The 59816-nt window shown below is 41.0% G+C and overlaps 1 protein-coding gene and 1 long non-coding RNA gene across 2 annotated transcripts; both read left to right on the forward strand.

Moving 5' to 3' along the window:
* The first annotated feature begins 12337 nt into the window (after positions 1 to 12337).
* Positions 12338 to 31961, forward strand: nr2f5 (nuclear receptor subfamily 2, group F, member 5). Its single transcript, XM_003443141.5, has 4 exons — positions 12338 to 12704; positions 24697 to 24977; positions 26876 to 27122; positions 30755 to 31961. The coding sequence occupies exons 1-4, from the start codon at positions 12338 to 12340 to the stop codon at positions 31072 to 31074; spliced, it is 1215 nt and encodes a 404-aa protein (XP_003443189.1). The 3' UTR covers positions 31075 to 31961.
* A 7966-nt stretch (positions 31962 to 39927) lies between these two features.
* Positions 39928 to 55439, forward strand: LOC112848167 (uncharacterized). The gene is made up of 3 exons (XR_003222127.1): positions 39928 to 40013; positions 53958 to 54113; positions 55341 to 55439. It is a non-coding gene; the product is annotated as an uncharacterized LOC112848167 (long non-coding RNA).
* The last annotated feature ends 4377 nt before the right edge of the window (positions 55440 to 59816 follow it).

A 59816-nucleotide genomic window follows, 5' to 3' on the forward strand; every position in this document is an offset into this window, starting at 1 on the left:
TCATAGTGACTACAAGGTGCCCAAGTCATGAAAAGTTCATGATCCCCTCCACTGCTGTACTTGAATTTGAGTTGGCATGAGATGTTTGTCCTAATATGCCCCTTTTTATTGTCAAACATGGCACTGTGCATATCAGCCAAACATCTCTGTTTGGTTGCCCCTATCCAAAGAACATTGTTCCAGAAGTCTGCTGATTTGTTCAGGACCTCTGCAAATCTAAGCTGTGCTGCCACATACTCTGAAGATGGTTTCCCCTTGCAACCCTTGCAAACAAGCCAGACCTGTTCAGTCTCTTTTAAATGTACTATCACAACATTTAATATTAAGCATGCTAACTGAGGCCAGCAGAGTCTTGATGAAGCTACTGGTTTCTGTAAGCATTGCACAGTTAGTTTAACCTTGGGGTGAATTTGCTGGGACGTCCACTCCTGGAAAGATTTGCATCTGTCTTCGATGTGAAGATTCTTTCTCATAGTTGAATGATGGACTTTAAATTGACCTTATAACCCTTCCCAGGTTGATGGGCAATGCTAATATCTTTCCCGTTTGACATAGCATTAAGGCACAGTTGAGTTTTGGCAGTTTGCTTCAGAAATGGATCTGTCACAATTTGCACTTTCATAGAGTTACTCATACTTGCTGATGACTAAGTTATCAGGTACATTTGATTAGTAACCCCTGAATGTTATTTACACCCTGTGGAAACAGTATTACACCACAGCCACTACCTGCTGCCTCTAACGCAGGTTTAGTAGCTGCTCTGTCAATTTGAGAAATTAGTCTTAGCACTTTTTGTATCTTTTACAGATATTTTGCCACTGTTTTCATGCTTTGCTGTGGTTTATTTTTCCTTTTTGACATGGCCGGGGTTCATGAAAGAGTGCAAATGAGTCAATGATGAACTGGATAGAGCAGTCTAAATGTGGGGTTGATCTCCCTGCCCCTCTCTTTTTCCACTCCCCGGGCTGTTTGAGCAGAGTGTTCGGATCAGGGCCGGCTCTCGGGCCCTAATGGAGGCAACTCATTTCAAGAGGGCTTGTATCTTTGATGCCGAGCTGGTTAACAATGCATCCTTTCTTTCACTGAGTTAGAACTCGCCAGCAGGGTTCCAGAGAGGGGGGAAAATGTAAACTGGGGATTAGCTGGACTAATGGCCCAAACTTGTCGTTGATGTTAATTAGCGTTAATTAGGACTCCCTTCATTTAGCAGGTGGGACTGAAAGTCCGGGGCAAGCTTCTGGTGTTTTTGCAAATGTCCTGGCACATGTTTATGCACGTATGGTCAAATCCTCGTACACACATTTTCACACTTGCACACAAGCCAGAGCCCCTTCTTGTTAATTTCAGCATCCCGTCAGCGCTAGCACTTGTACACTGACGGCTTTCTTCTGTTTTTTCTTTCCTAGTTGTCAGAGGCCATTTGCTTTCGGCACAATGACTCCCTTTTTCTGGGTTTGATCTTCACAGCTATTCAACCTCCTCTTTTCTAGTGGTCAAGATAAGACTCCACCATTTCATCTCTACTCTTTGCACAGCCTTAAATCTTACCATATCCCCTCCCCCTTCTGTATGTTTGTGTGCCCAGTGATCCAAGAGAAAGACAGTGGTTGGATTTGGAATCTTTTCTGCTTCCAAAGTCCTGCTACTGACACATAAATGACCACTTTGTTTGGTCAGTTAATCCTTTATTGTTCCGGAGGCCCTTTGGAGCCATTGAGCTTGCTGGTAGTGGACCTTTGTGCATCATATGCATGTGCAAACACACCTACATACATTCAGGATATGGGTGACCCTTTCACATGCACACAAACACAGAGAGGGCATGTCCTAAACTCTACCTGAGGGGTGTTTTTACTTTGACATGCACGGCCACCCCTTCTAACGGGCTCACTCTCGGGCTTGATGTCCCAGCAGGATTTCATGGTGTGAAATGGGGGGCCCAAAGTTTGCCGCTGGTGGGAGTTCAGAGAGAAGAAGGGGGAAATGTTTCTCTCTGGCCAACACCTGGTATCACTTTATTAACCCTTGGCTGTCTTGACCCCTATGAGCCAAGAAACTGCAGGGCCAAAGGGGGCCACAAGGGAGTAAGAGGCAGGGGGTGGAAGAGGAGAAGGGGTGCAAGGGGTGTATGGACGTCACTGCACAGCCTTTGAAGGCAGAAGCGATGCCCCTGCATTGGAGGCATGGCGATGACTTTACCAGTACTGTGACCCCCCTTGACCCTGACACCCCCCCCTGTGTACACCCCAAACCCCACCCCCTCTGATTGCAGCTGCTGGATCCCATTGGACTGCCATAGACTGCCGTGGCAGCGGGAAGAAGAGAAGGAGAGATGGAAGGAAAGAAGGGAGTGGAGAGATAGACGGGGAACAGCAAGATGGGCCTATGCAAAAGGTCAACTGTTGGTCAGAGGTTTTTATTGGGAATGCAAGAGGGAGGGAGTGGGAGAATGTGTTAAAGACCACCGTCTGAGATTTTAACAACAGGGAGGGGAATTTGGCCTTTTTCCACCCCTACACACGTTTAGCTGTTAGATGATGGCCTCTGAGTAGATCTGTGTGCAAGTGGCCTAATGGTTAAGTACGCAGAAGTTGGGTCACCCTGGACACTGCTGGGTCACTTTCAACGTTCAATTTTTAGGATATCCTGCATCTTGACTGGTACTGTACAGCAGCCAGACAGAAAACTTCAGTACCAGCACAGAGGATGTCCTTACACCACTTCCATTGCTTATTACGAGTTATCCAGATCTCCTTGGTCAAGTAATTATAAAGGGTCAAGTGGGCCGGTGGAAATTCCATCAAAGAGACGTCATACTGGAGGATTTAAACGTATCCAATCAAAAGTTATGATCAGTCCGAGCTGAGACAGAAAACCCTAAATGAGCCCCTGATTAGTTACTGGCAGAGTCAACAGGGAGTGATGATCCACAAATAGAACCTGTAGGAACAAGTTAGCTCCTCTGACCTTTCACAAAAGTGCAATCAAGAAGCATGCTAACTTGCTGTTTGTCTTACCTGTATTCTAACCAGCTGCTGCACATTTATAAGCAAAAATACATTTTGAATTTTTAAACTTGTAACTTAGAGGCAAATTATTTTCTCTGAACATTTCATAGATTTCAAGGTGATCAAGTTACTTCATTTCCCAAAGAAACAAAACACAATCTTCCCTCTGCTCAGGAATATTTTTTTACTTGTTTGACTGGCATCATTTTCAGAATAATGTGTACTAATGTAGAATTTTAACCTTTCAGAATTTCAGAATGGGTATACTTTTACTTTATACTTGTACTTTTAGTAACTGGACAGCTTATGTTGTGAGCCATTTATTGTACAGTATGGAAACACTTAAGGCCTGTTTGGATATTAAGCAGCTTGTTTCTTACTCATTTCTTAGTAGTTAGAGTTTTTCTCAACGGCTTTGGGCAACTTCTAGAATTCCATCTCATCATTATCATGTAGTAAAACACTGTAGACAGTCTGCTGTGAATTCCTGTGTCAGTGAATAGGTAATTGCCAGTAAAATCCCAAGTTTTGACATTGCATAAAGAATGGTGGTCAAAATGTTTAGATATTCTGTCACAACTGCCTCTGCTTACATGATCGCTTACATCTTTGTATGCATTGTGAGGGGGGAGATATTTTTCCTCCAGTGGTCATGCAGTGCAGTAAACTACAGTAAACAGAAAAAATCCTGGAAATTTGCAAAGTGTTACACAAAACAAAGCAAAAGAAAAATGTATATATGAGCAAACAAAGCATTGGCGCTATTACAGTAACAACAACAGTGCTAGGAATCACTGGACTTCCTGCCGTTCTTCCACTTTTGGACACAGATTCTCATCCCCCTTCAAGTTAACCTGTAAGCAGCTGCACTCTTCTACATCTTCCTATATCTTTCTCTATGCTACACATGCTTACAACTCTTCTTCCATTGGTAGGTGTTTCTGGCCTTAAAATGTTTATTTGAACAGGGTCTCAGTGACAACCATATCTCAGTTTTGTATTTGTTTAACAACTTCTTATATTAAATTGTAACCTACACATTTATAGTCCACAAGTTTAACCCTTTCTTGGGTGAGGAACCATTTTTGGTCACTTCACTGACCTTGATTTGCAGCAGAAATATAATTCAATAATACTTGAAATTTTGAATTTCTATTCACTCAGTAAGTGCCCTATAAACGGTTAAACCTGTTATACATCATCTTATTATACCTTGTTCTTGCCTCTGAATTCATACTGGCTCTCCAAAAACCTCTGAATGCTGTAAGGCAGTATCTTTTTCACTTTATTTGTAGAGTGGTGAGTCATAAGTCATGACATTGTATTCTTCTAAACAGGTCTGAAGGTGATCTTTAACTTAAGATGAAAATAATCGAAAGGTTAAACCAACATGGCTTTTTTGCTTAACATAGACAAATATTCGGTCATTAAAATAAGTTGGTATTTATAAATCTATCTACAAAATAAAAAAATAAATAAAAAAATAAATCATTTTTGTTGTGATCAAAGCACTTTTTTGGTTCCAGATACATTCATCCACGAAACTGCAGACAGATTTCCCCACTCTAGGAGCCACAAGATGACTCCAAACTGCCCTCACTATCTCCAGCCTCTTTGCTGTGAGCCGACATATTGCCTAATTTTTACTGCTCCCCTTATCGCTTCCTGAGCTCACACAAATATGACATCTGTCCAAAGACACAAGTCCTCAGTGAGCCTCTTTCTGTGGAGGAGGCAGATTAGATGCTTTCTCCATGGTCTAGTTGGGCCTGCGTCCTGGCTCTAGTGCATGATCAGGAAGACATTGTAGAAAAAAAAGAAGGTTATCTCCTGACTCAACCTCTGCAGTGCAGTGTCAACACTGTTCTGCTGCAGCTCGCCTCAACCGGGGAGTCACAAGGGCTCCGGCTTCAGCCAGGGTCCAGAGGTTAATTTATGGCCTGACTGCAAGACCACTGTTTGAGAGCCAAAATGGCCACAAACACTGCATGAGGAAGGTGGAAAGGACAGATAGATAGATAGATAGATAGATAGATAGATAGATAGATAGATAGATAGATAGATAGATAGATAGATAGATAGATAGATAGATAGATAGATAGATAGATAGATAGATAGATAGATAGATCTCTCCTTTTTTCTCTCTCTTCCTTTTCTTTCTTTCCCTCTTTTTCTCTGTGGGCATCTTTTTATGGAACTGACATTCCTGGAGTGATCGAAACAGAAGCCCTTGTTTAGAGGCGAATCCCTCCCACCCTAACCCCCTTTTTCATCTTCCTAGTTTTGGAGCTCTGGGTCAGAGGTCAAGACCCCCTCCAGCTTCAGAGACATGCCAGGTCATGCAAGCCACATAGCATTCCCTGTATAGTCGCCCCCCCCAACCAGCCCACCACACCACCCTGCCTTCCCTTCACCTCAGCAAAAAAGGCCTGATGCCTCTTAACACTGACTAACACGCTTACACAAGAGGTGTGACACTATGTTTGACTGAGTAAGTGCACGCGTGACGTTTTGAGAGATGGCGAGTACTACAGATAGTGAGTACATGGGATCACTTGTGGATTTTACATTCGTAAAGATGAGTTTGGGATGTTGTGTGATAACATTTTAAGCTTCCAAATATGACGTATTTCAAGACAAGAAGCCGTCTAATCTGGTAGTTAGGCAAGTCAGTAAAACATGTATTAACGAAGCAGGGAAATTCTACTTTCGATCTGACCTACTGTGAGTAGAAAGGGAAAAATCCCTGTATAGAATTTTGTTTGCCCCCGATAATATGATAAATTTAAAAACCAAAGTAAATAAACACAAGCTGCCATGTCGATGATGTGAATAAATGTGCTAAAAACAAATCCTTTCCTGAAATGATAAGCTAATGCTTCATCTGCCAGAATTTTAAACCCTCTTTCACCATGTCTGTGAAAAGACGCAAGCACTTTAATGAAATAATACAAAAATAGGAAATAAAGGGTAATAAATTAAAGCCTAGCTGAATTAGAACTGTCAGGAAGCAATTAGGAAAACACCATAATTCCTCTAAATGGGGCCAAAGTTTAACAGATAGCAAAATGTGTTAAATGAAAATAACCAATTTTGGGAGCATATCGCTGCCAAATGTTAAAGGTCACGAGACTCGGTGGGGCCTTCACTCGTGTCCTCTTCGCTTAGTCAGCAAATGGAACCAACGTTGAATCCCACAAGAAACAAGATGAAAAATGGGTTTGAGATGCACAAACAGGGCAGAGATGTAGTGCAGAAAAGGGTGACCCCTTCCAACAGATAAACAAATAACTAAATAAATCCTGGGGACACTGGGGGTGAGGGAAGCTACCCCCGAGGGGTCAGAGCAGGAACAGATAAATCTCCCTTAAAGACGCCATGACTCTCCACAGTTAACCTCTTAATCAACCCCAATCGCCCAAAGGAAACAGCAGTGACTTTCAAAAACTCAGCACAGTGTCTTTGCAGTGAGTAAACACTCTTGTGTATTTGTGCTGCCTAATAAATGTATAGAAATAAGACATCATTTGCTTCTGTTTGATGACAATTTAATCATAAAGAGCTTTAGAAAAGATGAAGTTCTGTGGAGCTCATTTCCAGCATCTGAAGGAAATTTAGATTGCAGATACCTTTTTAGTCAACCACAAATTCAGCTCACATTTTTCATCACATGATAATTTTTTCATGCACAGAAATACATGTTCAGGCAAACACACTCATTTTCCAGTGAATCTAAATTTCACTCCCTCCTTGTCTGTCTGTCACTACTCTTTTCTGAAGCACCACACAAGCAATTAATAAATTGTGCCTCTGAGCACAAAACACTCAGATATTATCTTTTCGAGGGTCATGCAAGACACAAGACGTCATAACAAACATGTCATTCTTTCCTTTGAATTTCTATTTCAGTCATGTGCTCAGGTTGCATACCTGCTCACTTGATGACTTCTTTCCTCAGCGGGACACATTTAGCATCAGCTGAAGTGCAGTTGCATTGTTGGCACGGGTGTTGTCAGGTTGTCCATAAATTAACAACTAAACCAGTGGCCCTCGCATTTCCTAGGCCATCCAATGCGGTCATGTTTACCACCCCTTGCCCTCAGCCTGACACCCTCATGTGTCAGAGCCTCCTGAACCGGTTGGTCCAACAGTCCTTCATGATCATCAAACAGAAGAGGCAAACTGTCATATGTGCTGGTTTTGAGATATATCTGGGTATGAAAGGGGAAAATTTACCCTGATGAGGGCAGATACCCTGATACTTAATTTATTAAACACTACTTTTTTATCGTGTTTGAACACCATGACCCTGCTATGTGGCCTTTTGCACCACTACAAACTTTCAACTAGTGGCTCTGTAGTGGTGTGCTTTACTCATTCACCTAACAAGTGAGAGATCTCCGGTTTTGGAGTTGTGTCATGAAGGGCATCCAAAATGTGCCAAATCAAACATGCAAACTGACCCCTTGTGAATAAGAGAACAGCTGAAAGTAGCTTCTTCTACAGTTCTGAAACAGGATGAATCCAAGACATGTAACAGGAGGAAAACAAACATTTTCAAGCCTACTGTAAAATGCCAATCACTAAGACAGAGCTTGATGACGCATGATTTCTTCTGTACAAGCGCGTAAGAAAGAGACATTTTTTCTAATCTACTTCAACTGAATGGAGACAAAATTCAGAATCTTTAAAAGTATTTTCAGATTTAGTTTGTATGGTGACTCAGAAAGCCAAAATCTTGATCTTGTTTTTATTAATTTTTGACCTGTGACACTTTTACTGTCATTTCAGCACAAGATGAAACTATGACCCAAATGACTAATCTGGGAAATTTTGTCGATACGTGAGTGTTGCATGATAACATGCCAAGATGGAAACAGTGCATTTAAACACATTTTTGCTATGTCCTTGTTTTTTCAGATATTTTTGTCACCTCTTTACATCCAATATATAACCGGTGACCCACTTAGGATTAATGTTAGGGGTAGGATTTGGTTAACATCCACCCTCTTATATTGAATTTTCACCTATCTGGATCACTCAGATGGATATGCTTTTATCATATAAGTTTGAATACTCAAATACAACATCTGCTTTGTGAAAAGCAGGACACATGTATTTGTCTCCTCCAAACTGAGAAATCACTAAGAAAAAAACATTACTCGGTGCTCAGTACAAGAACTCTGACAGGGGCGGGACTTTATTCATAAACAATGGGCCTTTTCTTTAATTTACAGAGTTCATAACACCACTAAATCTTTGGGAGTAAATTATAATTATCTTTGACAAAAGCATGCACATACACACACAGAACTGTGATCTCAGTCATCAGCTGCGTTATTATATTCCAGATAGTTCTGCCATAAATGGATGCAGAAAAGCTACGTACTGACCCAGAAAAATTAATCACAGTGCAGGAAATGAAGTTTAAGATTTCCTGGGGAAGGAACCACTTTCAATTAATGCCCAACCCCAATGCAGAAACAAAACCTACGCCATGAATTTACAGTAACTACCCGTGATGACCGGCTTCTGCTTGTGAAAGCATCACAGGATGTAAAGATCAACGACACCCGGCTCAGCTGAGCTGCAGTGTTAGCTAGCTCCAAGTTCATTTGGTTAGGACCAACAGAAGGTTGAAAAAAATAGGTCCTAAATTAAATTGATTAAAAAATTATTGATTTTATTTATTTACTGTATTTTGAATAAATTGATCATGAGTTCTTTTCTAATATATTCTTTTGGAGCTTTGAGCACCGAGATATAATATAATATCAGTTATATCAGTTTATCAATAAAAGTTAGCGATCTCTACGTCTTATATCCAACAAACTGGGCAACTCATGCTAAAAACAGTTTAGACAGATGTATACATCCTCCGGTCTATTATCCTCTGATATTGCAGCCCAGATATAAAATGTGCAAATATAATTATAAGTAATAATTTTATCTCATTTTCTTGATTTTTGAACTTTCCCTATAGACATTAAACCAGTTCTGGCCCCTGGGCCCTATGTTTGACACTCTTGGTCAACATAAGAATTAAACCACGGTTCAGAAAACACATCTTTGTTTTCATTTGGTACAATGTTATTACGCAAAGAAGGCATGTAACAATTGCCTTTTCTCGTCTTAATGAAAGACTTAAAGAAGAGTCTCTGCACTGATGTGGTCTTAATTGAGGGATTAATGAATGGATATTACGTACATTACCAAACCTCAGGCTGATCCTCGTTTAATTAGACTCTTTTCGTGAAATCCTGATCAAATTGATCATAAGCCTCGGCCCTATCGAGTTACACTCTAATTATTAGGCCCCAAACCCTGAGGTGCACTTGGTCACTGGCCCTACAGCTCATGGGATCTCCTAATGGAGAGTCGCGGGGCTAATTGGGAGACAGGTAAGGTTACATGTGACAGCAATTAAGCCGAGCAAAGGGCCAACTCTGTGGCCTCCGGCGATCCCGGCGCAACACTCGCGATCCCTGAGTGCTGTTTTTGTCTTTTTAGCGCTTTTTTCTTTTTGGGAGAAGCAAATCTGAGAAGTTTCCCCCTTTAGTCTATAGCAGAGATCAGTTTATGCAGAGAGCCTAAATCCCATATCGTTTTCGGCTACTCTGGGTATATAAATTGCTAAAACTTTTACGTTTTACTTTGTTTTTAGTTAACTTTTCCATTTTATTTTATTAATATATATATTTATTTTATTTTTATTTAACGCACACGTGTTATGAAGTTTATTTAAAGACCTATATGTAACAAGAAACCTGGTTTATTCAATTTCATCGTTTCCATTAAACTATTATTTTCCCAGAAATCAGAGACAACTATCATTTAAACTGACAGTAAGAAAACCAGTGACTCTAGTTTTTGAAAGAAAAACCAAAAACCAAAAAACAGCCTGCGTGTCGTCCAGAGGGGAAGTGCGAGAGCGTGTCTAAGCGCATTATCACTTTTCAGACCTCGGTCTCATGCAGCATGGGGCGGTGGGACACTCGACCCCCTGGCAGGGGTGTTGCTGGAATTACCTACACATGACAAATCAAGACCATATCTGGGAAAATAATCGGGTCCCCGCTGCTCTCGGCGTGAAAATTCCCATTAGAGAACAACACTGTCACTGTTAATTACCGAAATGGGCTTTTGTTCGCTGGCAGAGACTATAACTACAACACAACAAACCCGAAAAATCAACACTTTCTCCATTGCTGGCCGATTTAGCTTGGTGAGAAGTTTGGCACCTTTTGCTCTTGTTGACTTTGTGGAGGACACGGGGGCTGTTTGCAAACACCGCCAGCATTTAAGATATTCAGTTATTATTCTGCAAGTTTGCCCGCGGCGCTGTTTTTGCAATATTTAATTGGTGGATAGGAAACTGCGGGATTTTGGTGATGACCAGTTTATCAGGAACCATCTGGAGTGTTTAGTCCACGCCGGACAGCTGGTCTGAGATTGGTCACGAGGCTGTGGCGTATAGATAAAACAGTTGCCAAACCATGACTCTAGTTCATTAGTGGAAAACAGGCGATACATTGTCAGATACATGATCTATGATTTCAAGAAACACACAATTTCTTGATTCCTAAAGATGCTCCTCTAATATGGCAAATAGCTTTAACGAGTCTAATAGTTTCTTAAATCCAAAAGTTACATTTTAATAAAAAAAAATCGAAACTTCACTTTAGTTTTAAGTTGTAGGCAACTGTAAATACTGGAATATTGTTCATACGAAAATTTTAGTAGGCGATATCTCTTCCGCCTCCGTAAACTACATCGTTGTGCATTTGAGCTGTGAGATTCAAACCTAAGATGCATATGCATCAAGATTAGTTTCCAAAGTAGATGCGATGCCATAGACGTCTGCTCATTTGTGCACTTCTTAAACTGGGAGTTAAGTTGAACACGGAGCTTTGAGCCCTGCCGGAGTGGAATGTGAAAACTGCCCTCTTGCCTTCAAGCATCTAAATAATGACAACTAATGCGCTTTTATGCGGGTAAGCCACTTAAAATGTCTCTCACTCCCATCATTAAGGTTTACATTAACCTTTAAAAGATGTAAAATCCTTTTAAAGGAAATTATTATCCTATTTGAAATTATTACAGAAGTGTACAAAGCTACCACACGTTTTCAGCAGCTTCTATTTTATTAATTTCTTAAAATTGCTTATTGGTCATTGGTTATAGTGCACAAAATGCACAGTAAGCTTATAATTTCTATTGGACATTGATGGAGCCCACTTAAAAGTACTTGTATCACAACAAGGCCCCCTGTCAGTCACACCCATCCAGTCATACGCTGTCCAATCAGGTTGCCCCTTTTTGTCTTTCTTTCTTTTTTTTTAACCACACTTTTGGGGCCTATCGCGCCCGGCCCTCAAGCTCTCACTTCTCCAGCTGAGGGGAGGGGATACGACCTTATTTGGGATTTATGACCTTATATGGAGCGCCGCCAGGGGCGGGCAGCCGTAGGAGGCAGCCTTGCCAGTGACACTTTGCCGAAATTGTAGCTTTGACTCTCAGACAGTCGAAGGGTGAAGCGATAGTACAGTCGAGCGGCAAAGCTTGTTCAGCGAAGTGTCTCTGTTTGGAGTCTTCTACACTGACGATCATCCGGAAGACACTGGACATATTTCGCCCGTGTGGTGGGTAAATAAATGTCAGAGCGCCCACTGACGTCGCTTTCCAAATCGTCACCTCGGCGCGCAAGAAAAAGAGGAACAAGGATTGCATGCTCCCCGGGACTTGCGCTCCATGGGCTGCGTTATCCAGAAGCTTGCTGGGGCTAAATAAATCGAATGATATGAGCATGTGGTCAGTGTTAAATCTGCTTTGCATTTAATTTAGACGTAGTATTGAGCTTGTGGCTGAAGAAAGGCGCACGAGGCAACACGTTTTCTTCTATATTCAGTTTCATTTGCCCAACTTTAAATTCTAGAGGCAAGCAAATAATCAGACGGCTTTTAATTTTGATAGCCGAGACTCTGACTTACTGGACTGACTTTCCCGAGAGGTTACGCTCTGAAGAACAACGTGTTTATGGATATCTGCGCAGCGAGGAACACCGGGAGTTGTAGGCTTTGCACTTCTGAGTCGATCATGTTGATACCTTGCTGTTACTGTAAACTTTGATAGATGTTTACAGGAAGATTTCGGCGACAATAAGAAATCACAGTTAAGTTCTGATACGCTCAGACTGACCTCTGGGGAAAGTGGGAAGCGCTTTTTCGCCCTCCCTCATTTTTTTCTCCCGAGACGTCAGGACGGATCTCTATCACGCAATCTGACTCTGCTTCTGTGGTTTAAACAAAGACCAAGTGTTTTGGGATAGCATGGCAATGGTAGTAAATCAATGGCCAGAGAACATTTCTGCAGATCCGGGGTCTCAACTCCAGATATGCGGCCAGGAGCCCGGCGGGGCACCTGGAACACCAAACGGTTCTACCCCAGGGAACGACGCACTTTCCGGGGACAAGATCCCCAACGTGGACTGCATGGTGTGTGGGGACAAGTCCAGTGGGAAGCATTACGGTCAGTTCACCTGCGAGGGATGCAAAAGCTTCTTTAAGCGTTCTGTGAGGCGAAACCTCACTTACACCTGCCGGGGGAACCGAGACTGCCCCATCGACCAGCACCACCGGAACCAGTGTCAGTACTGCCGACTGAAGAAGTGCCTCAAAGTCGGCATGAGGAGAGAAGGTAAGGGAGGCTGCTAGTGTGTGTGTGTGTGTGTGTGTGTGTGTGACGGATGTAAGACTGTGTTTGTAACACAAGAGACATTTGTTTACAAAACGTATTTATGTGCGTAAAGTTGTGCGCAGTATTCTCAGCTTTTAAAACAAGAGTGCCATTAAGTCTGGAATTCAGTCGTAAAAGATTTAAATGTTTAAATGAAGACTCTTCACACTCTTCACATTGGGTACTTCTCTGGTTTCACTTGTTTCATTACTTCTTAAAAACACATTTGAAACAAGAAAAACGAGTGCAGACGAACCCCTATCAAAAGCAGGCGAAAGAAATCAATAGACAAACCGAAGACAATCTTCACTTTGACAGAATTGCGCTGATTGTAAGAAAACAATGCATTCAAACCTAAATTCATGTGACGCTCACACAAAAAGATATGTGTGTAAAAGAAAACCTCGTGTCATCTTTTGTTTTGCATGCACCCTGACTGGTTTGCGCGTCTTCACATTATAGTTATTATTATAATCACCATGCTTAGACCTTCTCACACTTCACTTTTTTTTTTTTTTTTTTACTGAATCTGAACCATTCATCCCAGCGCGCTCTGAAATCCTCCCTTTGTCTCGCTGTTTTAATTATGCTGTTTGCACACCGACACCCCGAGCCGCTATAAGAGGATGCCGCTACATTTGTTGCATTGTGTTGGATTAACAACGGGTCAGTTAGTGCCAAAGAGGAGCGGAGCAAACGTGCTGGAGAAGAGGAGCTTTCCCTTATGTATTGTCATTCAGTAGCGCTGCATCGAATCAGGAGGCATGAGATTGTGCATATTTAAAATAAGAACCAACATTTCTTCTGGTTGTTGAGTTATAGATTCATTTAATAGTTTCTGCATTTTGGAAAGAAAAAAAAGAACGGAGTACTTTTCATTTGACCGATCGCTATAATGGAAATGTCATATTACTATTACGCACGATGTTACACAAACTGTGCACATAAGCCATATGCGAACAGGTGAGATATGAGCAATTAGGTTTTAATTATACTGAGTGAAAAAGTGGCGTGACTTCAGCGGTCCTCAAGAGACTTTAATGAAGATGTCACACTTCGCCGTTTTTTATTTTCCCTCTCAGAGGACAGAATAAGGTCAGCAGCTGCGTCACCGTGAGCAGTCCTCCAAGGGCACTAGGCAGTGGAAGGTGAAGGACAGACCCTGCCGCCTTTTGCCACAGCCAAAATGTAAATAGCAGACAAAGACGTTGGAAATAACCCGCTCTCCTTAGAGACGAGCTGAGAGGAGATGATCCCCCAAGGGTTAGTGTGATTGAAGTCTGTGCCTCTGGCAGTGTATGTGTGTGTTCACTGTACACACAGTATTACCTCATGTTAAGTACCCGCAAGCCACACCAACTCAGTCATGCTCCATTCCGACTGAATGAACCCGAGGAAATCTCCTGACGCGCCGCGGCGTGTTTACGGGGAGAATAGCCAGTCCTGATTCAGTCTGTAAGAAGGAAAATGTTAAAGAGCTGAAAAGACATCAGTGAAAGGGAGTTTTGGTCACAGTTTGCACGAAAATATAGTGAAATAAATACGTTGCAAGAAAGCAAAATATTAATTTAAGCGTAAAAACTTCGTTTTGGCGTTTATGGGAAAATGAACTGTTGAAAATGAACAGCCATTTTTTAAGAATATTTCTTGTGGCGATGCCTCTTGGCGAGGCTGAGACATGAAAATTAAGCATTTTCTCATCATCTGTAGAAATCACAGTTTTTTTGTCTTTTGGTACAAATAGATTCTTCTAATTCAGTCGGACAAAAACCAAAAGTTAAAAAAATGTTTCTCATTTAAATAAAACCTGAAAATATCGGTCGACTGAGGAAAGATTGTGAAAAAATCATGAAAGGTCTCATTTTGAAGGCAGTCGCTCATTGACTTGTTTATATTTACCATTTCTGCAGTGCTGGTTTTTAGTTGTGTGCAAAAGGCTTAAATGTGGAGTAGGTCAACTTACACTGGATGAGCTCATCTGTTGGTCCATTTGGGGTCAGTTGGATTAATCGCTGTCTTTAAATCCTCTTTGTCGACAGACTTCCGTTTATCAGCGATCATTTGTCTAGTTAGGACCATATTTGCTAAAGCATATTCATTGTCGGGGAATTTTTTGCTGTGATTTTTATGGCAGGACGACTTCCAAATATAGAAGGAATTAGAAGTGAATTAGACTTTTCAGGGGCGTTAAAAACAGCTAAACTGTTGCTGCGGGAATAGTTAATAAACTGCGTAAACACGATTTTTCATAAATATTAAAAAATAAAAAATCCTTACGTCTAACTTTATTATTCTATCGCGCATTAATCAGCCTAGAATTTAAAGATTATGGGTGTCAAAGAAAAAGTTTAACAACTGTTCAATCATATGTTCTCTCTCACCGTAGAGAGCATATATAAATATTGTTTTCTTCATATTTTTTCAACAGGCTAAAGTTTTCAAACAGATGCACATTTTTTAATTATGATTTACACAAGACATGCGCTAAATTCCAAAGTTTGAAGATACTTTTAAAATAAAGCAGCAGATGTGCATGAAGATGTAGTTTGTTGAGCTGATTTGTCATTCTGTTAATTATTTAGAAGCCTTTTCACTTCCCTTGAAATGTGCTCGGTGATAGCATGTAGGTCATATGTGGGTGCAGTTGGCTAGAACATGTTATGCAATTATTATATAACACGGTTCACTGGTTTCATCCACAGATGGAGTATTAGGATATGGGAAGATTATGTTTTTGGATAGCAGAGGAGAGTTGGTGATTAACCTAGTTTGCATCTTCTCGTCATTCCACCTCATATAGAAGCAAGAGAGTGCATGCTTCAAGTTCTAAAAATTAAGGAACTCTTTGTATCAATGACAGTGCTTTGTGATTTTTCTGCTATGATAAATAAATATTGAGCTGCCTGAGAAGTCATACTAAAAGTTTTATGAGTGGATTGTGGCAGATTCCGAAATTCTTTGCTTTCAAGTGAGTGGTATTTGTTTCCCAAAGGGGACATTTGACCTCTTTCTGTAGGCTGCTGTGTTGAACATAATATCATTTGTTGGAGACTCTTAACCAGGGCACCTTTCAGCAGCATGACAGCAAACATTTCACTGCTGGCTTCAGTAGGAATCAAACCCCTAAAACCTTGGCAGCGTTAGTGTCATTGTCTCACCAGGCAGCTACACAGAACCTCCACTTGTTCCTCTGTCAGTGCAGTTTCTAGGATGACTAGGAAGCAGAGAGGCAAAAAGAATCAGCCTGACAGTTCCTTTGAACCAGAGTGAATGTTTTAATTTTGAAACACGCTGCAAGGACGAGCCACTGACTTTAGTGAGGACAGAAAAGACACGTGGGAGTTTACTGCGCTGATTAATTCATTCATACACAGTGATAAGGTCATCTTGTCTCTTGTATGTGTCTTGAATCAGCTGTATGCACGCAACACTTGTGGACACACGCACAGCTTTTGGAGTCTAGTGATAGTAAATAGTCTCAACATCCATTTGTGGCACAAGAATCTGTAATACCCAAACTGAACATGCTCAGTGGGGAGACTGCTGCCTCTGACCCACAAAATGCCAACAGCAGTGAAAAATATAGGTCAACCAAATCTAAAACATTAATAACACACAGGCTGAAGTCAAAGTCCAAAAGTGTGAACCGTCAGGGGCCTCTACGGTGAATGAATACCCTGCTGGAGCGCTAAAGTCTAACACGGTATTGACTAATCCATCCTCCACAGTGAGCAGGCAATTTAACACCAAAACACTGCAGTTTGGCCTCATTTTGGCACTAAAAATCTTTACGTATCCCAGTCGTTTGGCTATCGACAAATTCAAACACTTAACCCCTGTAACTAGACTCATGAGCTAAGTCATTATCAGAGAGCTCTCAGAGGAAAATGACTACCAATGAAATGGCAAAACCACACAGTTTTCTCCAGGGTCGAAAAATGAAGCAAATGCAAAAGTGTCAAATACTGCAGTTCCTCAGTTAGCCAGCTGAGACCGGTAACAAAAAGAAAGTCATTTCCCATAGATTCCTATTCTACGCCATGAATTTTAGTTTTATGGAGAAAAAAACACTTCACCCTACTTTTTGGGAACTTGGGGCTCCTTGTTTATATATGTTTAAAAAAAATGTTTGGAACTCTATGAAACAGGTGGATGTCACATTTCTGTCATTTGACGTTTGGAGTACCGTTACATCCTGGTACCTTACATCTCCCTTCATAAAATCTTCTCCAAGCTACCAACACACACACACACACACACACGCATACACACACACACACACACACACGCACACACACATACACACATCAGATATTTATAGCCTTTAACTGACCCACGATCTCCTAACTGTTCCTCAGACCTGATTCTGCGATCCTCTTGTACCCGCTGTCACTCTCAAGCTGTCCCAAGGACCAAAATATAGAACCACTGCTTTACTATTATTGCCCAAAGAAAACTGTCCTAACTCACTAACTAACTAAAAATACTTCTTCAGATGTTCTTGGACTTGCATGTGTTTTTTAAAATATGCTTAGCTCAAGTTAAACATACAAAAAAAAAAGATTTTGTTCTTAGCAGTCGCTAGCATTCTGTCACATGCACATTTGACTCCTGAAATTATTGCTCCACCCCAATGTCAAAGGTCAAACTGTCTGCTACTCATCATTTTACTGAACACTGAAGTGTTTTGTGTCACAAAATAAGTAAACAAATGGAAAAAAAATTAGGGGACAGTGTAATCACCAAAAAATTTGGTTTGTTGCCTGAGGGCAACACCATGGCATAGAAGGTTATAAAGTCTAACTTCAAAGCAGAAAAAGGATGTTTACAGCTGTTTTTTGGCACTATAGCTAATTTCCCCTCTCAGAAATATTGTAAGGGGATATTTTTTAATAACTCACCCTTTTAAACTCCAGTTAAGTTTGAATATTAGGAGTGCGTCTGATTTGACTGATGGGTGAGTGACGACATATGCAGATGCCTGTCACGGTTCGACTGCTAATTTGAGTCGCCTCTGTACTGTGTGTGAGTCACCTCTCTACTTGGTGCCTTTTGAAGCATTTTTAATGCAATAAACTCATATGGCTTGCTGTGTGGTAATTATATTAAAAGCTTAAGGATAAATCAGTGTTTCACTTTTGGTGAGTGGAACACAGATTCTAGGATTTTCTTTAAAATCTAATGTGGTCCTGACCAAAATCTGAATGTTAAGGCTTCAAAAGTTAGCTTCATAAACCAATGGGTGATGCACGATGGTTACATCCATCTTTTATAGGCAGTTTATGAGCAAAACAAATTATAAGGTGCTACAATTGTGCCTATAGTATTATCTCCAGTGCTAAGGGATTTTATTGCTGTGTACTACTGATGGAAAGGTATTCGTATGCCATTTCTTGCTCATCCCACAGAATCACCAATGCAACAACAGCAAACATAATGTGACCTTTCTGGTCCATTCACTCAGTCACTCCAGCAAACTGACTCTGAACTGTTTTGCTTGCAACTGAAGTAGCTCAACCTGTTTTCATGTGTCACTCAGGTCACTTGTACTAACGCACAGTCGAGAAAGAGTCATTAAATATGTCAGTCTGTGCGATGTGAACACCCCAACAGCCTTCTCCTTCAATCTGCCACACATGTGTTCTCTAACATAGCACTACTGGGAAGCCATGAACATTTATATTTTAGGGACTTAGCCGATGATCCTATTCATGCCCGCTGGGTAGAAGTGTAGTAGAAGTATTTATAGCTGTAGAAATAAAAGTTGGAGATGAAGCTCTAACGCGCCATAAACAAATGCACCTTTACATGATAATAATTCAAGAGGGACATCTTAGTCCTGCTGTGGCTCGCTGTGTGGTAAATAAAGTCAAGAGGAGGGGCGTGTGGAAGTGTAAATAAGTGTAACATGAATCAGACCCACTGGGCTGAATTCACTTTGCTAATTAATTTAGGAACTGCCTCATCAAAGTCTGAGAGAAAGAATGAGGCAACCTCGGCGACGCAGCAAAGCTACCAAACTTCCTCACGCAAAGCTCCTCTCATCCCTCCACGTCTCTGTCTCTCTCTGTCTGTGTCACCTCACTTCTCTGCCGCTCCTGCACTGCCTCCGGTTTTTCTGCGCTCCCGTTCTGTTGTGTCTCTCACGTTCGCTGCATACCTCAGCTCCTTCATGATGTTTGACAGACAACTGGGGACACAGCCAGTCCTCCTACAGCGTGCAGGTGGTTTGTTCTCAAAAATTTCTCTTAAGATGGAACCAAAAAAAGGGTAGTGAAGTTGAGTGAAGAAATACTATTATCGAGCAACTTTTCATTTGTCTACACTTTATTTCTTTCTGAAGTGTTGCATTCATTTATACACAGCTTTATAAAACCAAACAGTGAAGCGCAGCAGGCTCAAGATCGCTTTCAAGTGTTGCAGTCAGCCATCACTGCACTGCAGGGTGCAGACACCTGCATTTAGTTTGCATACTACCCTGGCAATTAGTAACTGATATTTTTACAACCTGGGTCAGCTTAAACGTGTTGCAATCACAAGACTAACATATCTATTTCACGAGGGAGGAACAGTCCTCCTAACACCTGCATTTTGATAGTGAATATTGGATTGGTGAGGATCAGTGACCCGGGTGCTGCAGTTTCTTCGAAGATCAACAATACGATTTTGGAAGCCTCGTCCCCGTGAGAGAGGGAGGGATGGGCACGGAAATGAAAACAAACAGGTGTGTAGAACAGGTAGGCATTTATAGACGCATGGCAGGAAGGCTTGTGTTTGAGGCGTGGTCCTGCTCCTGAACTTTAGATAAAGTTACTTCCAGCTTATGGATTTGAGCAACATTAGCATTCATGTTTGTTTCTTATGAATAAAAGTCTCTTATTTTAACTCTGCCCTTCACCAGCTCCTGAGAGTAAAATCTGTCTCTGTAACTACCAAATGCTCCACTGTATTTCCTTGCTGTCTGCTAACTTTTTCATGCCTGACAGGGTGCATGCACTGTTATCAAAGGTTAACATCATTATGTATACAAAATGACAGATAGAGGAGTACAAGCAAACCAAAATAGTAAAGCTGTGGGCTGACACATTAAAACAACGACCCGTAAAAGTCACACAGCTCATCGGCACTGAGGGAAGCTGCTCTTTAGGTCCAATAAATGTAAATAGGTTCACTGACAAGAAGCTGTGAAATCCGCCGTCGTTCTAAAATTTTGTGTCACGGTCATTTTAATAAAGAACTGTTTTGTGATTTCCTGAAGTGCTGGACAAAGTGCTTCATGGTGTTTGTGGTAGCTAAAATATTTTTGTAAGATAAACAGAAGGAATAAAAAAATAAGAGCCTGCTATTGAACAATACCACTCCATGGGATAGGTGAGTGAACCATGGACCACACCGCACAGTATTTGTAGATACCACATAAAGGTCATTCTTTGGAAGAGTTAGCACAAAACCCCGAGCTACAGTGTGATCATTATAGAAATAGCTGACCCAAGTTTTTCTTAAAAAATATGAATGAGAAAACAGCCAAAAGATTAACAGCAGTATTAGCTCCAAGACTGAAAATGAAAGTTGAAAAAAAACAACAACCCCGTCTTGGCTTCACTGACCTCAGGTCAAAGTTGGGGGAAAAAAATAAAACACGTTCTTTTTTCTGCTCGGTCACACATGTTCATGTGCTGAAGCATATAAAATCTTTATTTTTTAACTGCCCAGATGCATTTCTATCAGATGAGATTTGGCGTCACAGCTAAACATTTAATTATTTCTTTTTTTTAACTTGCAGGATTGCTTTAATTGCAGGTTTTGAACGCCTCACGGACACAAACACACACGTGACCTCTCTCTGTGACATGACTCAGGGACACAGTTTCATTTTGGAAAGCGTGTTTATTGTTTGCTTGCCAGTGGAAGTTTTAGAAATGGAAAAGCTACTTATTAAATGCAGCTATTAGACTGAGACAAATCTATAATGCGTCTGTGTTGCCCCGGCACTGTGACCTTTTAGTCCAAATGTTGATAGGCCTTAATTGTATTTAGTTGCTGTAATTCCACTAACAGTCTGACCCAGAGGCTAATCCAGGGCAGCCAGGCAGCGAACTGTGCTCTCTGCCAGCTGCCATTTGCTGAAGTGGCATTTTGAAAGTCGCAGCTGAAATGTCCCATGGTACCTCTGTTTGCATGCACTTTCCTCCTCTCCCTCATTCTTTTGCCCTCATTTCATGGCCTACCTACACAGGATGCTGTTTTGTTTGGGGTTTTAGGGATTTATTTGCCTTTTTTAACTGCTTTCTCTGCCCTCAATTTGGATTCAGATTAATTTTATTTACCAGAAAAAAACAAAAACTGTATATCTTTTTAAAGTTACTATCTGACAAGCTCAGTCAATTGCATTAAGGTCAAGCACAGTGCACCAATTAAAAAGCCGGAAACGGATTATGGCACAAACTCAAATCTGACCTTATACTCCCATCCCCCTTTTAATTCTCTGTCTCTGTCTCTGGTTTCCTTTTTCTTGTCCCCGGGCATCTGTTTCTATCTAATGTCATTTCTGTCTCTTTCGCTCTCCTTTCGCCCATCTCCGTGTAAATATATCACATCTCTTTGTCTCTGCACTGGCCTTTCTACCTCTCCATTTCTTTGGACCTTACTCCAATCACCCTTCTGCCCTTTCCTTTTTATCTGTTCCAGAGTCTTGTACAGCAGCTGTAGGCGAGTAAAAACAGAGAGCGATGTGTTTTAGTCAGGCGTACTCAAGTGCTCTGCCTCTCAGGCACGAGTGACCCCCACAATGAGGCTTTTGAAAAGTCAAGTGGATCAAGTAGATTCACCAACATCTGCGGGATTAACCACTAATCAATATGAGAACATATCAATAGCTGTGAATTCACAAATAAGGGACATAAGGAGCAGCGGGGTCTAAAAAAACTGTTGCCTTCAATTTAAATTGTGATGAATTTAATAATTTCCCCTTGGAGTTCAGGCGCACTGTGTTTTACAGTTTACTCGGTGCATAAAGGGGAAAGTCAAAAGTAGTTAAAACCAGGTTGTTTGCAGTAGAAGATTTTTTACATGAAACCAGGAGAGAGTGACAGATTCAGGTCACAGAAGTGCTCTGACTTAGATATGGACCAAAGAGCCTTTTGAGTCTGTCTTCCCAAAGAAGTTACCAGACAGAGTCTTTTTAAAAGTGCCCTTTTTGGCATCTGCTACAGCATTTTTATACTGTAAGCTAAATAAAGGATGCATGTCACCTGCTGCTTTGTAAAAGGCCATTGTGTTTTGTTTTATTTTATTTTATCCTATTTTTTTATGCTGCAAAAGACACGAAAACCATCCAGAGGTCGAAATTCAGTGCTTAGAATTAGCTGTAGTGAAGTTTAGCAGACAGCTACCAGCAACAGCTGCCTGTGTTGGCAACTGCCAATCAGTTAATGCATACATTTAAGCCTTTAGAAAATGTATACAGTGCATTAAAAAAAATCACCTACTGTGCATTCAAATGAAGGAGGAAGTTAGCCACAAAACCCCAAACCATATTAGGCTGTTTACACGTTAGTTTCATCTCTGAAGTTCATTATAGGATTCTGTGGGGTTGACTCACTAACCTCATGTGGTCACTGGAGAAAGTGCAGTTTTTAGCATTTCTTTTGAGACTTTTTAGCTGTTTTTGGCCTTAGAGAAAGCAACTTTATTCACCTTAATTTAACACAGTTCGTGGTGAACAAATTAGGAAGTCAGGTGATGTTTTCACAGAGAAAAAGTTTGCAAAGAGACAAGTTCAGGAAAGCCTCCCAGTAAACTGTAAATATGGACATATTTCTCAGATCCATTCTCCTTTACCATGATCAGAGTCACCCTTTAACCATGTTGTTATTGATTCAGTCGCAAAGTTAAAGGTTTCATAATCTTTGAGAAGTTCATATTCCAACCTGAACCCCAATGTTTCCTGTGTCTCTCTAAGATGTCTCTGTGCAAAAACCTCACTGTCAGATTTATATACATACATACATACATACATATATACACAGATATATTTTTCATTAAGGGATTTTGAGTGGATTTAAAAAGGCAACAAAAAAAATCTTGGTCTAAGGAGCAGTTATAAACAACATTTTCTTTAATCTGGAAAACTTTTAAAATCTTTCACAAGCCTGTATTACAGTAAAATGTCTGACTGAAAGGATCAGCAGTGTGCGATTTAGCAGTCTTTCACTTCACACTTAAAGCACCTCAGAGTGACAAAAAAACATATTTGACCAGGTAATCTTGGTGGAAATTGCAACGACTTGCTCTCGGAGCACTTTCACTCCTGCTGCTCAGAGTGCAGTTTTATTTTCCCTTGTTTGTGAAATCCTGCAAAGACAGATGCATGTGGCTAATCTGACAGCCATCTTTTGCAAAGCGAGACGGGAGCCACTGGAGTGCAAGCGACGAGGAATGTCCCGTTGTGCAACATTGTCTTTGAGACAGGCAAAACCTCTTCATAGCTCAGCAAAGTGAGACTGCGCTGTTTGCCAGAAGAGATCACATTCTTTTTCCGGGCGCACGGGTTGACACAAGTTCACAAAGAAAACTAGTACTTTGAGGTCAACACCTTTTGTGCAGAGGTATTTTTTTTCTGTTAAAAGGACAGGCTAGAATTAAAGGCATTTTTGTTACTCTTGAGTGATTTGACCTCTCGTTTTTCAGACGCACCATGGTGCGTTCAATTGGCGCAGTTGCTGTGTGTGAGGTGACAGGTGATGGAGAGTTAAAAAGCATTTTCCAAGCCCTTCCTCCTCCCTTTCTTTCACCCCCTCCCTCCACCTGTCTTTTTATGTAAACCACAGCTTTCTATCTGAAGCCCCATCCTGGGCTATATTCAAGCACACTGAACTCTGCACCTTCTCTCTCTTTCCATCTCTCCAGTCTTCCCCCAGACCTCACATCTCCCCCATCTCCCTTTTCTCAACTTATCACCTTCCACTCACTCTTTCTCCTCCTTATCTCACCATTTCAGCCTTTTGCCTCATTTTTTCAACCCCTCTTTGCATTTTCATTTCCTCTCTCCGCTCGCTCGCCTTTCTCGCTTGCTCTGTGTAACTGTAGATGGAGTTATTAGTCAGACAGTGGATGACTGAACAGGTGTTTTCCAAATGGGCCTTTGAGCACTCGCCGCATCATCATTGCACCAGAGGGGGGTCGGGGTGGAGTTTAGGGCTTTGTGTGTATGTGTGTGTGCAAGAGCTTGGCCTCTGCGTGCCCCTTTCACCTCAGGCTGGGCCATTTGCCAGTGCAGGGACTGAGGGCGGGGGTGTTACCGTACGTATCCATGAGTGTGTATGCATGTGTGGGTGCATAACATATGTAGGTGTGAAGAAGTGTTATATTTTTACCAGCTGCTGCTTGTCGTTACTCATTGAGGCACAACAGCACTGTAGAATAGCCTTGGCCTGGCCACTTTCCATCCCTTCGCTGAAAAGACGAGCGCTGACACTTTTAGGGGTACGAGAAATGTTGTGTTGCTACACTTTTCAACCCTTAACCCCCTCTCCCCCCCCGATCACCCGGCACATTTGACATGCTCAATTTGCTTCTTTCTTCTCTGTCTTCGTCGCGTCTCCCTTCTGTTACTCCTGCAGGCTTTTAGGACCCTGACCGTGCAGCACCCCTTTGGATGTAGTAATTCTGTAAACTACTATAACAAGCTTGCTAAATGATAAAAGTTTCATAACAAACTGATGGAAGATTGCAAAAAACACAGTTCTTGGCCTGTCTTCAGAAACATGCAGCGGCCTGCTTCCAGAGGAAACAGTGGAACTGGAACACAGATATCGGTTTATATTAGTGTGCGTCAGTCCCATTTAGTCCTTAATGACTTGTTTAATTAAATAAAAATGCTGAAGCACTCTTAAAAAGTCTCAGGTTCACCCAGATAAAAGTTCAAGCCATCCTCTTCTTTGTTTTCAAACAGCAGTACAACGAGGACGTACATCAAACTCTCAGAGCAGTCCAGGGCAGTACCTGACCAATGGCACCGACCCGTACAACGGCCAGCCCTACCTGTCAGGCTTCATCTCCCTGCTGCTTCGTGCTGAGCCATACCCAACGTCTCGCTACGGGGCTCAGTGCATGCAGGGGAACAACCTCATGGGCATCGAGAACATCTGTGAGCTGGCGGCCAGGCTGCTGTTCAGCGCTGTGGAGTGGGCCAAGAACATCCCCTTCTTTCCCGATCTGCAGCTCATGGATCAGGTGAGTGTGATGAATGACGAGAGTAGACCAAACCTAATGAGAATGAGGCCAGGCCGGGCTGGCTGCTTTCTACTGTTTTCAGTCTTTATATTGGGTTAAGTCACACAAACATGAGAGGTATCTGTATTTCTTTTCAGCTAACTCGCAATAAGAAAATAATTTAATATATATATCTATATATATCTATATATATAGATGTATATATATAGTTCTACAATGGTAAATTGTTCCTTAATAGATCATGCACAGAGGAATGCCAGAAACAAAAAAAGTAAAGTAATAACTCGTTGTCCAAAACACTGTTTTCAAGCTACTGGCTAAAATTTCATAAAATATCATCCCCACTTACATTTTGAACAGAACTAAGCTAATAAGTATTTGAAAAACACATTAATATTTTTATTCCTCTTTTGTTAACCATCGTGTCGCAGCACATAGAAAGAAATCTTTTTTGGCACAAACCTCCACTCCCAACATTCGGTTCAGATCGACCTGACATCAATCATGCATATATAGATTTATATCAGCTATAAAGTCTTGGCACAGAGTAATCCCCTGACTTATAAATATTCACAGGCACCTCTGACAGACATAGTCATCACAAATATGTCCGCTGTATCTGCACCAAATCATTAACATATCATTAATGTCAAGTTCACATGTCGAATATTTCTGACCTGTAATGTCAGCATGCACTCAGGTGCTTTCTGCAAACCCCACTCTTTTTAGACATGTTATCAAAATCCATTTAGGTTTTCTCTTTTCAATATCAAAGCACTGATATTGTGTCAAACACTGTCTCAGAGATACACACCGGGTGCCCTTTGGCATCTGTGTGCAGGTCTCTCACTGCTGATTCCACATGTGTAAAGGACCTCTTTGGATCACATTTAAAACAATATGTGTAACTTTTCCGGCATCGAAAGTTAATGGTGGGAAACATGCAAAGTAGAACTTCAAGTCTGAACCTAACCAGTAAAAAGCAAGTAAAAATAGAAATCCCCAAACGGGACACAAACTCTGTTCTCCTGGCAGACAAACTTGTGACTTACTCCACCACTCCTTTAACCTCCTAATGTGGACTTTGTAGTTTTTGCAAGGAGAACTATTGACACTCGCCATTCAGTGTTACTGCGGCTGGTGCAGAGGGCACAGATGCTAAAGGACACTCTGTGCTTATCTCGGTTATACCGGCCAAATCTGATAGAGCAGCAGTATTTGATGCCCTAGGATGAGAACTTGTTGGGTCACCTCAATAAATTCTAATTATTTTTTCAATGTTTAACCACATCTACAAACATGTTTCTGTTACATAAGAAAAGTTTAATCCTCTTCTGTCTCAGTGCATGCTTTCTCAACCTCTTGTATCCTTTCCAATTTTTTAAAAGTAACAATAAACACCTCATCAGACTAGCTGTCTAATTTCTGACGGGTAGGCGTGTCAGGAATGTCATTCCACCGTTTCTGTGTGCTTCCCTATTCTGTAGTGAATAAGTACCTGTTTGAATGAATGAAGCTCTTTCATGTAATTTGCATTAAGTATTGGATAATGTTACCAAATTCATATCATCTCCAGAGGTGGTTTAAATGACCGAATGTTAAATATACCCTGTGTCCTTCTTCGCTCAGGATTAATGTGTATGTGTTGCTCTCTGGTTACATGTCAGTGATGGGTGTAAATGCTGTCTGAAGCCTGCTGAACTCTAACTGGAAGGCACTCAAAGTGCTCAAACACTGAGCAATTCTCAAAAGCGCTGTCACAGTTTTAGGCTTCAGACACATTTTGCTTTTATTCATTTTATATTTGCAACTAAAAGCAGAAAGGCCAAAGTCATATTAGCCATCCACATGGGTAATCTGAACTAAAGTAATAATCACCCTATACTGCTTGTTTCTAGGTGGCTCTGCTGCGTATGTCATGGAGCGAACTCTTTGTTCTAAATGCTGCCCAGTGCTCCATGCCGCTTCATGTGGCTCCTCTGTTGGCAGCGGCTGGCCTGCACGCATCACCTATGTCAGCAGAGCGCGTTGTGGCCTTCATGGACCACATCCGAGTCTTCCAAGAGCAGGTGGAGAAGCTGAAGGCCCTGCAGGTCGACACAGCTGAATATTCTTGTCTCAAGTCAATTGTGCTCTTTACATCTGGTGAGTTTAAGTGAAAAAATGGGAAATAAGTAGACTTAAGTAAAGTAATATATGGAAATGGTTTGCACATTCTCTAGAAATGTAAAATCAGCTGGATTACCAAGTTGCCACTATTTCATATCATTGTGTGAGCTTTGTTTTTAGAGTACTGTTAATTTGGCACAGTTGAAAGCACCTCTGATCGTCCTTTAGATCAGCTGAAGGTATAAGACCAATGCCATCTGTGTCCTGTGAGTATGTTTTGCTCAGGGAGGAAGGGAGGAATTAGCATCCTGCTAATCTGATTTCTACTGGCACGATAGCATTGTGTTTACTGAACATGTAAGCTTACAGTATCATGTTAACAACATAACCTGAATTAGATGGCCAGTAGCAGGGTTATTACACACATTTAAACACAGCCAAGGCAAACATTTGATCACGATGTTCTTAAGCAGAGAGAAAAACGACCAGTGAAAAGAATAAAACAGCATGTTGTCATGACAACATAATAGTGGTGTAGATTAATTTAAATGACAACTATAAATCATTAAAATGTTGTGCAAAGGTGCTACCTATACCTGCTACCCAAAGGTGATATAAAAAAAATGCTCAGATTCATCCTAAAAGCTGCAAATACAAGTTTTAAGAAAGAAACAAAAGGTTTGTTAACACAAACCCCTGTACGACGTACACCTTATCTGAGGTGCATTTGAATAGAAACCAGTACTTGTCTGACTGAGAGGTGACCTCTAATGCTGCAGTAGATTGTGTCTCATTGGCTCCATATGTAAATGCTGCTGCTAGTCAGTCATGGGCTCAGCCCTCCATGAATTTGACTGTAATTTGATCACTTTGTCATACTGTAAAAGGCTGCTTTTGACCCCTGTGAGCAGCTCGTGCCTCACTTGAACCTCTTTGTTTTGCTGAACATAAGAATAAGCTTTCACTACGCACTATAAACTTTGCATTTGTATTTTGATTTCTGTCCATTTGTGGGAACGACTCTTTGAAAAGCAATTTATTTCTTTATTTACAACAGCAAAAAGAATCTGTTTATATAAAGTTCAAGAAACAACAGATTCATTATATTGTATTGTTGCATGCCTACTATTTGGACCCAAAAATCCAGTGTTATAATCCCCTTATTATACACAGTACAGTACTCAACAACAAAGAAAATGCCTTTATGCTAGAATAGATTTGTCGGTTTGCATCCAAAGCTTAGAAAAACAGGGCTCTTGAGCCTCACGACCTTACATTATGTGGCAATATGTCCTCCCCACTGAGTGACAGAGAGAATTAAATCAAAATATAATGGTTTTACATCTTGGCAAAACCCCTGGCATCTGCATTGTTTTGATCCTGCTTATACACAAAGCCTGTTGAGGTTTATCCCAGCAGTCACTGGGCTCCAGTGCCAGCCAAAATACTGTCACATCTGGGATATTTCAGAGAGAGATCATGCTTTGTGACCCAGGGGGAAATGGATGGCGAGGAAGCCAACACTGAGATGTCTCTCCTCTGTGTGATTTTACTGCTTTTTCCCCCCTTTCCCATCTTGCATGGCTTGTCAGATTCACTCTCTGCGTACTGAGCATCTTCACCAAGCTCTCTGTATGTAGGTAGCCGAGGATCCTCCTCTCCCTTCTTTTGCCTGTTTTCATCAGCCATCTCGCCTTCATGATCCCATCTATTATTGAAACCAGTCATCCACCCCTCCTCCCAACGCTCCCCAAACCCTAAACTCCAAGCCCAGCCCAACCCAAGCCCCAGGACCCCTGCCCCCACCACAGGAGTTGAATTATGTATGGTGCATTTCAGTGAGAAGGAGGATTCGCCATGACCTACATAACCCCTATAGCCCTAAGCATCCCATGTGACCTCCCTATATGTGCAGAAGCACATGTATACACATTAAAAAGCTGCACATCTTGGCAAGATCCTTGAACAGGATATTGTATTTCTTTGTGAAATATTCAGACTTTAATGATCAAATCCTGAATTTGATGTAGACATGCACACACCGTAAATAGACCTGTTAATAAATCTGACCCTTGCAGACCTTGCAGGATGACCTAACAAGCTCAGACAAACACCAATTGTCTCCCACCTCCCTCTGAGTCCCCTCCCACCACTCCCCCTGTGAAGCCCAGTCCCATCAAGCTACATCAGAGAGCGGGCATCTCAGTCCTGCCACCCTGATCCCTCACCCCCACTGACCCGGTGAGTGCCCAAGGATCAGACAAAAGAACACGGCACTTGGCGTAGAAGGGCACCCACAGAGCTGTCGCTTCAGCACGCGAAGCGGTTTCAGTCACACAGACAGCTTCGCTAATCCCGACCGGGCAGTGACTGCCTTGTCACGAAGGACTCTAAAATGGTCGGGCTGACAAAAACGCAGTCCAGCTGCCTCCCAAGTGGATGGAAATACAACCAAAGTGGGAACAATTATTCACCCGTAATGATGAGAATAGCGGCTGCTGGGGGTGGGGAGGGATTGACATGCTTGATTAAAATATGAGGTGAATTAATTTTTTTTTTTTTGTGGAACTGAGGCAGGGTTTTACACAGGGGACAGATCAAAGTGTGAGAAGACAAAGGAGACCTGTGATGCAGGATGACAGGTTAAAACTCACGGGCCAACGCCTTTTAACTGAAAGACTAAGCTTGAGAATAAATAACCCTCATCGAATACCTGCCTTCAATATGTGGGTTCACGCAGGGGGCAGGGTCAAAGAGCACTCCCACTTCTCGTACAGTATGTGGCAGAGTACAGTAGAATGCGTCTTTGTTTTGAGTTCACACATCTCTGACCTGCTTTGCAAAATCCCCTGTGATCTCCGCTCCACACAGAGGGTGTGAAGAGTACCGCGCGCTGCGTTACACACTCTTGGTTGTGCGAGACTCTTGCCAAGGTGGGGGCCGGTGAGACGAGAGGTTGAAGGAGTTGGAAGGCAGATAATGTCCCCCCAGCTGAGGAGAAAGTGAACACAGACCACAGGGGTGGAAGTAGATTTTGTCAAGTTGTAGCCAGATTTCTCTGAAAGGAAAATGCCGTGTTACATCTTGGTTCTTTCTGGCAATGAATAAGTATTAGGTGAAGACACCACTCTGCCACAAACTAAAAGGTTTTGTTAAAATCTTGGACAATTGAAGCTTCTTTCACGAAAAACAAACTTCATCCTATACCAAACAGTATTAGCCTAACATAACATTAATCCAGAACATTAGTAACCAAAATATGGCATGAGAAGTTATTTTTCTTATGCAGTTATTCCTCATCCTGCAATTCTGACTTAAGTTTTTTTCATATTTAATATGTTTGACACATGAGATACTGGAACCCGCAGAACATTGGTTATTATTTCATGGCTAACACCTGATTTGTCCTTCAACAGAAAATCTACACAGTAAGCTATAATGTAACCGCAAACCCCTCTGACCCATCAATCCAACCTAGCAAATGCAAAGCAGCCAACAACTGCTCTGATTGGCCTAAAATTAAATGAAAGTCAGTGTGTCACAAAACTCACCTTAATGCCATACAATCATTCTCACAAAAAGGCTACTCTGTGCCAAAGTTGTATGAATGCTTATAATGCAGTATATAATGCAGTTCTAAATCTTGACTTTGTATTCATTTCTACTAGACGCTATGGGCTTGTCAGACGTCGCCCACGTGGAGAGCATCCAGGAGAAGTCTCAGTGTGCTCTGGAGGAGTATGTAAGAAACCAATACCCCAGCCAGCCGAACCGCTTTGGACGCCTCCTCCTCCGCCTGCCGTCCCTGCGCATTGTCTCCTCTCCAGTCATCGAACAGCTGTTTTTTGTGCGCCTCGTTGGCAAGACTCCAATTGAGACGCTCCTGCGTGACATGCTGCTGTCAGGCTCCAGCTACAACTGGCCCTACATGCCCACAGTACAGCGGGAGCGACCGATCTCTCTCCACTACAATGAGAATGGGCCCTGAAGTGGAAGGACAGATCAAGGAGAAGCTACGGGGGGAAATTAAGGTTGAAGGTTGACCTGACTGCTCATCAATCCATCTTTCTTTCCCTTTATTGTCTGCATTCAACTTCTCAGCTTCCCAAGAGGAAGTATCTCCCTCACCATTCCGCTCTAAACACCGACATTGACACACCACCATCCCAGTTACACAAGCCAGGCTATCCTTCACTATCGCTAATACAGAGACTTGGTGGCCCGTTGCAGCTCCTCAGCTGAGTCTACATTTGAGATGTGGCGTGAGATGGACAGGTTGGTAGAATGGGTTATTGCGCAGTTCACCAGCAGGTCTGTTGGACTCACTTCAGATGTCAGTCTCAAAACCCATGCAAACAATTTCAGCGAGCATTTGCTTCATTTTCGGTGATACGCCTACACATACGGAAAATGTGTGCTAGCATCTGCGTACGAGCATGGCGAATACTGAGCAAGGGCTTTACCAATGGGACAGCCAAGAGCACAAAGCCTGTTGTAAATATACCAATTTTTAAAAAAAGAAAACCAGAAGCCATTAAAAAAAAGACAAATGCCAAAATGTCTTGAACTTTTGCAGAGGATGTTTTATTGTGTGTTTGTATTAGCACTGTTTATATGGAGAGAAAACTCATGATTGTGTCCATATGTACAGTATATCATCGATTCATAGACATCTAAGGCTTATTAGGGTTCAACTGGGGAAGCTCAGGTTCAGAGGGTGGGCAGACAAACATGTCAATATCAGAACAAAAAAGACAAACCCAGCAAATTCTACACTTATCAGCAGCCTGTGCCAAAGCTGACAAATCATACTGTTTGGAGTATTTTTGTGATAGTGTTGGTTATTAAAAAAAAAGAAGTTTGGTTTGTCTATAATTTGACTTGTTGTGGGGTCTCAGGGGCGAGAAGGCGTTTGTAATGAATACAAATAAAAGCGTAGGCACTTGCATTGAAAACTAGTCAGTTTGAATCTGCAGAATCACAGCACTGGTAGATTGTTTCTACCCTTACCCTATTTGACTGAAGTATATTTTTTCTTACTCAAAAGACCCATGGTGTTATCATCGGGGTGGCAAAGCTCATCCTCCTTATTGTTATTACTTTTTTTTTTTTAGTAATGATTGTCAGTATTGGACCCTTTAGACAGGGGGGTGGGAGGGTGGGATGGGCTTTTACAAAACTAGCTGTACTTGCCTTAGAACAAAGATTTTGTCACTGAGCATTTATCTTATGACTGTGCCATAATCTCTCGTTACCTGTTATAACAGGTATTATGTCCTGTCAGGATTGGAAATGAGTTTGCATGAAGTTAAAATGTGATGTGCAACATGTCATTGAAGAGTTATGCACAATCCAAATATTTTAATTGAGTTAATGCAGAATCCTTTCTGCTTTTCTTATTTTCTGTATATATATACACACACATAAACATATATAATTTCGAATTTGTATATGTAATTCATGTGAGCCAAAAGCCCAGGCTTCAGACAGCTCAAAATATTAAAATCAGAAAGCCTTTTCCTCCTCTTCACTCTGTTTAATCTGTATATTTCTAATATGGCTATCTCACACATAGAGCTCTGGCTGTGAGAACACAAGTCCTACTCACCTGCTGTCCAAACCTTTGTTTATGAGGGTCAGCCAATCAGAAGACTGAGGATCAACTGAGCAGCTGCACTAAGGCCCAATATAAGATGAACAAAGATTACTTTGATTTCTCTTTGCTGGGAGAAGGCACAACTGAACCATTTTGACATCTTTCGCACTTTCCGTTTTTAGACCTCATGCAAGCTCTTTCCATTTCCTGGTGATATTGTCGTGTAGGGAAACCCCCTCAATTCATGTCATTTGAGCTTATCGTACCGATACCATAAAGTAATGTATCACTAACCTCTGAAAACCTCAGACTATGTTACAATATTATCCCCAATGGACTTATGACTGTGACTTAGCTTAGGACTATTTTAAGTTGGTTTTTATTGTTTGACAACCTGTCTCGCATGTCCAGCATGGCACCCTAGTGTCGACCACCAGTGTTGATACTGAAAAAGCCACCTTGGACCGTAGAAAGCTGTTTGTTGGTAAATAAATTGACAGAAAGTTTCTATGAATTGTTTTTATCCCCTCTACTTTTGTTTGGAAATATGGATTATCCGTTAATTAAAATAAAATTGTTTTGTTCACACTAACTTTTCTAATGTCTTTAACTGTTGTCTTAAAGTAAATGCATTAAAAAATACAAGCCATTCTACATTAAACTTTTTTTGTCTCATCAGCTCTTTAAGTTTGAGGAACACTAGCTCCTACTAATGCAATTTAACAGGAAATCTTACAAAGGAGTAAATATTTTACATTTTTTAAAATTCCTTCAGATATCATTTCTATGCCAAAAATTGAGTCAGAGGCATAAACTTAATCTTTCCTAAATTCAGAGAATGTTGTAGAGAATGTAATGTTCTAGTTGTCAAATGGAAAGAAATCCTAATGTGAGCAGACCAAAACTTTAGAATATATCATAATTTATTTTGGCACTGTGGCTGGTAGAGACCCGCAGAAAATAAATCTTGGTGATTGGATATTTCTTGTCCAAAAGCTTACATCTTCATTGTTTTTTAAATACATGTATAAGATCAGGGTGAAATAAGTCACTTGGTTGAGCAGATGACCCATGAGCTGTAAAGCTGCACGTCATGCTGCCTTGTGCATCCATCTCTGCTCTCTAATGCCCCTGCCAAATAGAGGCTGAAAATACCTTTTATCTATCCAGATCTTATCAAAGCAGCAGGAGATTACCAAGCCTATGAAAAAAACCCAACAACAAATAATTAATTGTTCACATTGTCTATGCATAGACAAAGCTACATGGGAAAGCCTTTTATTTGCATTTAATCATATAAGTTTAACCTGTTTTACAAAGCTGTAAGACCATCATATAGCTGCCTCATATAACTGAGCTGACAGAGACTGTCTTTATATCAAAGATGGGAAATGATCAGTTTTATGTATCTGATGTATCTGAACTAATCATTTTAATTTTGATTTTACCTGATTTTTTGGAGCTAAAAGCAACAAGAAGACGAGTACCAAATAATCACTTACGCTAGTAAACTTGACACAATTACAAGCAAAGAACAAAACAATAAAATCCTAGAATTTCACCAAAGCAGAAGAGCAAGGTTATTAGATGGGTTGCTGTACAGGTAAGTGTGCAGTGAGTGATTATTTGTTAAAAACTCAGCTAAGAAGTCCAGGTCTGTGGCACCGATTAGCACAGCTAAAGCCATCAGATAGCTTCCAGCTGCAATCACCTGTCAGTCAAATCAGTCAAACCCTTGATAAAGCAACTTTTATAAAAAATAAAATATTTTAAATACATAAAGGTATGATTCACCAGTTGTTATGAAAGGGGAAATGTACACTGGAAAGCAAATTTATTTCTGATGTAAGTCCATGAAAATAACCTCTTTTTAAGCCATCTGCTAATAGACATTTGAGTCAACTTCAGGTTTTGGAATTTCCAGGTGGTTTCATTTTTTTCATAAACAGATGAACTGATGCTTTAAAAGCTTGGGGTCTGTTCTTTATTTTATTTATAATGCTTGGCCCATGTCTTGTACAATCCAGACACAAATGGTAATCTTCTGATTCTAATACATCCATATGCTGACTTTGGATTATATCCTACCATAGCAAAAGTTTAGAGGTTTTGACAACACACACACACACAAAATTATCTGTCACCTCAAACAATTTAGAGTAAATCCATTAACTGGTCAATTATACATAAAATATTTTGATTCAAGGAAGGAAAGAGACACCGATCAATACTGTGGATCAATCACTGATTTTAAAATAAATAGGGGATTCTGTGTGCTCGCGTTAGGAAGCAGCTCAAATGTTGTTCGAGGCCTGGTTGATGCATGACAGAAAGTAAACAAAAACTGTGACCCAGAGCACACATGGTCTTTGACCTTTGGGTTCAAGGTGTGTCACCAGGTGTATGCACGTGTGTGCCTGCACATGTGCTGAGGTTTGAGCACATATAGCTGCTGGTCAGCTCTCGGTGTTCACATCAGACAAAGAAGAGAGAAAAGAAAAACAGAACAATGATGGCTTGTAACTTTAAGTTCTCAAACATGTCAAGTTCTCTTATTCCCACCGCAAAAACACAAGGGCTCACACAACACACACTCCCCCACATGGTAACCTTGTGCCCTTTACACCCAACCTCCCCTCCTCCACCTCCCTCTTCAATCCTTCAATCTCCGCCCTCTACCCTAACCACCCACCACCATCTCACCTCCCGCCCCAACCCGTCTGTGTGTGTGTATGTGTGTGTGTGTGCGTATGGAGAGTAGCCGATTGACTTATGCCTTCATTTCAGAGCTGTCACTCCTGGCCAAACACCATGACCCTTCAACCTCCATTTTGGAGCCGCACATTTTTTTCGTTCCCTCACCATATGAATATAAAAAACACATGTGGCCAAAAGGTGTGTGTGTATGTGTGAATGTTTATGTGCACAGGTAAATCAAACTGACAGAGCTCCTTTGAATGGCAGGAGCTGAATTACTTTTGCACTTCAATTTTGCACACCTGCCATTTATGGCAAACACTAGGCTCAGCATAAACCATAAAAGCAAAATACGTTGCTTCAAGATACAAATCAGAGCCAGTAAATATCTCAACCTCCAGAGCCAGCTGCAGCAATTACAGTCCTTTTTTCTCTGAAGTTAAATTACTTGGGATATTAACAATTTCTGAATACCACAGTTGGTCGACTTTACAGGCTAATATGTAAGATTTAGTTTTTGCTTTGAACAGAACCGCTGAAAATATTCTATAAACATTTTAGAAGTGTCCTTTTTAGTACAATCACACTCATTGGGTCTCAATTCAAATCTATATCAGTACATTCATGTAGTGCACTATGTGTAGTAGTGACTGATGTGTCAATTTTTGGAAAGACAGCATTGCTCAGTTTTAAACCTACCAGATATGACAGTTGCAGTGTTAGATTGCAGCTGCTGAACATTTACAACTTCTAGCAACTTGCCTTTGTAGTACTAAACTCTCGCTAACATCATCACTGGTGCTGATGATATACCCTACTTCTACTAGGTTAAAATTGGTTAGTGGTTCGTTGTTTTGGACTGCAAAGCCCAGATGAAACTCAGTGAGTGTAACAACATTATGCTATGAGTGCACATGCAGGTACTTATAGTGCACTTCATGTACAGTAGCCTTAGTTGGCAGCATGAAAAAAACTACATAAAAAACTGATGAAGCTTCTGGGTGTAGAATTAAAGCACCTTCAAATGACTGTTGTGAAAAGTTTTTCACAGAACTCTTGTGCAGCCCTGTGAAAAACTAAGTACCCTCACTGTTGCCACAGGGAGGGTAAGTAGCAGCCAGGCACTGACAATTAAAACATTTGATTAACTGGTTAACAGCAATTTATAAGAATAGAATTTTGTCAGTGCACTCGTCTGGAGCATTTACGTATGTGTTAACACAGTACCACAAAACCTAAGAGCTACAGTGGCTTGCAAAAGTATTCGGCCCCCTTGAACTTTCCCACATTTTGTCACATTACAGCCACAAACATGAATCAATTTTATTGGAATTCCAGGTGAAAGACCAACACAAAGTGGTGTACACGTGAGAAGTGGAACGAAAATCATACATGATTCCAAATATTTTTTACAAATAAATAACTGCAAAGTGGGGTGTGCGTAATTATTCAGCCCCCTTTGGTCTGAGTGCAGTCAGTTGCCCATAGACATTGCCTGATGAGTGCTAATGACTGAATAGAGTGCACCTGTGTGTAATCTAATGTCAGTACAAATACAGCTGCTCTGTGACGGCCTCAGAGGTTGTCTAAGAGAATATTGGGAGCAACAACACCATGAAGTCCAAAGAACACACCAGACAGGTCAGGGATAAAGTTATTGAGAAATTTAAAGCAGGCTTAGGCTACAAAAAGATTTCCCAAGCCTTGAACATCCCACGGAGCACTGTTCAAGCCATCATTCAGAAATGGAAGGAGTGTGGCACAACTGTAAACCTACCAAGACAAGGCCATCCACCTAAACCCACAGGCCGAACAAGGAGAGCACTGATCAGAAATGCAGCCAAGAGGCCCATGGTGACTCTGGACGAGCTGCAGAGATCTACAGCTCAGGTGGGGGAATCTGTCCATGGGACAACTATTAGTCGTGCTCTGCACAAAGTTGGCCTTTATGGAAGAGTGGCAAGAAGAAAGCCATTGTTAACAGAAAACCATGAGAAGTCCCGTTTGCAGGTTGCCACAAGCCATGTGGGGGACACAGCAAACATGTGGAAGAAGGTGCTCTGGTCAGATGAGACCAAAATGGAACTTTTTGGCCAAAATGCAAAACGCTATGTGTGGCGGAAAACTAACACTGCACATCACTCTGAACACACCATCCCCACTGTCAAATATGGTGGTGGCAGCATCATGCTCTGGGGGTGCTTCTCTTCAGCAGGGACAGGGAAGCTGGTCAGAGTTGATGGGAAGATGGATGGAGCCAAATATAGGGCAATCCTGGAAGAAAACCTCTTGGAGTCTGCAAAAGACTTGAGACTGGGGCGGAGGTTCACCTTCCAGCAGGACAACGACCCTAAACATAAAGCCAGGGCAACAATGGAATGGTTTAAAACAAAACATATCCATGTGTTAGAATGGCCCAGTCAAAGTCCAGATCTAAATCCAATCGAGAATCTGTGGCAAGATCTGAAAACTGCTGTTCACAAACGCTGTCCATCTAATCTGACTGAGCTGGAGCTGTTTTGCAAAGAAGAATGGGCAAGGATTTCAGTCTGTAGATGTGCAAAGCTGGTAGAGACATACCCTAAAAGACTGGCAGCTGTAATTGCAGCAAAAGGTGGTTCTACAAAGTATTGACTCAGGGGGCTGAATAATTACGCACACCCCACTTTTCAGTTATTTATTTGTAAAAAATGTTTGGAATCATGTTTGATTTTCATTCCACTTCTCACGTGTGCACCACTTTGTATTGGTCTTTCACCTGGAATTCCAATAACATTGATTCATGTTTGTGGCTGTAATGTGACAAAATGTGGAAAAGTTCAAGGGGGCCGAATACTTTTGCAAGACACTGTATATCTCAGACTCTACATGAGTTAAAATTTTAAGTGTTAAAGTTCATGACTGCACAATCAGGAAAGGACAGAACAAGAAGCATTCTCCTTGTAAGTAGGCTTTCCAGGAGAACGCCTCTTCTCTTGAACACGGCAGCATGGTGTAGATTTGCAAATTAACCACAAGACCTGTGGATGTCTTTTGGACAGATGAGACCAAAGTGGTGATGTTTGGCCATAATGCACAGTGCCATTGTTGGCGAAAATCAGTCACAACATATCAGCACCTCTAGCGCGAACACCTCACACAACCTTCAAGCACGGAGGTGGAATGGTGGTGATTTTGGCTTGTTTTGCAGCAACAGGTCCTGGGCACCTTACAGTCATTGAGTCAACCATGAACTCATCTGTATACCAAAGTATTTTGGATTCAAATGTTAGGCCATCTGTCCAACAGTTAAAGTTGACCCAAATATAGAAGCAACAGCTTAGACAACAGATTTGCTGAAAATGAAGAAAATCGAGGTGTTGTCATGACGCAGTCAAGGTCCAGACCAAATTTATTAAAATGTTGTGATGGCACCTCATTGGAGCAGCGCATACAGAAAATGAATACTTCAACTTATTGCTGCTGAAGTTGGCTCCAAAGAGTCCTGTAAAAACATTGTTTTTCATGTGACTGGTTTAAATTTGCAATGTTGGTCTCGAAGATAAACATAAACCAATGGGTGATCTCATCGTGACTACATCCATCTTTTATGTGCAGTCTACAACACACACATGGCTATACATGCAATAATGTATTTTGAGACACGGCTAGTCACTAATTGACTAATTTAACCTTTTTTTGGGGGGGGGGACTATTCAGCGTTAATCTGGTATTTGTTTCACTTATTTTCTGTGGTTTCTCTTCTCAAAACATCGTTATTATATCAACCAATTATTTAATTGTATAACCTTTTCACTTCACTTCAAGATTTCTTCACCTAAAACCAAGTGAGAGTCAATTAAGTGTCAGTGTAGTGCCACACTATATTTACATTTCCACATACACAGAAACAGTGTATCCATCTGACTTGTCTGTAGGTAAGCGGCCATACCAATCAGGTCCCAGCCAGAGGTCGACATGACAAACACAATAAGGCAGCAGATTCATCACCCTGTGCGCTCTGACAGTAATTGTCCTGTGTCCATGTCACGGTTCCACCTTGTTAAAAATACTAGGGATGCTCCTTTGACAGAGATGACATCGGCCCCAGTCACATACACTTAAGCCAGACACCTTCGCCATTTGTTATGACACACTTTCAATTTAACAAAAGGGCCCCACCGAAGATGAACAGTGCCCTACGTGGGAGGAGAAAGGCCGATGAATATAGGGCAGTGTGTGTGTGTGTAATTTAGTCTTTGGTAGATGAGGTGAGACATCTGGAGGGATTTTGTTTAATAAAAAGGCACATTTCGTCTTGTTGCTAAATGTGAATGTTAGCAGCACAAGGGCAAGCCAGACGTCCATCTCTGGAGAATACGGCGGTGCAGATCGATAGGTGGGATGTCAGATTGAATTGAGGTCACTCTTTGTCTCCCCAAAGAGGTCCCACTTACTGGCAAAATAAAGCGGGTATTAAGTTAAGAGTGTGGGGGGCGGTGGGAGTGGTCGGCTCGTATCTGTGACCCCTCTCTTGTCAGTGCGGTGAGGCTTTTTGTGCTGCAACATGTTCATTCTCTGTTGTCTGGAGGGAAGGTGAACATTTGACACCGAGAGAGTCTATTCTTTGAGGGATCAATAACCTGATGGATGTGGTGAGACTGCTGTTCCTCAGTTAGACCCGCCACCATAGTCGCTCTTAAAATGTTGACTCTTTTATTTTTTGCACATTTTTAGTTTGAGTAATGTGGCGGGCTGGTGGTGTGAGGCAAATGGAGTCACTGCAGTCTGGGGCTTTATTGATTAGTCAGTGGCGCAATCATTTGTTTGTCTGAAACCATTTCTAATATGTGTTTTAGTTATGTTAAGACGCCTACAATTAAAATACTAAAAGTTTGTTGTTTTCTTCTGCTACTCATTGCTACAGTAGCTATGGGTTTTTATGACTGCCCATACAATATAAATCAGTGTAAGGACTGGCTGAGTGGTGGAGGACACACACTTGGAGGCAGAAATGATCTTCGACTTGATTTATTTACAACTCTTACCAGACAAACAAAGCCATTCAGGGTGATTTTAAAAGGAAAAAAAACTAGAAAAGCTGAAAAGAACACAAGAAAATGAGCAATCAGACAAAAGTAAATCTAGACTTTGCCCATTGGATCTATCTTAAACTGTGTAGAAAACTGAATACATACCCCATGAATCCAACTATTGTATGCTGAAGTCCCTTCGTAAAGAATGCTAATATTGGAAACCTGGCATGTTGAAAGAGAAGTGACACTTACTGAGAAACCAGGGGACACTACACACTCATATGGATGTGACCTGTTAGCTCAATCATGTTACATTTAGTAATACTTTAAACTAGTAACTGATCCCACAAACTCATCAGTAAACTCTTTAGACCTCAGCTGCACAGGCCTAGAGACCAGTCAGTGACCTTCCTGGTAACCTTTGGTGAGATGTTGCAAAGGTTTCTGTATATTTGTGAGTGAAATCGGGTGCAAATAGGGTGCTGCACTAAATAACGTGTTGTGATTGCTTTGATTACTAGCAGATTGCTGTGGTCACTGAAAGTAATCCTTGTGTACTCCTAGTTCTGGTGTGGTTAAGGGAAGATAGCATCTGGGAAGGTATCTGCCATAAAATGTTTGCCAAAGCAAATATATAAATTACGGTATGAAGAGACGTTCGGTCAGGGTTTCAGGTTAACAACAACAGCCTCAGGTGTTGTTTGCCAACAGGGTGCCGGTGGAAACTGTGCTGCTGTTGGCCAAAAAGGGGGAGGGATATTGGGAGGCAGTGAAAAAGCAGAAAAGGCAGAAATGTGAGGTTAGAGGAGGGAATTAAAATGTAGGAACCATGACTGGCATAGTGAGAGAGATGACTAATATAATGGAATGTGGGGCAGGTATGGTGTTAAGGAGAGAAATGTGGACGAACAGTCAGTGGTGGATTTTGCTAAAAGAATGGAAATGGCTGTGGTAAACACATATTTCAAGAAGAGGAAGGGACATAGAGCAGCTTTAGGTGTTAGGCAAGTGTTACCAGATCACCGAAAAAGTACACCTGTGTTGCTGAGAGAACCTGCCCACAAGGTATTTGGTGCATCCTCTGGACAAAGAAAAGAAGACAAGGTGACTTCGTGGTGGAATGATGAAGTACAAGAAAGTATTCAAAGGAAGAAATAAAAATTTAAAAAGTGGTCTAGTCAGGGAGAAGAAAAAAGTAGACAGGATTACTGGGACGCCAGGCATATGGCAAAAAAGAGAAAGGTGGTATAAGTGACACTGGCCACTATGTATCAGTTGGCTAGACAGACGGAGAGATTGAGTTGGAAAGGATGTTGTAGTGATTAAGGATAGATATGGAAACGTACGAGCAAGTGAGGAGAGTGTGCTGAGAATGGGGAAGGAATACCTCGAGGAGCTCATCGATGAAAAGAAAATGACAGCGTGAGGAGGACGTGTGGAGGACAGTTAGTGAATAAGGAAATGCAGACGATTTGTAAGGAGGAAGTGAGGACAGCTATGAAGCAGCTATGAAACGCAGTTGGTCCAGATGACATACCTGTGCAGGTATGGGGATGCCTAGGCGAGAGCAGTGGGTGTTTTAACCAGGTTGGTTAATACAATTATGGAACATGAATAGAGAACATGCATACTGGTACTGATTTTCAAGAATTAGTGTGACGTGCAGAGCCGTAGTAACTATACAGGGATAAAGTTAATGAGCCATACCATGACGATGTGTCAAAGAGTTGTTGAGTATTTTGGAGAGAAAGTTAGAAAGATTAAGCTGAGATGGTTTGGATATGTGCAGAAGAGAGACAGTGGATATATTGGATGAAGGGTGTGGAACTTGGAGCTGTCAGGCAGGAGGAAAAGAGGAAGAAAACTTTCATTGATGTAGTAAAGGAGCAAAAGCAGAAGGCTGGTGTGAAAGAGCCTCCCTAAAGGGACCAGCTGAAAGAGGAAAAAGAAAATCTGTTAAGCCCTTTAACGACTTTCTTATTGTCCGCTTTTATGTCCCCCAACTATAGTATTTTGTTCAGTCGCATCAGTCTCATTGTGGCATCATCTGTAGCTAAAAGCTCTAAAAACCAAAATGACAAAGCGAGGGACAAGTGAGGATCGAAGCAGTTAGCATCTAAAGAGCTAGACTTTTCCCTGAGGAGGTACTTTAAGCTAGATGATAATTAAATAGAAGGTAAATACTGGACTAAATTTGTAAAAAAAAAAAGTTAAAGAAAAACAACTAAAAATTAAAGCTAACATTGTTTTATACATAACTTGACCTAATAATACAGCAGGGCTGTCTTGCATGTTCATTTTTACTTGTTCGGCTGCTATGTCACTAAAAAAAAGCTTTGACTTTTGTAACCTGTATTTTCACGGAGCTTGACAAATGCAGCTGAAAATCTCAACCACCAGTGTATGCTGTGTAAATGGTTTATGAGAACAAGACAAAGTCAAAGTTCATTTTTACTTTCATTAATTTCCTCACTTTTTCTGTCTTTCTATGATTTATATCTGCATGCATGAAAAGGGCCAGGCCCGAAACTCTTTACTGAGCACACCCTCCGGACACTTGATATACTGTGTAGAGCAACGCATCTCCAAAACTAATATTGTAATGAATTGGATCTGTGTCTACGTGTGTGGCCCTACAGTGGACTGTTTGTGAAGATGTCCCAAAAGCAATACCTCCATTTCCAGAATCAACAGACCCCGATTTAGCATTCTCAGATCCCCTGAAATGAAACGTTCATTTTTTTTCCACAACCATCATCTCCGGCAAAGCATTGCGAGGGAATTGGATCTGTCTCAGCACAACCCCTCTCCACTCAGATCTCATCAAGCGTGGGTTGGAGTCACCCCTCTCCCACGGAAATTGCTCTGAACGGCAGGAAAATGTACATCATTGAGGTGCCGACCAAAAATGGCTTCGGTCCCCTTCTCACACAGACAGCAGCCCCCCACTCAGCATTTGTCTTATAAATCCTTAAAAAGGGCCCTGACTCCAATGTATGGCAACACCATCAATATTGATGTGGGAGAAAGTTCTTCCAAAGCCGCCTCAGTCACAGAACATTAATATTGATAGTGTTGTGCACCAGCCCGGACGCTCGGTATGCCTCTAAAATGGTAATGGCATCTGGACCGAGGGTTAGAGGCCAATATCATTGCTGAATATGGACATAGCTGTTTAGCTGCAAGCAGGACAGGGGGCCATGCCAATCATTGCATCCTCTTCGTCAGCCTGACCAACCCAAGAAAGGTATGTCGAGGTTGCTGAGGAACTTTGACTTTTACTTCATTTGATTTTATTCTTCCAGTGAACTTTCACATCGTGGACAGGCCCTGTGGGATTATAGATATTTTTTCATAAGGGGGATTCAGTTAAGGTGTTGCATTATGACACAGGCATTGCCTGTGTCAGTGATTAATTTACTTTCTTTTCTTGTGGTGTGCTTCTAAAGCACACGTTACTATGCACATGTAGTGTTTAAAAGGAAACCAGTGCAAAAGTACTAATGGGCCGTTGAGGCTGGGTGTAAAACTGAATTAAGTGTCATAGAGACCAACATAGGATAGAATAGCTTTTTATTGTCATTGTACATGTACAATAAAATTGTGGGTGCTCCAGACCAGCTGTGCAGGAAATGTGAATTTAAAGCATTAAAATCAGCCTAGTATAAAAATGGTTTTTGGTTTTATGGATAGTTTCATCCTTCATAACAACTGTACAGTGGTTACATTTTTATTTCATTTTATTTTTTACACTAGTGCTGAGACAGGTAACTGTACCTGTTATCCTCGTATGCGCTGGCTATCTGCTAGGCCTTTTCTAATCCAGTTCCAGCTCCAAGCTGTTACTCTATTCATTAAGGCTGCTGTCCCTAAAATAATCAGAGGTCACTGTCGGCCTCCCTGGCTTTTTATTAGCACTATTCATGTGCAGCATTTCTTTAAGCTCAGTTTTTAAAACCTTATAATGCAACTGCAGCTTATACACTCACAGTTTGCCACCAAATATTTAAAAAGTTCAAAAAACAGAATCACTCTGAGGCTCACTATGATTTCAATGGGTACATGAAGCTCAGGTAGGATCAGGAATTTTTCATATGAGTCATTCAAACCACACAGCAGCATAATAATGACTAATCTTATGTTAAGGATGAATCGCTTCAGATGTTCTCTTGTCTGGAGTTTGGTCCATTTTCAGCATCTAGTCCAACTTCAATAACCCTACAAACATTGCTGCTGCTTATTTTTCTGTCTTCATTTATGTCCAAAGTGATAGCAGAACTGTATATTTTAGTTTTTTAGAAATCCCTCAATCAGAACATGGTTTGTCATCCATTTAGATGGAAACTACCGAGCTAACTACCTGCTAACTTCTAACTCCGTTAAATCTCGTAAATCCTCTACTACATGGATGCCTGGATGTTAAACTTTATTGTAACAGCTGGGAGAGCAGCCACACTGAACATTTTATTAGAGATGAAAGAATTTGAGCCATTTTAACTCTCAGTGATACCACAGTGTTTGTTTAAGTTTAAAAAATAAAAAAGACTTTGGACCCAAAAACTACTACTAATGAACTAATGCAACTGCAACTCCAGTCTAAGGCGTCTAGCTCCAAAAACCAAACACAGTATCAGTCAGAACACGAACGATGAGGCTTTAAAATGCAGAATACAGAAACTAGTGGGCAATTTTATGAGTTTTATGCCACTCTATCCTTTTTTTTTTTAGCATTTGAAGATGTAGACTGAATCATGAGAAATGTAGAGTGTATTTTCTTCAGGTTGAGCCATTCTAGGGGTCTAAAGTCATAACACTATGCCCTGGTTTTGGCAATTTGTGCTTTATTCTATTCTCCTTTATTTCAAGAATGTAGGAGTAGTTATGGCTTGGGAGAGCGGTCATTCTCAAGTCAGAAGGTTGGTAGTTCTATTTCTAGCTCATTCAGTCCTCGTGTCGAAGTGTCCTCGGGCAAAATACTGAAATTCCTGAAGTTTACTCCGTGTGTCACTGCATGTGTGTTGTATATAAAAAAGTGCTTTATGAATAGTTGAATGTGACTTGTGGTGTTTTTGTGGTTGACAACACTAGAAATGCTTTGTAGGGATGCAATATATTTTCCTTTATTGCTACTCACTAGACGACCCTCTGAAGAACATCTTACAGCAAGTACCTGATTTAATCATCCACTGCATGATTTTATCAAACTTAAATAATTGATAGACATGCTTTGTTTGCATGTGACTGCGTTTACCTGTGATGCATACTATTGAATATACTGTGCTTTTCATAATCAGAAATAGCCCATTGGCCCCAATGATATCATGGCTCCATGTTGTGTACTCTGCTTGTGCAAACATTAGATTATGCTGAGGTTGTTTTCTGGGTCAGTAAGTTAAATATTTCAGATGGTTTATTTTTAGCGCCGTCTGTTTCCACTTTGTGCATGCTCTGCACGTTTGCGTGTCCATGTGTATGTGTTGGTGCATCTCTTGCTCTGTCTGCAGGCTGCATTTGACCCAGTAAGTCATCTTCATGTGCCCCTGGGGTTTATCAATTGAGTGTTGTATGCAGAAACAGGCCATCACAATTAGTGGCCAAATAATTGTTAACACCTCTGATAGAGTACAGTGGGCTAACAGAACTCTTGGAACATCACATAGATCTGTAGAAAGGTGCTTGTATTTATTGTTGTTCTGTTGCTTTCACCAAACTAGTGCAATCACAACCCACCTCGGTATAAAATATCCAGTGTGCTTAAAGCAGTGGGGAAACCAAATCCCATTAGATCACTTGTACATGGCATTGAACTGTCATGGTGCAAAGAGGGCACTGTAATTGCTGCACAGACGAGTGGTCATTGAACTGTAAAAAGCAGGGAGGGTTTTCCACAGATTATGAAAAACAGAATGATTGGAAACTGCCCAGAGGCAGAGCTCCCATGATAATTTCTGACCTTACCATGTATGTGGAATCAATGCAGGGCTCTGTTGTTGACCTTAGCTGTTCTCTGCAACAAATACCGTTGCTATGTTTTGTAAAGACAGCCCTCCTACAGTAGCTCTCCTACTCCTTTCTTTTCTCTTCTTCAGCTAACCTTTCTCTGACTTTCTTTGGGTTTGTTGCTTTGATCTGTCTTACTTGAAACTTTGTGGAAATCAGGTTTTGTATCTCTCTGAAGTATATCTCTCTTATCTCTGTCCATTATATTGTTTTTTTTTTGTTGGTTTTTTTTTATGTATTTGCAGTGAAGGAAACTGTTTCTGTTGCTTAAAGTTCAGAGCAATGTATTGATTGTGTTTGAATATTACTTAAACTAAATGCCTAACAATTAGATTCTGCTATTTTATTTTTTATTACTGTACAACCTGAAAGAAAACACATAAATACAAAGGAAAAAATGTTTTGGAGCAGATTTAAATGCCGGAGAATGACTTGATTTAAGGGCTTTTTTAAAAACACTATGGAGTTAAGTATGACAACACTGTATATTTGCAAAAATGTTTTAATAGAAATGAGCATAAATATGTTTTTAAAGGGCAACAGAAAAAATGTCCCACATTTATTCTGGCAGTCTCAGCACAGGTAAACCTACATCATATTTTGTTTCTGTGACTTTATAACACTAACTGTGAAGTTGAAATAATCCTGGGTGTACATCTTAACCATTAACAATCTGAAATGAGCCATTTTAGCTCCTCTTGCTTTCAGGTCACCCTCCCTTTACACCAGCTTTCATCTCATTGGCTGTGCTTTACAAACAGAAGGATGAACAGCAGTTAGGTTTCCTGCTGTACTCACAGAGAGATTTGTGAGATACCTGAGATAGCTATGTTAGCAATATATTTATTCGCTCTTATCTGAGTTCATGCACATCTAAGAGTAGAAAGTAACTCTCTGAAACAAGCATTAAGAGCAGTCAAGCTTTTGGCTTCCAGGGATTTTTTATACATAGACTTAGCTCATTTTAAAGTTTAAATATCTTCCTTTGGCCATTTGTTACAAATTCAGTGAAATAAACTGATATCAAGGAACCTCAAATGAAGCTGTCTCTTCTTAAAAGCCCCGTTTCTAAAGTAGTTCTAGCTGAGCAGTTCTTCTGTGAATGGCCTTGCAGCCGTTCCAGGCGATGCCACAGGGCTCCATTGTGCCTCTGCCAAGCTGTGACAGAACCATGTCCAACTTCTCACCTGCAGCATTGTGCACCCGGAGAGCTCAGTGCAGAATAATTGGGAGCTGAGATTCCAGGACAAGTTTCTTTTTGTCCATTTTGTGGGAATTACTGACCCGGAAGTGTGAGGTCACAGCTGTGGTAATTGGTGTTGGGTGATGCAGCTGTGTGTATCTGTCCCTACATGTGTGTTTGTGTGTGTATACTTCCATCTGTGTACTATTTTTTCTACATTACACAGGGTGTGCATGCACAGTATTAGCAATGCAGACTTTTTTTTTCTTTAGATTGAGTCTTTCCCAGATTTGCTGCATCTGTCTTTAATCTGCAAAGATGGGAGCTGATTTTCTTTATGTGACATGCTACATTTTAAATTCAAGGAGAACCAGCAGCGAAGTAAATTTGTTCCACTAAATATGATGCGATGTACAACACAATCACTTCTTTATCCACTCAAAAGTGAACAGAATGATGAGAAATTAGCCTCTTAATTATGGGGAAAATCAAAAACAGTGCCTGGCTCTTTTCCAAACGGTGTCTTCTCCATCTGCGCTACTGAGTGTTACTCTGCATGAAGTCACACTCGCAGCAGTGAAGGACACTCCAGATTAAGGTTAAGGGTATAAATAAACAGGTACTGTGGGGCACGCTCGCTTACTATTCATCATGAGCAGGAAACAGTATACTATAGACATTCACGGACTCCTTGACTTTATTGTTATTCATTTTTCATGCTCATACATGTAGATTAAATGCAGGAATATACAGATAGGTGATAAAGAAAAAAACAACATAACAACATTTGGGGTTTCTTTAAATTTCTTGCACTGTAGAGTTAAATGAGTTGTTGTTCTGTACTTTTAAACAATTTAAACTTAACCTCATCCTTAATTCTTTATTGTACATTTTTTTTTTCCTACACTAGTTTGATTTTGTCAGCACTGGCTGGATATTTGTTCACACTAGTTTGGCAGTCTTTTTTATGAAATAGTGGCATTTTCTCCGACTGCATCCAATAAAAGACATACTAGTGATGCACTAGTGTCACCAAAATCCCAGCTTGTTACCTCTAGTGGCCTTGTTATACTATTAGCACCCTACCACCCTGTGGTACCTGATGCCGTTTAAAAATAAGTAGACAAAAGTCAATAATCTCCATGATTTGCATGTAAGCAGCTTTAACATACATGTAACACATTGTAAAGTTGACTTTTTAATAGTCATGCATTGTTAGCATTCAGTTATTGGCTTCCTCACCTCCTTATAATTATATATGATTGGATTTCTTGGCACATTACTGCCACAAACTGTCAGTCTGAGGAACAGCACAAGGCCAACATCAGGACTGGGATCATGTTGTGTTCTGGTCTCATTATGTTTGGTACAAAGAAAACAGAGATTGTCCTTGCAAAAACATTGTTTCATGACATTACCAAGAATCAAAAGGTTTATAGAATACCTTTAAATACCTATAATTTCCACACTTTGGCAGAGTTTGAAAATTGATCCTTGAAGACGCTGCAGCCAGCTTTATTAACTATTTGGCATAAGATGGCCAAAATCCCTGCTTGAGGAACTGGTGCTTCACATCTGTAAAAGAGAAAATGGGGCCAAAGTCACATCATACAACAAAAAAAGATGAAATATACATAGACATATTCCATATGATGAACAGAAGAATTAATAATTATGGTGATTTATGTGTTAAATCTACACAAGTCAGAAAGTGTATAGATGGATTAGTGAAGTTTTCTATGAGAGCTGCATAGCTTTAACACAGTGGAGAGGTGGGTGGGCAGAGACAATCTCAAACTGGCCTCTCTCTGGGCCCCAAAGCATGGGACACGCTGGTTCTATAGGTGCATGTGTACCACTGATGATACTGCTAAAGGTCTGTAGGTCTGGAAACAGACCACAAATCAACAGTAGGGCAAGTAGAAGCTGTCAACAAAAATTATACACATGCAATTGAAGCCATCTGTTAGCATAAAAATGTTGCTTGATGATGGAAACTTCTTGGACCTGGACGCAGTGACCCCTCTTTGGCCCTGGAGGTGAAACCCCATCCCAGGTCAGGATAGCTGGTGCTGACACCAGCCTCCCCCCGTCAGTCTACATGTAGCCTGGGTGTTCACTGCCTGGTCGCCTCAGCAGTTGCTTGCATTATTGCAGCTTCGGGACGCCACCACCTGTCATGACCTAGGGGAAGACTAACTACCACTTTATTTTTAATTTCTACATTTTGCCTCTAAACAAGCATCTCACTATATGAGTGAGGCTCTAGAGATGTTTACAGTAAAAATCTGATTTTACTTGACTCAAAAAGATCTGTTCAAAATCCTGTACTGAGAAAAAAACACATGATTTTCTAGGTATAGACTAATCCACTTTACATTATGGGATCAGGGTTTAACAGGGGGTATTGACCCGTGGATGGGTCAGTTTACCTCGAGCTGTCAACAGAGTTCAGTCCCAGGTCACTGCCACTGACAGACAATCTCTGTGCTCTGTAAAGTAATAATGGAAAAAATGCCCAAACTATCATGTCATACAATGATAAATATCTTTATATGAAGCATACATGCACATGGGTGAAACTTAAAGAAAAAAAAAATCTTGCATAAACTGATTGGCCACCGCTCCCAGGGCAGTTTCAGTGCACGCTGACTTTAAATCTTTACTGGAGGGATAAATCTCCATTATTCCAAAAGACACTCATTCATTTGATTTTTGATGGTGTTGATGGCTGAGACAACTGTCACCTGGTGAAATGTGGTTACTGTAAAAGCCAAAGTATACATTTGTCATTATATTAACACTCATTAATGATAAAATTATTTATCCTGAAAGAAACCACTTTTGGAAAGGTTTCATCACATGATAAATCTGACCAGCCAAAACTATTTAATTTTGATCTGCAGTGACCCTTCCCCGTGCTGTAGAAGTGGGCAATTAATTTCCCCACAGAGCTGCAAGTACATGTTGGTATATGTTTTTCCTTTATTTTGACACCTATCTGCATATTACAGCTGCATCATGTTAAAATGTGGGGATTAAGAGCAGTGTTTCTAAAGGCTGAGGTACTCACAACATGGTGCCAAAAAACCTGTAACAAAAGAAAAACAAGGTAATTTTCTGCAGCAGAACCATCATGATTACACCGAAGACAGAAAGGAAGAGGGATACTGATGTAGCACGCTCATGTTAATGGACATAATACATTACACAAAGGATATTACGCATGACTGGCAATTTGAAAAGGGCATAATGTTGCGCAGTCAGAGGTTTTCAGCCTAGTGCAGTTCACAAAACATAGAAAAAGCTTGAAAATATAGGATTTATAGTTTTGTTTTGTTTTTTCGTGGATTCTGGGATTAATTCAGTTAAAATATTCATGATATGGTGCATAATCAAAAACACTTTGATATTGGTATTGTAGCCTGTGGATCCACCGGGCATTTTCCCGGTGGACTGACAAACTTTTGGGCCATTGGCCCGGCCTGAAGGACTGCTGTGAACCGGCTGTACAAGCACAGCAGCTCGTTGGCTCATTTTCATTACTGACACTGGATTCTCCAATCAGATCTCTTAATGCGAACGGCCCTACCCTGCCTTCACTGTGCACTCACACAGGTTGCAATAAAGGTTTAATGTGGAAGAAGGTGGAGCTGAAAAACTGAGAAAAAAAACAATAAAAACTAAAAATAGATTCAGCAAAATGTGTCAGATTAACAGACATGTTAGCTGTAGTACCAACAACAACTAGTAACCTCACAGTCATAGAAGGCTGCTGCTGCTGGCACCAGCTGTGGAGAAGAGAGGAAGAGACAGGAAGATGAAATTAACGCAGTACGAAAATAGATGAAGGGACATAATTAGGAAGGGAGAGAGTCAAGAATTCAGGTAAAATGAGCCACTGCTAATAGCAAAAGTGTAGCTTTTAATTATTGTCACATGCTGCAGTGCAACTAAGAAATAACATGAACCAAACAACTGTACCAACCTGAGTAAAACCTGTTTCAATATGTATAATCAAACAAAATGAAATATATACATAACTTGTGTATGCATTATATCTATCTATATAGCATTTAAGGTGGGTTGCCTGGACGGAAAATGCCAGGGCCGATTCCTGCCCAGTTCGGCCCTGTATGGCTCTGACACACACTGTCAGTCTATAAACAACAGGGTCTCCCAGCCATACCTCCAGAGATGGCTCGGTGACCTTTTCACATACAATGTGTGTAGTCGCACAAGTAACACAACTTGTTCTGGCAGAACTCTGTGATGGCCTCCAGGCTGGACACCAGCATGAGGTCCATGTGTGACACACACACACACACACACAAACACACAGACATGCTGTCACTGTCATCTCTGCATCTCTGCATCTCTGGCTGACACACTCTGTGACCTTAGAGGAGACCAATGTTAATGCAAACGACAAGAGATCAATGACAAACACAACTGTCTTAATAATAACCATGAGTCTGAAATGCAAAATATCCTTATGCCTATTAGATTTAACTAATATAATGTAATCTACGGTTGTCTAGACCACACAAACCTTTACATGTGTTTAATTAGCTTTGAAATATTGTTGACAAATGTGTGCTATGCTTCTATCTTGAGAACGCAGCCACAATAATCATTTTGAATTGTTAGGTTTTTATTTTTGTTACTGTAAATGTGTCGATAGCAGTAATGTTGTCTGCAAGTGTTATTGCACATCTTAGATTTATTTCTCCACTGTGGAGAAATATGTTATAAAAAGCTATAAAAGCTATAAAAATTATGTCTCATTCCTGGTGGACTCTTGTTGCCCATCCTATGTTTGTTTAATGGATGTTTATGTATTTTTGACTTCCTTAAAATTCATAAAATCAATCTTGCAGGCTGACAGAAAAGGTGAGTACGCCAGGAAAACAGCTGACTCAGACTTGTCTGCAACAAAAGCAGGACAAAAAGCAACATTTTAAAAACAGGTGGCTGGGAATGCAGTTATTTTAAGCTCTTGCACTCTGAGTGCTGTATTTGTGCATTGTGCGGAGCTAATGTTAGACTTCTCTGTTTCATGGGTAGATGTTGAGATGGCAAATACTAGAAAGCTGAAAACGCTCAGCGCTCAGCCATAAAAGCTATAAACATAAAGAGTTCTGAGACATTTTACTGAGCGTGAAAGCCCATCATTGTCTTTTGATTTTGCTGCAGAGCTGACCTTATCTGAAACAGCTGGTATGAAGATTAGTTAGTCCTACCCCCGGTTTGGTTAGTCTTACAGTGATGGCACACAGATAGGATAAAGCCTTGATCGCCATTGGATTATTAAGGTTTAAATTCCAGACAGTTTTTTTTTTGCCCACAGGGATATTAATTCAGATAAAATTAACGGGTTTTTTTACAAAATAATTTTAAGACTAATCTGCCAAACCGATCTTGTTCTGATTGCCTTTCTTCCTTTTTATCTCCTTTCGAAACACTTTGCTGTGCTGCTGAGAGTTATTATTCAAATACACTTGCACTGCCTCTGCACTATAACCAAGGACATTATTTCTGCCTCTGGAACAGCTCTGCCTCTGAGAAATGTTTGTATAACTGAGATGCCAGTCTGCCCTTCGACAGCCACCATCAGGATGCCCTTGACCCCCCAGCTGCTCAACTGGAGCTGGACACCAGCCCACAGTCGTGCACTGTAGTTGTACCGAGTAGCTCCCTGGAGTGAATTTGTGTAAATGTACCACTGCCAGGTATAGTGGTCTTTAAAATGAGCATGCATGCTTGAGAAAGCTGTTCTCTGGGTAAGGGTTGAACTTGAATTACCATTTCCTTTTAAGGTCCATTTGTTGGAATATATACCTCCACTTTCGTCCTCGAGTTGAACCTCCGGGATATAAAATCGGTCATTAGAGGAAAGTCTTATTTTGCCAGTCAGCTGAATACAAAAGTCAGGTTACTTCTTGTTTCAGAGAGTAAGGTGAGTCACTTGTATGCTGTAAGAGGAGCCTTTTGATGTATTGCCACATTTTCTTAAAGTTTGCTGTCTGTCAAACAGAGAAAGAGAACATACCACAGAATAATTTTAATTCAAAATATTCAAATCAAAATTATTTATTATTTATATATTTCTCCTGTACTTCTTATCTAATGTAGCACCAGCATTAAACATCAACGATCTGAAAATGGTGGGAAAGAAGATGTAGTATTATTTGTACATATTTGTACATATCAGTTTTAATTAAGTAGCAAAAATCTGATGCAGAATGTAATTTTTACATGTGTTAAAATGCTACCAACATGTTTTAATCGAGGAAAACAGAAGGTTGTTTTCTACCCTGAGCTATATTCATCACTCCTCTTCCTCCCTGTCTCTGTCTGTCTGTCTGTGTGCTGGGCAGAAGACAGAAGTGGGATCATTATATGGTGTGGTGGCCTGTCCGTGACCCCACAGTGGAGTGCTGTGCCCTACTGGGTGTGCCACGGGGGGTGGTGGTTAAAGAGCCAACGCAACCTCTGAGATGTCTGGTGGAGTGTTATGTTATATGTGCAAAAATGTGCGTGTGTACTTTTTTTTGTTTACCTGTACATTTGTGCATGTGGATCACACGTCTTTACGTTCAGTGTATTACTTTTCTACATGATCACAAAGCCCTATGGAATAACATGTACCAGCTAAAAAAAAGGCATGCAGGGTGAAGGTCACGGCTAACGTGCGTGCAGTGAGGATCAATATGTGGGTGTTTGGGGTTGTTTTTGTGCCTGTGTGCAAATTAAGTGGCACTGGAATAGTTTTAAGTGGATTTGTTTACGCTACAATGATGATGAGGATAGAATTATTGTTGGGTAACACTGTAAAGTGTGTGCGCTTATTGTTAGCTTGTACAGGATGTGTGTGACTGTTGTGTTGTGTGTGTCTGAGTGAGCATCATTCTGTGGGCTAGCTGCCGCAGTTTGTAGCTCCCAGGGAGATCTGTGATCCTCAAGTTTAGGGTTCATCTTCAGTTCAGAGAGAGGTTCAACTGCCGGTCAGCGGGCCACTGTTAAAGCTCATTCTCTCTCTCTGCTTTGATTCCCTAATACCAACACCCCCACCACCCCCACCACCACCACCACCACCACATACTTTCTCTCTCCCTTTCTGTACATACAGCTCTCTATTTTATTCAAATTCTCCCCCTCTCTGTTTCTCTTATCTGATAATTTGCCTTCTGTTTGACCCAGGTTGAGGGCCAATCAGGGGGCAAACTAGCTCAACAAAAAAAAGATGATGCATTTTGTTAGGCTACCTTCTTAGCTTAGATCCTAAATGCTGCCAGTTTGCTTCATAATGTGATAGTCCAGATTTGCCTCATCTTAATATACAAAAAGAACATGATGGCAAATATGGCTCTTTAAGAAACAGCAAATATGTGCGGGTCTCATGCACAAAGTCCTTCACTGCCAAGTTATTTGGTAAATTAAGTGTATCTGTTCATGCCTTAACATGTTTTCACTCTGACTTGCCCTTTTCGGTACATAAAGCATAAGCATAAAAGCAAAGTGCTTTTCACCGAAAGCCAAAGGTTTTGATTTGTTGGCTTGAATTGACTCAGCATTAATCCTTTTTTTCAGGTCATTTATCCACATCATACAAATGAACCTGAAAGCTTTTGTTTTGGTTTTGTGATTGGAATTTTGATGAGGACATACAGTCCTTTTCTGCTTCACTAACATGTGCCGTGAGCCCGATGACCGTTATGTCTGCAAAATTTAATCAGAAACCCCTTTGTCTCTCATTACAGGAGCTGACCTCAAACAAAGTGCAGCTGAGAGTGTTGAGACTCGATTTGTGGGCTGAGCCACGTAAAGTGGCTGACCGGAGCTGGCTCACAAGATTAAACAAATGGAGCAAATCACTTTAAAATGCTGCAAAACATTAAAATCTATTCAACTATGTGTTCTCTACTTATCTCTACTGATTCTATTTTTCACTTTGCAGGGTGTGCTTTGTTGGTGTCAGAAGCTAAACAGGTGTTGCCCTTGTTGACTTTATCCTGAACGGTAAAACAGACTGGTTTTCACCTATTTCTCCTCTTGATGTTAACGCAGCTTCTGCCCAAATGCAACTGCTCTATGTGCAATAACCAGCTTCATTATTTCACAGCAGCTGTTTCCAGTCTGAGCAAAAATGTTCGGACAAATGCCGTTATCTCAGACCTGAACACAGAATAAAGATTTAATCAAGGCTATTGTTCCAAAGCATATAACATGAGAGCACTTACAGAACAGGACCCAATTAAATCATTTTAATTGGTCAGGTGTTTTAGAGATTACTTAAGACAGATGACCTAAGTGCGTTTGAATGCAAAGCCTTTTGGAGATTATCTATTATGTCCTGACATTTAACCTGTCATCTGGCCTTTTCTTTTGGACAAATTGAGCTCCACTATGTTGCTCTTGGGTGAATTTTATCACCACCCCTGCAGCTGAAAAAGTACTCAGTGAAGAACAAAAAGGAAAATCTAAATTATGTGTGTACATTTCTCTTGTCAGTAGAAATGCCTTCCTTCTCTTGAATAGAAGACAACTAGAGGTCTCTTCTGGTGCTTAACAAGTTTACTAAAAAAATCCAAAACCTTTGTTGTGAGCAAATTTGCATGGGAACTATTTCCTTTCTATTGAACTACACCTGCCAAAATACAGAGGTTCAGAGGTCCCTGGTTGTGACAAGATGTTTTAGAAATGTTTCACTGACGCTTTGAGCGCAATTTAGGTGCATTATATTCAAAACTCATTTATATCCCTGCCACCCCCAGTTTTTGCCTTTTGAGAAAGGCCAGTTCTGTTTCAGCTTCAGCAAATCACAGCTAGTATCACAGCCAGTATCACAGCCAGTGTCACAGCGGGCTTTGCCATTACATACAGTGCATATTTGCTTGCTGTGCTCACCCTTCACCTCACCTCTCCACCCCCCCTCCCTCCTGCTTTTCTGCCCTGATGTGGCCTGGCTTGTTAAACCAGCCCACTGGCTTTCATCCAAGAGGGATAATGCCAGATTGAAGGGGTGAGAGGCAGGGTAAGAGTTTACCACATGATACAGCCAAGATGTGACAATGGACAAAACAAACCCAGTCTCACATTATTGGCTTAGTTAAGATGAGATGCTGGACTCTTAATGCAGTGCACTGTGGCACTAGTGTGCAAAACAAAGAGGAAATCATACATAATATTCAATACATTGGTTTATTTTCAAAGGTAAGATATACAAACAACAACAATAACAATGCCCACCAAAATATAATATAAATGTTGGTCGGAGTTTGAGTTGATAATTTTGAATTTTAATGAAGCATAACATTACATCAGCCAGGGCAAAAAGTCATCACAAACCAGCTGATTTTCATCATCAGCTGACGGCTCAGCTACACATTCATTTAGCGACCTAAATGCTAACATTTGGCATTGGTTCAACTTAAGTCGCTTTAATCTGCAAACTGCTTTGCAACCCACACCCACAAGCTAGTTCTGACTTAATGTCAGCTACACCACTGATCATTGATGTTTGCTTTACTCTTTGCTCTTGCTGCAAACGATTTTTAAAATTCTGTCATGTTTTTTAAAAATTAAAAAAAAAAAGATTAGTGATAAATTATTTTATGATAATTGTGCGGGTAGACATGAAAACTTTATAGGGAGGTTTTTTTAAACATATATTTTTAGTTCAGAATGAATATTTCAGATTTTTAGGCATGCAGATTTTAGACAACATGCAAACATTATTCCAAGTCATTAATTTGACCACCTCTATGCACAGGCAGCATTTTGTGGGGTTGGATCAAACTATGGGCTCAGCATTGGCACCTGGCAATGGCGTTGAAGCCATCTTATCAGAGCCCAACCTCTGCTGCCTCTGCTCTTTGGCTCCCACCGTGATATCGTATTGCTGAGTCTCACTTTGCATGAGAAATCGAAGTGCCGTCCTGTTCTTTATGGCTGCTGCCCGCGACCTTTTTCAGCCCAGCGAATTAACCTAGAGGCGTATCAGCTGCGCTGGCCCTTTTCTCCTACAGCCCGTCCTATTAACTGAGTGAGCTGCACGGTGAGGGTCATACTTAAGTAACCTTATCTTGTAATTGGGTTCAAGGTTAAGTGACCCTGGAGCATGGAGGTCTGGGGGTTAAGGTCACAATGTCAGGCAGAAGGGGGAACTTTTAATCACTGATGGGGCTCCAAATCAAGACCCGGGCTTCTGCTATCTGGGTAGGCCTGACCTGCCACCCCCGTCCCCTCAAGCCTCACCCTCACTCACCCATATCCCACACAAAGATGTCCATGCACACTGGAACAGGATGGGGTTTAGGGGGTCGCACAGAGCAGTTGCCAGGCAACCCATATTTAAACCAAGGTCTCACAAGCTTTTAACCTTAGCGCAAATCGATATAGACAGCAATTGGTCTAATATTCATCGAGCAGATGGGAAAATTAGGTGCAAGTCTGCCTGCAGGAGAGGAGACATGCTGTCCATCCGACGGTCACTGCATCGTTCAGTACACTCAAACTGAATGTTTCTGCAGCGAATGAAAAGTTTGGAAAGGATGACAACATGAAGTAGATGTGACATGCTTTTTACTGATGTGGCATCTCATCGGGTTATTGCACTTTCTCCTATATTGTATTTCTCACATATTGTCTTTCTTTTCATCATGCATATGACTTTTCTTACATCACCCCTTGTTTCTCCCTCTTCTCTGCTGTTACAGCCTCATTCATTTTGTATTTCAGCTTTCCTGTTGAGATTCTATGAGATATCCAAGTTGTTCTTTTTTTCTCTAGGTGAAATTTAGCTCTTTGACAAAATTTCAAAAAGGATTAGCAATAAATCTGAGACTAATTAATATCTAAAACCCCCCCTCGTTTTTATGTGTTTTTGTTTTCAGGTTCATTCTGCAAAATTGCTTTGTGAGTATCAGTCAACTGCTCTCTATACAACATTTCACAGCTGTCTTTAAATTTTTCTCAACCACACACTCGTCACTCCTTCCCTCCCATACCTCTCACTCCCTGTCTTTTAAAAAAGGAGATGGATGACCACTGGTGGAGGGGTTCATGCAGCGTGACCCACAGACCTATCCATTGCCAAGGGCGAGGAAATCGCCCAGATTAAAGAGCTTGTAAATAATGGCCCATAAACATCTGCCTGTTAGTTTGGCCAATCCATCTCCGTCTTCCATCTGGTCCTCTCTTTCTCTCACACTCTCCCGCTTTTGATTTAATCACTGCGAATGGTCCACAGGGCAAATGCATCATCAGACCAAAGTCAGTCATATTCCAGTACAAACAAACACTGAGACTGACCCTGGGGTCAGGTACAGTTCACATCCCCACCAGTCAATGCACCCGTGATTCAGCCCAAAGATAACAACACAGAGGATTAGCTTTGTTTTCTTTCCTGTGTATGTTGTTTTGTTAGAATAGCTCATATGGTAAACGTGGATGCATGTATGTATTTATGTGCAACTAATTATTTCTGCATGATTACAGTTATTTTTTAGTCCGCCCTACTCTTTGCCAAACCTTGACTGGAGGCCTTGTTAACAGGGTTTCATTAGAACCCCACCCTAATTAGTAATTAGGTATTGTTAATGTCTGGATCCCAACATCTGCCTCAAGGACTGACCACTTCACTCTCAGTTCACGATGCAATCTGGCTCGAGCTGTGTGAATAAATCCCCAGCACAGATATTAACTACCTCAGATGTGGCCCAACTGCAGGTGGCAAATTAGACCAAACAAAGGGCAGATTGCCCACGGACTGAGGCTGCGTTCCAGCCGAAAAGCCCAGTAAATGCTTTGCCTTTCTGTTGCATACAAGTTCTGAACAGTTTCCCAGCTGATTCAAACATTGTGTTTTGTATTTTTGTTCAGCAGGGACTATGTCAAAACAGACGCAAAACACCAACAGCAATTTGAATTTGATTGTCCAATCTTTATTGGACTGGTAAACAGCTCCTTGTGGTTCGTGTACACTAACAACAGTTGCAAAGGCCATTGATGCTTTAACAAATAAGTCAGCGAGGTTCACATTATACTGAGCATTTGATTTTGTTTACAGATGTGCCAGTGGGTCTGTTGGGTTGTACTAAGCACACCACTGACCTAAATGCCAAGGCAATGCTTGGATGTTACAACAATGACAATGATAACATGCTAATCTTTAGCAGGTGTTACATATTTTGGTTTATGGTTTTCTAACATCTGCTGTCTAACACGTAACACAG

Source organism: Oreochromis niloticus, linkage group LG11 (assembly GCF_001858045.2).
Source record: "Oreochromis niloticus isolate F11D_XX linkage group LG11, O_niloticus_UMD_NMBU, whole genome shotgun sequence".
Taxonomy (NCBI): domain Eukaryota; kingdom Metazoa; phylum Chordata; class Actinopteri; order Cichliformes; family Cichlidae; genus Oreochromis; species Oreochromis niloticus.

Excerpts from the sequence above, each read along its gene's own strand:
- nr2f5 (XM_003443141.5), top strand. The coding sequence starts at position 12,338 with ATGGCAATGGTAGTAAATCAATGGCCAGAGAACATTTCTGCAGATCCG. Across the intron at positions 12,705-24,696 it reads AGTCGGCATGAGGAGAGAAG|CAGTACAACGAGGACGTACA; the intron begins GTAAGGGAGGCT and ends GTTTTCAAACAG. Across the intron at positions 27,123-30,754 it reads AATTGTGCTCTTTACATCTG|ACGCTATGGGCTTGTCAGAC; the intron begins GTGAGTTTAAGT and ends CATTTCTACTAG.